Raw genomic sequence first — 58,312 nt, 5'->3', positions numbered from 1 at the left:
TACAGGCAAGTCAGATGGCAAGTCCTTGGTGTGGCTTCATGGCTTCCTGGCCTCCATAGGCTAATAAAAATTTAATCTGGGATTCCTTGTGAAAAGTTCCAGTGAAGCAAATTTAAAATAGTCTTTATGGTCAATCACTATTCTTTCTGGATTTAAGTAATCAGGCTAGGTTTAATGAAACTAAATTTATTTGGCAAACAAATTAAATGTTAATTCAGCTATCTTTGTTAGAAATGAGGATGACTTTAGAGAAAAAAGTTGTTTTTCAGTAGAACTTTAATACACAGTCATGGGTATTAGATTCTAGTTCTGTTAATTGTCTTCAAGGTTTTGCTTTTCCACTCGTTAGCTGGTCTGGATCCTGAATTCTTCTAGTTTACTCAAATCTTTTACTACAACTTTTCAAACTAATGTTTCCAATTTTTCTCCCACTTTGGACTTGGAATCGTTGAGAACTAAAACTGCCCTTTTCCTGAAGCCCTGTGAACTGAAACTGAACAACTTGAATAAACTTAAGAGAGGTTACCTCAATAGCCCATGTTTAGACCATCTCTGTGCTTATTGCTGTGTAAGGCACTCAGAAAGTTTACCTGAACACCTGATGACATCCTCAGAGACATTTCAAACTGCAAAAGATGCTTCAATCCTGACATCAAGAAACCTTCTGCACTGGCAGCAATCAGAACTCACTCAGACAGTGAGTTTATAACTTGCTCCAATCATTAACCATTGTTTTTCCTTTGTCTCTGTAGAAATGCCTCTTATTAAATACCCAACTTCTCACACCCTATAGGCCTAGCTTTGGGAGCCCACCTGCATCTCTGCTTCCTGAAATGAGTAACTGAACTGATCAGGACTGAGATACTGGTTCAGTGAGATATAAAGCAATCTATCAACTTAACTTCTGGACTGTGAAACTGAAGTTTCAAAAGTGGGACTACAGAGGAGCAAAATTTCTCACCCCAAAATGTTTCTTTGGCATGCAGATTATTTTGAGCTGAAAAAAATCAAAGCCCAAAAGACTCAGGAAGAACCTTTGACCTTCCTCCTAACTGCCTAAAGAATGTAGATAGAGGACCTGTTTCAGGAAGGGAGCTATCACCATAGATAACTATGGTATGAACTGGGTGTGTACACAGGGAGGAACCTAGCAGTGTGTTTTTTAAAATTCCTCTCTGTCTCACTGTCTCTGCATGGCCAGCAAACATCTGTTTACCAAACAGTTGCTTTTCCATCTCCATGTAAATTGCCTTCCCCCTCTTTGAAGTCCCAAACTGCTATCCCCAACATCCTATTTTGTCTTTAGCTGAAGATGATATGTAAGGTGAGGGTTCCTGCCATTTTGGTGAGTTATGCGGTTTTCCTGGGTCTCTCCAATGTATACATGTTATTAAAATTTTGTGTGATTTTCTCCTGTTAATCTGTTTCATGTCAATTTAATTCTTAGACCAGCCAGAAGAACCTAGAAGGGTAGAGAAAAATTTCTTCCTCCTGACAGAGTGAACCTGCAAAACCCTACACACCCCAACCTGGGACCCTAACAAAGGCAGAGCCCCTGATTCTTGCTAGGTTCTCTCTCTCTCTCTCTCTCTCTCTCTCTCTCTCCCCCCCCCCCCCCCCGCCCCGCCATCCCTCCCTCCCTCCCTCCCTCCCTCCCTCTCCATGACCTCACAGTGTGGCCCTGGAGCTTGCCGTGTACCCTCCAAGACCTGTGAGTAATAAACCTTGTTCCTTAAAGTTCCCTGATGGTTTTTGCTGAAGTGCATCCTGCAATCATAATAAGTACTGCAAGGACCAGACCAGCCACAACATTGGCTCAGGTCAAGGAAATGTCTGTGGGGACTGGCTGCTTGTAATATAGGCCCTGGGCAAGTGTCTCAGGCATTCCTAACCATAAGCATCACTATCAAGAGTCTGAGACTAACACAACACACACAAGTATTATATGTAGTAATGTTAAACATTTTTCATTTATTTTGCTGGGTACTAGGTGGTTTCTTTCAAGCTGAAGCATTATGTCTTTCTTCAGTTCTAGAACAATTTTTTTGACTATTTCTACCTCATTATTTATGTTACCTTTAAAACAGTTTTTTATTTATGGGAGAAAATATTTGCAAACTACGTAAGTGATAAGAGATTAATATCCAGAATGTATAAAGAACTCCTGCAACTGAACAAAAACAACAAAACAAACAACCAAGTTAAAAAATGGGCGAAGGATTTGAACAGATATTTCACCAAAGAAGGTATACAAATAGTCACTAAGCACATAAAAGGATGCTTAATGGTGCTGAATTATACACTTAAAAGTGGTTAAAATGGTAAATTTTGTTATGTATGTATGTTTTACCACAATAAAGAACTCCTTTTTCTTTATATGTATGTATTTAAATTTTGTATAGATTAACTTTTTTTCCAACATTTCCAATTTTTGTCCTCTTAAGCTTCATTTTGGTAAAATTCCTGGTGTCAATATTCTAGTCCACCATTTTGTCTTTAGTTGTGCCTATTCAGCCCATCAGGTCATTGATTTAAAATCTAATTTCAGTGATCATTTTTAATTTCTAGAGAAGTAAATTATTTAAAATTCTAGATGTGGAATTCATCAACATTTATTTATTGAGCATTTACTTCCTAAGGCACTGGAGCATAGAAATGCACAAAAAATGTCACATCCCTGCCCTCTTGGTGCTTACACTCTAGTGGGTAGACAGGTAATAAACAGATAAACAACAAAATATACGGCTTAATGTCATGAAATGCTATGAAGAAAGGGAAAGTATGTATAGAGATAAAGAATTACAGAAAGTGGACAGGGAAGGCTCTCTAAAGAGTTGTTGTTTGGGCAGAACTTTTTCTTTTTTTTTTAAACTTTGGGTTTATTTATTTATTTATGACTGCATTGGGTCTTCGTTTCTGTGTGAGGACTTTCTCTAGTTGCGGCAAGTGGGGGCCACTCTTCATCGCGGTGCGCGGGCCTTTCATTCTTGCGGCCTCTCTCGTTGCGGAGCACAGGCTCCAGACGCGCAGGCTCAGTAGTTGTGGCTCACGGGCCTAGTTGCTCCGCGGCATGTGGGATCTTCCCAGACCAGGGCTCGAACCCGTGTCTCCTGCATTGGCAGGCAGATTCTCAACCACTGCGCCACCAGGGAAGCCCTGGGCAGAACTTTTAATAAAGGAATGAAATTTATGAATGTTTGGTGAAAGAGTGTTATAGGTAGGGGAAAGACCAAGGGATGAGAAAATATTTTGGGAGTTCAAGAAATACCAAAGACGAGAGTGTGGCTGGTGTAGGATGAGGGGAGCTACTGCAAAGGCCCTGACTTATTTAGACGCTGGTGGTAGAGTTGGATGAGGTGAGAAGTCATCATACCAGAGACAGTTTCAAGATAGAACTGATAAGATTTGCCACTGTGGGATGGGAGAGAAAGGTAGATCAAGGATTCTCCAAGGTCTTTAGCCTGAATCACTGAGTGAATGGCATTACCATTTTTTGAGATGGGGAAGACTGAAGGTGAGCAAGTTTGAAAGCAAATGTTAGACATCTACATGGAGATGTCCCATAGGCAGGTGGATGTTTGGATCTGAAGTTCAGAAGAGAGGTAAGGAATAGAAATGGAAATGAGTGTAGATACAGGAGAAAAGAGGTATAAAGGCTCTGCCTTAAAGCACCACTTTCTGGGTATATTAACTACATTTACTTTAAGATGGCCTCCTGTTTTCCCTATTAACCATATTTCCTCAGATATTACTTCTATTTGGTCATATTAGGTATTAGTTTCCAGCACATTTGAAAAAATTTCTAAAATTTAAAAAAATTTTCTAAAATTTTAATTTTTTCCTACCTTGGACTGCTGCCCACTCAGACACTGAATAAAGTGAATGTTAATATAGTGACAGACTTTACCATAGTCACTGAAAAGACTGTTTTATTAAAGCCCAGTAAAATCCCATTTACTTTATATATCAGGATTTTCCTAACTCTTAAATATTAATGGTCATCCAAGAGTCACCGCAGAGTTGAAAAAATAATTTAACATGAAAGAAAAACACCAAAACAAAGAATAAAAAGAGCTTGGCACAACTGGCTTTGCAGTTGTGACAAATGCACCATACTAGTATAAGCTGTTTAATTATAGGGGAACTAGTTGTGAGTTATATAGGAACTCTACTATCGTCACAATTTTTTCTGTAAATCTAAAACTACTGTAAAATAAAAAGCTTATTTTACAAAAAAGGAACTTGGGGAAACAGGGTTAATGTGAAATGAAGAAGGAAAAAATATAGTTTCATGGAAAGAAGAAGAATATAATGCAACCATGAGGCAAGAGCCATATGTCATAAAAAGGAACATCTAGGTAATAAGGAAGAGCTCTTGGGAATTAAAAACATGGAAGCAGGGCTTCCCTGGTGGCGCAGTGGTTGGGAGTCCGCCTGCCAATGCGGGGTGCATGTGTTCGAGCCCTGGTCCGGGAGGATCCCACGTGCCGCGGAGCAGCTAGGCCCGTGTGCCACAACTGCTGAGCCTGCGCTCTGGAGCCCGCGGGCCGTGGCTGCTGAAGCCCGCGCCCCTGGAGCCCGCGCCCCTAGAGCCCGTGCTCTGCAGCAGGAGAGGCCACCGCAATGAGAAGCCCGCACAACGAAGAGTGGCCCCCGCTCTCTGCAACCAGAGAGAGCAAAGACCCAATGCAGCCAAAAATAAAAATAAAAATAAAATAAATTAAAAAAAAACACACACAAAAAACATGGAAGCAGAAATGAAAGAATGTGTTAAAAGTATTGAAAGATAAAGTTAAAGAAATGTCCCAGAAAATATAACCAAAAAACAAAGAGATAGAAATTAGGGACAAAAGACATACAGATGAGAGAAACAGTTTAGGAATTGCAAGATTCATATACTTGAGTTCCAGAAAGACAGCACATAGGAAAAGATGGAGAGGAAACAATCTAAGACATAATAGAAGAAAATTCCCCAAAGGACATGAGTTTCCAGATTGAAAGGCTCCCTCAAGTGCCCAACATACTGATTATAAGAAGTCCCACAACTACTTATACCATTGTAAAGTTAAAGAAAAATGAAAATAAAGAAAGCTCCTAAATCTTCTAAAAGGGGGGATAGGAGGACAGGTCATATAAAAAGGATCAAGTGTAAATATAGGGTCAGACTTCTCATTAGCAATATTAGAAGCCAGACAGCATAGACCAATGTCTTCAAACTGTTTTTGTTTGTTTTTTTGTTTTTGTTTTTTTTAATTAATTTATTTATTTATCCTTATTTTTGGCTGTGTTGGGTCTTCGTTTCTGTGCGAGGGCTTTCTCCAGTTGCGGCAAGTGGGTGCCACTCTTCATCGCGGTGCGCGGGCCTCTCACTATCGCGGCCTCTCTTGTTGCGGAGCACAGGCTCCAGACGCGCAGGCTCAGTAGTTGTGGCTCATGGGCTTAGTCGCTCCGAGGCATGTGGGATCTTCCCAGACCAGGGCTCGAACCCGTGTTCCCTGCATTGGCAGGCAGATTCTTAACCAATGCGCCACCAGGGAAGCCCCAAACTTTTTTTTTTTAATTAATTAATTTTATTTATTTTTGGCTGTGTTGGGTCTTCACTGCTGCGAGCAGGGGCTACTCTTCCTTGCGGTGCGCAGGCTTCTTATTTCAGTGGCTTCCCTTGTTGCGGAGCACCAGCTCCAGGCATGCAGGCTTCAGTAGTGGTGGCACGCGGTCTCAGTAGCTGTGGCTCGTGGGCTCTAGAGCTCAGGCTCAATAGTTGGGCACATGTGCTTAGTTGCTCCGCAGCATGTGGGATCCTCCCGCACCAGGGATCGGACCCCTGTCCCCTGCATTGGCAGGCAGATTCTTAACCAATACACCACCAGGGAAGTCCTCAGTGCCTTCAAACTTCTGAAGGAAATGATTTCCAACAAAGGAGTCTATCATTAACTATTACTCAATAATAAAAGTAGAATGAAGACATACAGTGTATATCAATTAGCATCAGTTAGGTGATGCTACAGTAACAGCCATCCCCCAAATCTTTGTGGCTTATTATAACAAGTTTATTTCTAGCTTATGCTACACCCCTTTGTAAACCTGAGAGTAGGGGAGTTTCTGCAACACTGCCCTTTTTCATGATCCAGGCCAACACAACAGCCACCATCCTGGACATCACCTATCATTGTGTTACTGCCAGTTTCACACTAGCAATTAGTGCTGTGGCATGAAGGTGACATGCCACTTCTACTCATGTGGCGAGGAGGTGTGATGTTACTCCATGTCTGGAAAACAGAACAGCACTGATGCCTGCACACAAGTTCTTAATAACCGATCCACCTTGGTACTCTTTCTCAAGAAACTCCTGGGTGATATGCCACTCCCAAATGAGTAGCAAAACAAGAAAGAAGATGGCATGGGACACCTCACACAGAAAAGAAGGGAAGGAGATTCCAGGATGACAGCTGTGGGCAGACCTAAGTGTGACTAGGCCAAATTGGATTAACGGGATGGAGAACAGAAGGAATGGATCTAAGTGGGTCCAACATCAAGAAAATTAACAAAAAGAGGCAATTAAACCCAGAAGAAAAATGTTACAGAGAGGAATCACTATTTGGCTTGACAGTGAACAACGTTTAAAGTCATTTAATAATAGAAACACTGTGAATGGACTTAACTGAAAAATGGGTTCAACTATATTGAGAAGATGGGAGTTGGTGAAATGTTGAAATGTGTGTGAGGGATAATGTTAAGACACCTGAATCTTCATCTTCTATAACATGTTGTTAATGAATAACAGCAAAATGAAAACATCATAAATACAAGAAGAGCAAGCTGCTTAAAAATATAAAGAAATTTTTAGAAGGAACTCAAAGAAGTAGTTGCCTTTTGGAAATGGGAATCTGGGCTGGGGAAGGGTGGGCCAGGACAGATTTTTATTTTTATAAACCTCGTGCTTTTATCTGAATTCTTAAGCTATAATATACGTAAGTATATATGTATATGTGTATATAGTATATGTACTAAATGGGAAAAAAATCAAAATTAAGCCAAGTTGTATCTTTAATTGTTCTTTATAATATTTTACCTAACGTATTTAGCATTATGTGTCAGTCACTGTTATCAGTGATTTATGTGTATTGAACAGTGGAAAAATATCTTATTGTGGGATGTAGAAAAATTTCTGTTTGGATCTAAAATCAAATAGATTTGTTGGCATATTATTAAAATTAACTGAAAATCCCTTAAATCTCCCATTACCTTGCAGTATATCAAACAGGTAGTTTTGTATACACACCCTTGAATCCATTCCTGCAACCCTTTCTTAGATAATATTTCTTAAGGGCTCTCAATTCATTAGTATTATTTTTATTATTGTAGGGGTATAAAGTTGAGTTATTCAGACTGCTAAGTTTATAAATCACTTGTAGTCTCTTTATTCATCCATCCATTCATTTCCCCCCACTTTGTCTCCAGTCCCCACTCCCATTCTCATCCCTTGTCCTTCTGGACACCTGCTCTAATGTCTTTAATTATACCCGTAGCCTTGCAAAATATGCAGTGATAATCAATCAATCAAATAATTTGTGAAAAGTTTAAAAAGTGAGGTTCAGGTCATCCCTGGATAACTCCAGTCCTGTGGCTCAACAAAGCTATTGAAGCCTCTGGTTCTTCTGAGATCTTTGTTCCACTACCCACAGTATCAACTTCTTTGTAAGACCAATATCAAGATAATTTTAAGACCAGTACTCCTCACTGGCTATAAGACGGCAGCTGATGGTAATCAGTTCTGCATGATTCCATGTTCACGTCCAGGCAAAGAGAGAGACTGGTTTCAAGAGGTTTTTTCTTAAGGGCAAGGAACGAATTTTCTAAGAGACCCTGAGAGTTCTGCTCAAGTCTCCCTGGTCTGCATGACTTGGATCTGTCCACACCTGAATCAGTCAGTGTAAAGGAGAGAAGGGATGATTTGCTGATACACAATGGGAGGAACAGAATGGATATTGGAGTCAATCACAATCCTCGAAAGCCACTTCACTGGTCTCCCGATTTTATCTTCCTTTCCACCGATCCATTCGATACAGCAACCATCTGACTACATCACTCATCACTTAAAATCCTTCAACTGTATGGCACCTAGTCTTCAAAGACGACCCTCCCACTGAATTACACCTCCTGGTATTCACATCTTGAATCTGGGTTGGCTCTGCAATTTGCTTTTGACCAGTGATGCCATGTGGCTTCTGAAAGTGGGTCATAAAAAACTTTACTGTTTCTGCTAGAACACTGTTTTTTAGAATACTCCCTCTAGGAAACCAGCCACCATACTGTGAGCTGCTAAAGCTGCGTGAAAAAGCCATGAATAGGCACAATGGTTGACAGCCCCAGCTGAGCACCCAGCCAACATACACGTCAGTGAGCCACCTTGGGCATCCAACCTGGTCGAGTTTTCACATGACTGCAGCTTTTGTATGACGGCAACCACCTGTAAGACTTCAAGTGAGAACTGCCCAGCTGGGCACAGTCAACCTACAGAACTGTGAGAGATAATAATAAATGGGTGCTTTATGCCATCAAGTTCTGAGGTGGTTCATGACTTAACAATAGACCACTGAAACAAATGTCTTCCCCCACATATCAGTTTTGGTTGCATCTGGCTGTGAATAAGAGGACCTGAGCAATAATGACTTAAACAAAGGCCTTCAATGATCCTACGTATCAAGGAGCCTGGGGGAGGCAGTTCCAGGGTTTGCTCAGAGGCTTGGAAATGTCAAGGACCCAGATGCTACTTTTCCACTCTGCCATCCTCCACCCGGTGGCTTTGTGTTGTTAAGATTGTCATGCATTCCAGATGACCACAGTGCCGCACTGTCACATACAGTCAGGACAAGAGGGGCAAGGCAAAAAGGATGTCTTCTCTTGATCTCTGAGGTTTTATTTGGAAATCTAATTTTTCCCAAGAACCCTCCAGCATTCTTGCATTTTTCCTTTATTGGTCAGAACTGGCCACTTGCCAACCCCTCTCCGGTCACTGGGAAAGGAGGCAAAGAATTAGCCAACCGGTTATGACGTATCTTTTGAGTCTGGGGGCTGGGCCTGCCTTCCCTGAGATCAAGGGGTCTCTGCCCACCGCCTGAATAAAGTGGGGTTCTGTTTTCGGGAAAGAGGGAGTAGAGTTGGATGTGCCACTGTGCCAGCCACGCCGTTACCTGAAGCCCCATCCTTAAGCGCCCTTCCTCCTGTGTCCCATCCCCACTAGCCCTTCCTTTCCTCTGCTGTGCATCTTGGCACATGTACCTGGAATGCACACTCTGTACCTAGGATGCTCTCATCTCTCAACCACGATCTGAGATATATATCCTTCAGATCTCAGCTCAAACATTACTTTCTCAGGGAGCTCTCCCCTCCCTGAGTTATAAGCTCTCTTAGGACTCTGCACTTCTTTATTTTTCAGGACTCTGCACTTCTTGGGTTCACGTAATAAAACCTAAGTATGTAGTTGTGTATGTATGAATTAATGTCTGCCTTCTCCATTGACCAAAGATAGGAGCTGTGACAATATTTCCATCACTGTATTCACAAGTATCTAGTGCATACTCAATAAATAATTATAAAATATATGAGCACTGTGTTTTGCTCTCTCACCTTCACCCACATCTCCCTGTGCTGGTGTTGTATAAACACTGAGTCATTTAAAAATGTTATTTTGAATCCTAAATCCTGAAAAACTTCAAAAGGGTGATCTTAGATTGTCCAAGCAATGATTGTCCAGCATTTTACTTAAACAAGAGCTTATTTTATGCTTGGTGAAATTATTAAGTTGCAGTTCAGGATACTACAAATAAACAATTTATAATGTTATAGAATCCTATTCATCTTTCAAGTTTTGGATAACTACGTTACACATTTTTTTTTTAAAGTGCAGATTAACATAATTAGGAGAGCCCTCTTAAAGAAGGATAAATTAATTGTTCTAGAAACGAATGTATTTTATAGTATACCCAACCTGAGGGTCCTGGCGTGACGCTGAGACTAGGTTTCTTGGGGAACAGAATCTTAGTATTGGAGGAAGTTTTGAAAGGTAGATGATTTGGTATTGGAAAAATTTCTGTGCCAATATTCTACAGATAGATGTAAAAAAATAGTATTTCCATACTTTATTTTAAAGGAGAAACCCAGTTCTAAGTTATCGTTTGTGTTTATGAATATCCCTCCTATACATACCAGCTCTGTGACCTTGGGCAAGTTGTTTAATCTCTCTGTGCCCCAGTTTCCTCAATTGTGAAATGGCATGAGACCGTTGTGAGGATTAGGCGAATTAGTATATGCAAAGTGCTTAGAACTGTGTCTGGCTCCTGGTAAGTGCTGTGTACCTGGGGTTGTTACTCCAATGTCTAGCATAGTGGCAGGATCTCAACGCAGAGCCACCAAAAGCATGGGTTTTCAAGGTTTGAATCCAGGCTCTACCACTTAACCAGCTCTAGGAACCTTGGTATATCATTTATTCTCTCTAAACCTCTGTATTCCCATCTGTAATGGGGATATTAATATCTACCTCATGAAATACAGTTTAAATTAAATCAAGTTGTGGCTGCAAGTACCTGGTACACCATGCTGCTCTCACTTGATGCCTCAGCTGCCAAGAAGCCATCATCCCCGCATGGCAGCCCAGAGTGCCCGGGACTGCGGGGCATGAAGGGCATGCAGGAGCCATCAAGTTCAAATTCAGTCATTTTTCAGAGGGAACAACTCAGGGGCGGAAGGACAGGGGATAAAGTGACTTGTTCAAAGTCACCTAGCTAGTTAGAGACAGAGACACGTTGTAAAAGAAAAACAGTTGTGCACCTCTCTGTTTTAGGATAACATTTTACTTTATTATATTTACATTGTGTTAATTTGTAATCCCCTTCTTTTCTAGGAGTTGCAAATACTTCCTGTGGTCCGGCCATTACCCATCAAGGTACAGAGAGGCAGGAATAAGTTAGTTGCATGAGCTGGGACCCCGTGACCCCTCACTGTCTTTTAGGAGACCTGTTATAGACAGGTTTTCTCCGCTTCTCTGAATAGGAGGAGTCGATGGATGGGAGCAGCTCTGGGAAACACTGTGGCAGAGGCCATCCTGGTTCTGAAGCCACTGAGAGGACCCAGGGCCAGGAGTCCTTGGTCCTTAGCAAACTCTATCTCTGTTCCCTATAATGAGCAAAATATAAACATTCTTTCCAATGACTATATTAGTTTCTAATTAAAATGTCTTCTCTTAATTGATGATCTTTAATACTACTACTATGCACCTGTAGAGAATATCTTTATAAAGGGTTCAAAGATCATATCAGATAAATATTTGGAATGTAGAAAATGATTCTAGTGGCCTACCTTCTCTTGAAGGTTCATCGAGCCAAATGGGGGAGCCCTGAATGGCCCCTGAGTGATCCCTGAGTGAGCTGGCCGTGTCTGAACTGGAGGCAGCTCCAGGGCCCACTGCAGGGCAGTGCTTCTGCCAGGAGTGAGCGCTGGGCCCTGAAATGCATCTGGGCCACCAAGGAGACTCACCCCAGCAGCAGTTGAGGGATTTTCATCTCTCAGATGGACGGTTGCCCAGTGCGGTTGCCCCTGAATCAGGCACTGCAGCTTAACCCAACGCCAGCCTGGAATCAGCCCAGATCTTCCCTGGGTTCTGCCGGTGAACTTTTCTCCACTTCCTGAGAAGAATAGAATTTTACCTGCTTAAAAGTGTTTTATTCTTTTCACTGCTTTATTCTTTCAAAGGAAACAAAATTTAATCAAAATCCTATTTCCAAAAGAAAACAAACCAAAACAAATCTAATTTACTAGGGAAGGAAAAAAGAGTGTAGAGTTCACATGAGTTCTGAGGAATCCAATTTAATAGAGAAACTGCTTATAGGAAACTTGAAAAATGAATTTGAACTGCTAAAATGAATACACTCAAGAGAAAAAATGCTGTTGATAATGTTTGTTGTTCTCCTGTGTTGTGCTTTTGTACTAGGCAGTGGGAAGCATGCTGTTTAAAGGGAAGTCCCAGGCACACTGCAATTCTCAACTCTGCTGGTCATACAAACAGAACCGTGAACTTAAAGTCACCAGGGGCTTTGGGCTTTGGGCTTTGGGCTTGGACAAAAGGAAATGCTATTTTAGATGCAAACTATTATATATAGGATAAGCAATAAGGTCCTACTGTATAGCACAGGGAACTATATTTAATATCCTGTGATAAACCATAATGGAAAAGAATATGAAAAAGGATATATATATATATATATATAACTGAGTCACTTTTCTGTGCAGCAGAAACTAACACAACATTGTAAATCAACTATACTTCAATAAAATTAAAAAAAATTTTTTTAAAAAGGAAATGCTTTTTTTTTTTTTTTTTATGGGTGTTGAATTTTGTCAAAAGCTTTTTCTGCATCTATTGAGATGATCATATGGTTTTTATTCTTCAATTTGTTAATATGGTGTATCACATTGATTGATTTGCGTATATTGAAGAATCCTTGCATCCCTGGGATAAATCCCACTTGATCGTGGTGTATGATCCTTTTAATGTGTTGTTGGATTCTGTTTGCTAGTATTTTGTTGAGGATTTTTGCATCTATATTCATCAGTGATATTGGTCTGTAATTTTCTTTTTTGGTAGTGTCTTTGTCTGGTTTTGGTATCAGGGTGATGGTGGCCTCATAGAATGAGTTTGGGAGTGTTCCTTCTTCTGCAATTTTTTGGAAGAGTTTGAGAAGGATGGGTGTTAGCTCTTCTCTAAATGTTTGATAGAATTCACCTGTGAAGCCATCTGGTCCTGGACTTCTGTTTGTTGGAAGATTTTTAATCACAGTTTCAATTTCATGACTTGTGATTGGTCTGTTCATATTTTCTGTTTCTTCCTGGTTCAGTCTTGGAAGGTTATACCTTTCTAAGAATTTGTCCATTTCTTCCAGGTTGTCCATTTTATTGGCATAAAGTTGCTTGTAGTAGTCTCTTAGGATGTTTTGTATTTCTGCGGTGTCTGTTGTAACTTCTCCTTTTTCGTTTCTGATTTTATTGATTTGAGTCCTCTCCCTCTTTTTCTTGATGAGTCTGGCTAATGGCTTATCAATTTTGTTTATCTTCTCAAAGAACCAACTTTTAGTTTTATTGATCTTTGCTATTGTTTTCTTTGTTTCTATTTCATTTATTTCTGCTCTGATCTTTATGATTTCTTTCCTTCTGCTAACTTTGGGTTTTGTTTGTTCTTCTTTCTCTAGTTTCTTTAGGTGTAAGGTTAGATTGTTTACTTGAGATTTTTCTTGTTTCTTTAGGTAGGCTTGTATAGCTATAAACTTCCCTCTTAGAACCGCTTTTGCTGCATCCCATAGGTTTTGGGTCGTCGTGTTTTCATTGTCATTTGTCTCTAGGTATTTTTTTATTTCCTGTTTGATTTCTTCAGTGATCTCTTGGTTATTTAGTAACGTATTGTTTAGCCTCCATGTGTTTGTCTTTTTTACGTTTTTTTCCCTGTAATTCATTTCTAATCTCATAGCGTTGTGGTCAGAAAAGATGCTTGATATGATTTCAATTTTCTTAAATTTACTGAGGCTTGATTTGTGACCCAAGATGTGATCTATCCTGGAGAATGTTCCGTGCGCACTTGAGAAGAACGTGTAATCTGCCGTTTTTGGATGGAATGTCCTATATATATCAATTAAATCTATCTGGTCTATTGTGTCATTTAAAGCTTCTGTTTCCTTATTTATTTTCATTTTGGATGGTCTGTCCATTGGTGTAAGTGAGGTGTTAAAGTCCCCCACTATTATTGTGTTACTGTCGATTTCCTCTTTTATAGCTGTTAGCAGTTGCCTTATGTATTGAGGTGCTCCTATGTTGGGTGCATATATATTTATAATTGTTATATCTTCTTCTTGGATTGATCCCTGGATCATTATGTAGTGTCCTTCCTTGTCTCTTGTAACATTCTTTATTTTAAAGTCTATTTTATCTGATATGAGTATAGCTACTCCAGCTTTCTTTTGATTTCCATTTGCATGGAATATCTTTTTCCATCCCCTCACTTTCAGTCTGTATGTGTCCCTAGGTCTGAAGTGGGTCTCTTGTAGACAGCATATATATGGGTCTTGTTTTTGTATCCATTCAGCCAGTCTATGTCTTTTGGTTGGGGCATTTAATCCATTCACGTTTAAGGTTATTATCGATATGTATGTTCCTATGACCATTTTCTTAATTGTTTTGGGTTTGTTTTTGTAGGTCCTTTTCTTCTCTTGTGTTTCCCACTTAGAGAAGTTCCTTTAGCATTTGTTGTAGAGCTGGTTTGGTGGTGCTGAATTCTCTTAGCTTTTGCTTGTCTGTAAAGCTTTTGATTTCTCCATCGAATCTGAATGAGATCCTTGCCGGGTAGAGTAATCTTGGTTGTAGGTTCTTCCCTTTCATCACTTTAAGTATATCATGCCACTCCCTTCTGGCTTGCAGAGTTTCTGCTGAGAAATCAGCTGTTAACCTTATGGGAGTTCCCTTGTATGTTATTTGTCGTTTTTCCCTTGCTGCTTTCAGTACTTTTTCTTTGTCTTTAATTTTTGCCACTTTGATTACTATGTGTCTCGGCGTGTTTCTCCTTGGGTTTATTCTGTATGGGACTCTCTGCGCTTCCTGGACTTGGGTGGCTATTTCCTTTCCCATGTTAGGGAAGTTTTCGACTATAATCTCTTCAAATATTTTCTCTGGTCCTTTCTCTCTCTCTTCTCCTTCTGGGACCCCTATAATGCGAATGTTGTTGCGTTTAATGTTGTCCCAGAGGTCTCTTAGGCTGTCTTCATTTCTGACCACCTGATGGTCAATTACGAAAGACCTGCCACAGCAGAAACCCCCAATAGAAGCAAGTGAATTCTCCATGTTGGCACTGATAAGATCAATATCATCAATCTGTCAGAAAAGAGGGACAGTGGGAGTTATTTCTCAATTTAAAGAAAAGGAGGGGGAAAAAAGAAAGGCCAATGTCAATCCTAGAGACAAAATTTCGGCACTAATGTCAACATCTGGATTCAAACTACCTCCTTGAAAATAAAGGGTAAGTCATACAAAATCAATTGTTAAAAGGACCGATGTTTCATAGCCCACCTCTGAAGATGTCTCACTTTATACTTTTTTGCCATTCCATCATTCATCGACAATTTATTCACAGTGGAAGAGCTAGATAAAAGATGAAATCTAAAGTTGTTTGATACTAAACATATTCAGAGGTAAAAGATAAGATCACTTCCTTGCTAAAACAGTGGTCTCAGCTGTCCTTCTCCATAGAAGGTACTTGAGAGAAATAAAAAGAAATCTATCAGGGTTTTGAGCACTTTGGAACAAGTACTACATTCCATTTACCTTTTCCACCTTTTCAAAAATGAAATCAATTTATCCAAACATGATGGCAATGGGCCATCATGGGCTCTGACCAAAGTGGACCAACTGGGCAGTGGATGAACCTAATGTGCCCACTGGGCTCCTGAGTACCCACAACCTTCTCAACGGCTCAGCACTCCTTTGGTCCTCACCGTCTGCTCCAGCCCCCAGCACCAAGTTCCATCCTGCATACAGTAGCCATTCTGTAATTACTCACTGATGGCCATAATAATGACTGGTCAGATCACATCTGGTGTTTTTCCAAGTGTTCCACAGATCCAACAAGGAAACCTGCGCACTCTTCTTCTTTTTTTTTAACCTTTCATTATGAAAAATTTCAAACATATACAAAAGTATAAAGAATCCCCATCACCAGATTCAATAATTATCAACTTACGGACAATCCTGTTCCACGTATAAGCCCCCTACTGCCCTCTTCATCTCTTTGGAGCAAATCTCAGACCTTACATGTTTTCATCTATAAATATTTCAGTGTGCATTTCTAAAAGATATGCCCTCTTTCAAAAACATTACCACACTTAAAAAATGAAAAATTTCTTAATATCAAATACTGAGTGTTCAAGTATCTCTGTCTCACAAAGCCTGTTTTTCACAGTATTTGTTTGAATTAGGGTCCAAATAAGGTCCATACATTCTGCACTCTTACTCAAGCCATTATAAATACTACCTCTGAGACAACTGCTGGAAGCAGTGAGAAAACGAGAACAGTGAAATTAGATAGTGCTTTTTCCTTCTTTAAAATTTTCATGCCTTAAAAATTGCTCTGGTGTAAATTTTACTTGAATTAATTTCCATTTATCTTAAATTCTTCAGTGCATTTCATTGCCAAATGTCAGTTTGTCTTTGAAGAGTATGCTTCAGTCAACTTGGTGTGATAGTCATTCTGCTCTACATTTTTCTCTAGGTCTGTATGGGTAGAGGGATGCAAATAATCTAAGGTGAGTTTATATTTTATAGTTCAACATTTTAACACAAGCTGCAAAACTTTTATGCACAAGATTTGGAGAAAAGCTTCCTTCACATCAACCACACAGCGGTGGGTAAGGGCAGGTTACACAGTGGTCGGTGAGGACAGGTTCTGCAGATGGGCCCACACTGTTCCTCTCCGAGGCTCTAGGAGCAAAACCCACTAAGAGTAGGGCTAGTTGAGGCTCATTTCCTTTCAGCAAGAGAAAACATAAAAAACTCACTCCAGTTGTCTGGGACCTTGAGCGGCTTTGTGAATCCATGCTGGTGGTATTTCTAATATATATATATATAAATCACCCCCATACACACAAATAACAATACAGAATTTTAAATATTAGAAAGAACATCTTTTCACTGCTATGATACTTTCTAAAGGACAACTTAGAGAATTCTTACTGGTTTTAAAGAAAAAATGGAAGGCAAATTTAACTGTTTCTAGAGAAGAAACACGGAAAGCTGGGATCAAATGTTACCGTGCAAACAGAACACAAATTCTATGATTAGCCACTGAGTTCCAAGGGAAGATGGGGACCCTGGTCTGGCTGACCCAATCCTCTGTGGGCTCAGTGAAGTGACAGACACCAAAGCTGCACCCTGCACATCGATGAGGAACACTGTCTTGTGCCCATGAAACCTGCCCAGCAGGATGGAACTGCATGGTTACTATATGAAGGAATGTTCCAAAAAAGCAGAGCTTACATCGATTCCAAAATGTTCAGTGACTCCTCGGCCGTGCTCCCCCAGGACTCCAAACGAAAGGCTTTCCTCCAGAAAGATCCTTGCTTTATATCTGTATTTTAACTTAACCTAAGTGGTAAATAAACACAACTTTAAAATACTGAAAATTCATAAAATTCGTATTTGTGAATCTGCCTACTTGCTAAAATTTATTTGTAACCTCCAAATCAATACTTAGGGCATATGTGCAGGGTGGTGAAAAACTTTGAGTCACCTGAAATGCACCTTCCCAGCTGAGTTAACAGGCTACTGCTTCAGCTTATACTGCAAACAAGTGTCCTTCTCACATTCTGTTTACTGCCACATTTTTCGCATTTTGTGCTTTTCCTTGTGATTCTGTTGTTCACAATGGCCCCCAAGCACAGCGCTGAAGTTCGGCCCAGAGGGCCTCAGCGCAAGAAGGCTGTGATGTGCCTTACGGAAAACATGCGTGTGTCACATAAACTGCACTCAGGCCGGAGTTAGAGCACTGCCGGCTGTGAGTTCAATATGGCTACGTCAACGGTGTACACTAAATAAGGTGTCTTTACCCAGAAACACATATAAAACACGGTTATGTATTGAGTAACTGATGAAAACGTGGTGACTAGAGGGTTGCAGAAAACTAACTCTGTATTTGCCCTAGGAGCAAAAGTTCAGTATTTGGTAATTCAGTATTTGCAGCAGGTTTATAGAACATAAATATATATATATATATATATATACACACACACACACACACACACACACTCACACATACACACATATACACACACACTTTATAGAACATAACTACCATGAATAATGAAAATTAACTGTACTTTAGATGCTCTAAAATGATTCAATTTAACTCAGTAATATACACAGCACAATGCCAATTTTTAAAGAAGGAACTGTTAAGACACTATGAGTATAGACATGTAATCTATCTGTTAAATACTGGTCTGATTATACATAAAAACTCCTAGGGAAATATTGTAAATATTCTTCCCTCAGAGGCACTATTCCAATTTAGATTCATTTTTTTAATCCAGAAAAAGTTTTCATTAATATGTTTTTTAATCTTTTTTTTTCCCCTTTGTTTTCCAGCTTATAAGAAAGTCCTTTCCCATCTAAGGTTTAGATGCATATTTATCTATATGTTCTTCTAATTATTTCATAAATTTTTTGGTTTATACATTGGGAGGCTGAACATATGTACAGATTTTTTTCCCCCTAGTGTTTAATTGATTTACCCCTTTATGATATGTATGTAATAAGTTTCACAGCTGAATTAAAATACAGTGATTATCAACCACTAAATTTTTTTTAATTAATTAATTTATTTATTTATTTATTCATTTATCACTTTTGGCTGCGTTGGGTGTTCGTTGCTGCACACGGGCTCTCCCTAGCTGCGGCAAGTGGGGGCCATTCCTCATTGCGGTGTGCAGGCCCCTCACTGCAGTGGCCTCTCTTGCTGCAGAGCACGTGCTCTAGGCGCCCAGGCTGCTGTAGTTGTGGCGCCCTGGCCTAGCTGCTCTGCAGCATGTGGGATCTTCCCGGACCAGGGCTCGAACCCATGTCCCCTGCATTGGCAGGCGGATTCCCAACCACTGTGCCACCAGGGATGTCCCTCAACCACTAAATTTTTATATATATAACATGAGAAGTTGGGCTCTTAAATCTTTCCATGACTCATGTAATCTTCTCTTGTGCCAGAATCATAATTTTAATTATTAAATGTTTAATTACTATGATTTTTTCCACTGAAACTATAGAAATAATGCACAGAAATATATAAGATGGGTTGATGTCTCATATCATGCGTCTGATAATTTATTTTTTAACCATCAAGATTTTACAGGCTAGGGCTTCCCTGGTGGCGCAGTGGTTGACAATCTGCCTGCCAATGCAGGGGACACGGGTTTGAGCCCTGAGTTGGGAAGATCCCAAATACCGCGGAGCAACTGGGCCCGTGAGCCACAACTACTGAGCCTGCGCGTCTGGAGCCTGTGCTCCGCAACAAGAGAGGCCGCGACACTGAGAGGCCCGCACACCGCGATGAAGAGTGGTCCCCGCTTGCCACAACTAGAGAAAGCCCTCGCACAGAAACGAAGAACCAACACAGCCAAAAATAAATAAATAAATAAATAAAGAAGCTTTCATTAAAAAAAAAAAAAAAAAAGATTTTACAGGCTAATCTTGTGAATCAATATCAAATTGGGAGAGGGGTCCTCACTGGGCTTTTACCTGAATTTTCATTAACAATGAACAAACTAATTTGGGGAGAATTACATCTTTTCAATACTAATTCTTTCCCATCCATTAATAAGAGGTATTATATGAGTGAGATAGTCTCTAAAAACCATGTTTTAGAAAATATTTAATAATATTATCACAGTACTGGAACACAAACAGACAGGTAAAACAAAACAGGAATCCTTTTGTCAAACCCTAATTTGTATACTGTAATTTTACATACTCAGTACTTTAGGTACTTGATCTGTTCCTACACTTTACATTTTGTTTCACTGGCTGTATATTTGCCCATCAGTACTGATTTATTATTGTACCCCTGTAACATACAGTTCTAACATCTTGTGGCCGACTATCTCTCCCCTACATTATTCTATCAGTCTTTGACACTCACAAGAGGAAGGAGAGGAAAACAAATCTCTTTTATTGACATTTAGGATGTATCTAGATTTCCTCAAGAAATAGTGAAAAACTTAAAAAATAAGATATGAAACCTTTATTTTGAATCCCTATTCAATTGATGGACTCAGAGATTCAGATTTTAATGGTCAAATGCAATGGTGGTTTATTACAGGAAAATCAGTGTAATACACCATACTAATAGAATGAAGGATAACCACATGATTAACTCAACTGATGCAGAAAAAGCATCTGACAAACCCCAAACCTCTCATGAGAGAAGCATTCAACAAATAAGAAATAGGAGGGAACTTCCTCAACTTGATAAAGGGCATTTATGGAAAACCCACAGCTAAAATCACACTCAATGGTGATGGCCTGAAAGCTTTCCCTTTAAAGAGCAGGAAGGACACTCACTCTTGTCACTTCTAGTCAACACTGTACTGGAAGTTCTAGCCAGAGCAATCAGGCAAGAAAAAAAAAAGAAAAGCATCCATCCTTGGAAAGGAAGAAGCAAAACTAGCTCTATTCACAGATGACATGATCTTATATACAGAATAAGATCCACAAAAATACTGTTTCAGCTAATAAACAAGTTCAGCAAAAGTTGAATGATGCAAGATCAATACACAAAAGTCATCTGTATTTCTATAATTAGTAGTGAACAATCCAAAAAGGAAATTAAGAAAACAATTCCATCTATAATAGCATCAAAAAGAATAAAATACTTAGCATCAAAAAGAATACAATACTTAGGAATAAATTTAACCAAAGAGGTACCAGACTTTACAGTAAAAGCCACAAACAATACTGAAAGAAATTGAAGAAAACTGAAATAAATGGAAATACATTCCATGTTCATCAATGAGAAGACTCAGTATCATTAAGATGGCAATACTTCCCAGAGCAATCTAAATATTCACTACAATCCCTATAAAAAATCTCAATGCCATTTTTTACAGAAATGGAAAAGCTGATCCTAACATTCAAATGGAATTTCAAGGGACGCCAAATAACCAAAACAATCTTGAAAAAGAACAAAAATGGAGAACTCACGTCTTGATTTCAAAGTTTACCACAAAGCTACATGAATTAAGTAATTAAGCATGGTACTGGCATAAGGCTAGACATATAGACAAATGGAATAGAACTGAGAGTCCAGAAATAAACCCATATACCTACAGTCAACTGATTTCAACAAGGGTGCCAAGACCATTCAATGGGAAAACAATAGTTTCTTCAACAAATGGTAAAGGGACAAATGGATAACCACATGCAAAAGAATGAAGTTGAATCCCTCTCTCACAGAATATACAAAAATTAAGTCAAAATGGATCAAGGACCTAAAATAAGAGCTAAAACTATAAAAACCTCAGAAGAAAACATAGGGGTGTATCTTCATACCCTGGATTTGGCAATGTATTTCTTAGATATGACACTAAAAGCACAAGCAACAACAAAAAACTAGATAAATTGGACTTTGCCAAAATTAAAAACTTTTGTGCATCAAAGGACACTATCAAAGAAATGAAAAGACAACCTATAGAATGAGAGAAAATATTTGCAAATCACATACCTGATTAAGGGTCTAGTACCCAGAATACATAAAGAACTTTACAAAAAGACACCCCAGTTTAAAAATGGGCAAAGGACTTCTAGAGGCATTTCTCCAAAGATATACAAATGGCCAACACAAGAAAAGTGGCTCAACATCATTAGTCATTCAAGAAATGCAAATCAGAAATGCAAATATACTTCACACCTACTAGATTGGCAAAAATTAAAAAAAAAAAAAAAGTATACATTGGTAAGGATGTGGAGAAACTGAAACCCTCCTCCATTGCTGGTGGGAATGTAAAATGGTACAAGCCACTGTGGAAAACAGTATGGCAGTTCCTCAATAAGTTAAAAATAGAATTACCACATGATCCAGCAATTACATTGCTAGGCACATACATGAAAGAGTTGAAAACAGGGATTCAAACAAATACTTGTACATGAATGTTCACAGCAGCACTATTCACAAATGCCAAAAGGTGAAGCAATCCAAATATCTGTTAACAAAAAACCCAAAATGTGATATACCCACACAATGGAATATTACTTAGCTTTAAAAAGGAATGAAGCGAAGAGTAGCCCCTGCTTGCCAAAACTAGAGAAAGCCCGCGCACAGCAACGAAGACCCAACGCAGCCAAAAATAAATAAATTTTTAAAAAAAGAAGAAAAAAGGAATGAAGTACTGATAAATGATGCCACAAATTGGATAAACAATGAAAACATTCTAAGTGAGTGAAGCCATAGTCATATATTATATGATTCCATTTATCAGAAATATCCAGAATAGGTAAATCCATATAGACAGAAAGCAGACTGGTGGGGGCTAGGGGCAAGGAAAAATGCGAAGTGATTGCTTAATGGGTACTGGGTCTTCTTTGGGAGTGACAAAAAGGTTTTACAACTAGCTAGTTGATGAGTGCACAACACTGTGCACGTACTAAATGCCACTGAACTCTACACTCTAAAATGGCTAGTTTTATGTTATGTGAATTTCACCTAAAAAAAAAAAATCTCAATAGTCATGGTTTCTAAAGACAGTGTATTGTATCCCCTTTTAAAAAGCTGAGTTTTACAAAATACATATTATATGATTTCATTTATATGAAATTCTACAAAAAGCAAAACTACAGGAACAGAAAGCAGATCAACGGTGGCTTGCGGCCAGGAATGGGGTACTGATTACAAAGGGGCATGAGGGACTTCTGGAGTGACAGAAATGTTCTATATCTTGACTGTGGTGATGGTGATAGGGGAGTATACATCTGTCAAAACTTATCAAACTGTACTCTTAAAGTGAGTATATTTTATTACGTGTCAACTATACCTCCATAAAGTTGGTTTTATAAAACTCAGTCTTGATTACTCTTTAAAGGTCAGGGTTGGCATTTAATGTTAATCTACTTCTCTAGTATGATCAGAATGTGCTTATGATACATAGTAAGCAAAGCAATGAAGACATTATACATTAAAAATGGTCATAAACAAAAGGCCTAACTGCCAAATAGTCTGAATACTAAAATAATAAATAAACATAGTTGCTCACCAATTCTGGAAGAGGGCAAATAGTTCCAGTATTCATATATAACCCCTCGACTACAATGAAACGTCGAGTTACACGAGCCTTGCGAGGATTCTTTAAAAGAAAAAAAAATAGATGTTTTAAATTTCAGTAACTCCAAATACAAAATCTGTTATGAGCTCTCTAGCACTTTCACCCTACAAGATTTATTCACCAAGATAAATCAACAAATAGATAGACTATATTAATTTCAAGCTCAAGGTTTGCGATCCTGTTATTTTGAGATGAAAAACAGTGCTTTCTTCTCTCAGACATGTTTTCAGGTCACACAGTCAACTAGGAGGCCTCACACACAAACACAAACTGTTTAGACACTGAGAATACTAAAACACAAACAAAACCCTCCAAGCCCAGAATGACTGGGAAGGGACCCAAGGGAACTTTCTGGGGGAGATGGGGGCATTTTATGTCATGATGGGGGCCATGATACCTGGGCTACACGGGTATAACCACTGGTCAAAACTGTATAACTAGGACTAATGTATTTCAATGTAAATTTTACCTAAAATAAAAAGAACTCTAATGATGATGATGATAATCATCATCATCACAGAGACTGAGTGGGGAGTTAGGTGACGGTTCAGATGATACAAGAGTGGCAGAATATTGAAAACAAAGCCGGGAGAAGGGTACAGGGGGCTTCACTATACTACTGTTTCCTTTGAATGTGCCAGAAATGTTCCTAATAAAAAGTTAAAAAACAGACAAACCCTGACCTCCCTTACTTACCAAAAAACAGATGAAACCCTTCTCCTTCCTTCCTCCTCACTACTGGTTCAAGTAAAACTGGACTATGACCTCACCCAGTCATGTTCGGAGGTGGTGCAGTGGAGGGACTCTTTCAAGTAACACACACCTTCCCACACCCCACTGACGTCAAATCACTAATAAACCACTCCCACTGCTGAATCTGTAGATGTTTCAGGTATGCTGCACTGAAAAAATTCCACAGAGTTTGCCGCCACCTTTCTACTCAAAGGTTTCTTGCCTCTAAGCTTCTAATGAACAACTAGAAACTCAAATATCAGAGCTATTCTTTAAGGGGTATTTTAGAACCCGCAGCTGTATGTAATACTGAAAAAAGTGTCGGCTGAAGCATGCGAAAGTTTACACCATTCTTGGTCATCTTCACTCCGTCCCTAAGTCAAACCTGAGGCTGCGGGTCTGCTGGGAGGTCACAGCTGAGGACCTGGGGGCATCCCGCCTCTCCCTGCCTTTAAAACACAAAGTATCTTTCTTATGATCTTAAAATACTCAATGAAGGAATATTTTATTTTTGGAATATTCTTGGGAAATGGAAAAGTACAAAAAAGAATTTAACAAATGAGCTCGTTACACCACACACTGGTAACTTTTTCTCGTAAATACATATCTTTGTAAATTACCTTGTTCAAATCAGGATTTTACTGCAATCGTTCTAGGACCTGAGTTTTTAAAATATTATGTTGTGAACATTCTCACATTATTTAATATTATTTAAACCATGATTTTAATGGAGATTTAATATTCCACCTTGTAGATACACCGTAAATTATTTAACTGTTCCCACAGTGCTGGATTTAGGTTGTTTCCTTCATTTTGTTTTTTTACATCACGTGAATACCCTTCGATCTCTGACACCATTTCTGATTCTCTTCTAAAGATAGCACTCCAGAGGGTATAGATATTTAAGAATCCCAGAATATACCTGCCCATTTACCCTCTAGAAAGGCTGTGCCAACTGAAGCTCTCCTCAGAGTTTTTGGAAGGCCCCCTGTACATCAGTGTGGCACTGATTATTACCATAAAAAGTTTTCCCTAATTGGACAGGCAAAAACTCTTACCCTAATTTCTGTAACTGTTAGTGAGGTCAGACTATTTTCTATTTGCTCAGTTATCTGCATTTCTTCTATGAACTGCTGTTTTTACTTATTATCTTTTTTTTTAAGAAGGATTAATATGGGATAAGAGAACTCTATAAGAAAAGGAATGAAAAAACATATGAACTCCATTAGTTGGGAAACTGACAAAAAGAGTTTGATCCAAACTCAGATTATTTAACTTACTTTCAAAGGAAATATAAGCATCTAAGTACAAAATATTTAAAATTTTAACATTTATTATTTTTGTGAAAACAAAATTAAAAAAGAATTATTTCTAAAAACCAAAATGTAAAGTAATTTAGAAAGCCTACTCTTGGCAGGAATATGTGGTATAAATTAATTAGTAAAAAGGTAAAAACTATAAAATGGAAATAAATTTTAAGATAACTTTATTTCTTGTTATTCATTAAAAAAAAAGTTCCACAGATTATAAATCTTATACAACACACACACAGAACTTGAATATGTTGTCTTCCAAATTTGTACAATGCTAACTTGGCGAAATAACTCTACAGCAGACTGGTTCATTGGTCACACTTTCTAAGGCAGTGTTTTTCAATACGGTAGCATTCTATTACTGAATCAGAAAAGGGACATCTTTTTACAATCTGTAGAAAGAATTCATTGGTGGAACGGTCTCAATTTTAAGATTTTCCCTATACATTCTTCTAAATTGTATACTTATAAAACACTGTCTGTAGCACACCTAGCATAAAATAGCAGAAGTCTATGCGTATTCACCACACGAATGTGTATAATCATGAAGTGCTGCTCTTAGGCTATCACCTAAACAAAGATGACAGAATCCAAAAGGAATAATTCAAATATCTGGGAAAATGGAAATTAACACAAAATTAAGGATGTGATGAGCATTTTTATCAGTTACTCTAGTAACGGATGAGTTACACTGGGAAAGTCCACTTGAAAGTGGTGTTTGAGACAAAGGATGTGGTGACCAGGTTCCCAGTACACTTCACACACAGTGGTTCCTGCTGCAGAACCACAGACCACAGAACTACCTTCTCTGTTCATGTTGTCAGGGGCAAATAAATGCTAATTCTAACAGTGATGCTTTGAACACGTTTCCTCTGTTCCACTCTCTATCAGAACAACAAGGAGCAAGTTCCACCTGCCTAATTCCCTCCCTGTCCCAAGGGACTACACAGGTGCTCGAGAAGAAGTGTAAATAGGTTGCAACGTAGAAGGAAACCATGCGTGAGGCAGCTGCTTCCCACAGGGAGCAGCTGCTCAGAGATCTGGGATGAGGTTGGGGTAGGGAGAAAGAGTCTTCACTTTGTTCATAAATTCATTAATTAAGATCTGCCGCCATGGTTTCTTCTGGTGAATCGATACATGATTTATTCTGATATGAATAAGCCTATTTTGAATTCACTAGATACATCTTGTTAATGCCCTAATGAGTTCTGTTGTTACTTCTGTAGAGTTGAGTGTACATCCCTCCACCCCCAAAATGCATGCTGTTTTTCTCTCTCTCTTGTAGAAAGCTGCCTAGATAACCTTCCCCCACATTTGCCATATATAATTATGGCAATGATGAGGCAATTACTATCAGGCTTGACTCTCTAATCTGAGGTACATTTAATAAGCAGAAACACCCTTATTTAATGTCCACATGTGATCCACAGGCAAGTTTTCATGACAAATTACCATTTCGTTTATAATTTAGCTGGTTAGAAAGTACAAAAGAACTGTGTAATTTTCTTCAAAAGAATCATACCTTTTGATCTTCAATCTCTTGTTCTTTCAATAGTCGCTGCAGGTCATCCATATCATTATGGTTAAATAGCTTAATGTCACTACGTGATGCCTGTAATCCCTTCTGAATAGCAAAGCAGGCAGCTTTATCTCTGCAAGGAAGAAAGACCCACCAAATTGGGGTTTAAAGGGTCTTGTCAACATTCTCAGAAAAGGAATGCTTGCTTTTGTAAGTTGACCAACATCCACTTGTTAAACTGAACATGGCAAATAAATAAAACATGTTTGAACATTAATATATTATTGTTTGCACTTCACTCTGCAAACCTTTCCACATAACTACCATACTGATTCTGTTCTACGAAGCAAACTCTTGCCATATTTTGACCTCTGAGAAATCAGCATGCATCTTACTATATAGATGGCATATTAGTTTATTCAAAGTACTTTTCTCTTTCTGAAAAATAAATGAAATATTGGTGCATCTCACCATCAGTGGCATCTCTGATTTGACAGGCCACCACTCTGCCATTACTTTGCCATCAAAAGGAATACTGGGTTACTGACTCTACATAACCCAGGGGAGAACTCTGAGTCATGCAGATTAATCTTCAGTAAGATCTCCTAAATTGAGTTAATGGGGGGCAGGATATATTTCTTAAATTAAGTGTATTATTTAAAAGTACATGCAACACTTCTACTTCTGAGAAAATAGACATATTTTCCCTATTTTTCTCACTGGGTATAACCAAAAATCCTGGACATCATGTATAAGACAAACATAAGATGATGCTGAAAAATGGAGAGAAAAGGCAGACCAGCGAGGGATCTGAGAAATGACATGAAACAAGTTCCTGGAATTTCCTAACTTGGAACTGATGCAGCTGGCAAACTGGAAATGCCAACAGGCGAGACAGAAAAGCTCTGACAAAAGTCTGCTCTCTGTAGCCAAAGGGACAGGAAAGGGGGCAGCCCAGCAAAGGTCTCTACTGCAGCCAAACCACAGAAAAACCTGGGCCTGTCCCCTCCACACTAGCAAAGGCTGAGAGGGGGACCCAGACTCTAGCCTTCACGAGGCCATAACAAGGCTCCCCAATACCCCTGTGGGAGCTGTCAGAGAAGGGAGCCAGAACTTGTATCTCTGTTGGGTAGTAACAAGTGGCTCCCACTGTGGTGTTAGTGAAGACCATGTGGAGAGACCTAACTTCCAATCTCCTGCAGGGAGAGACACTCTCCCCTGCCTATGCTTAGGCTGTGTTAGGGGAGGCTCAGACAAGAGTAGGACTCTCACCAACAACCAGAAGAAATGAAAATAACCCCACCTCAGTGTCAGTGGAGTCCCCGTGGGGACCCTGGACTTGTACTTCCACCTGACAGTAATGAGGCAGCAGTGCCCCCCTGCCCTTGTTGGAAGACTGTCAGAGAAAGCCAATTCAAACAGAAAGTTTAAATAAAGCATAAACTATAACAGCATAATATGAAACTGTTCATGTTTCACTTGTCATACCAATAACCAGAAAATATCAAACAATGAAAAAAAAAGAAAAAAAAACAATTAACAAATGCCAGTACGAAGATGACAGAGTTGTCAGGATGATCTGATAATGACTTTAAAACCATCATGATAAAAATGTTTCATGAGTAATTATGAACATGCTTGAAACAAATGAAAAAACAGGAAGCTGCAGCAGAGAAAAGGAAGATACAAAGAAGAATCCTGTGGGGATATTAGAACTAAAAAGCAAAATAGTCAAAAGAAAAAGCATAGTGGATGAATTCAGCAGCAGAATGGAGAGAGGAAAGAATCAGTGAGCTGAAAGATGTAACAGTAGAAATCAAGTCAATGTAAATCGCAGAGAGAAAGTAGACTAGAAAGGAAAGAACAGTCTCAGGGACCTGTGAGACTACAGTAAAATATGCAACATTCAAGTCTGTAGAGTTCTAAAGAACAGAATGAGGGTGGGACTAAAAAGGTACTTAAAGAAATAATGGCTGAAAACCTATAGATTAAAGAAGAGGCGTAAAACTATAGATTAAAGAAGCTGAGCAAAATTCTTGCAGGTAAACCCAAACAAATAAATGCCAATTCAATTATAGTCAAACTTCTGAAAACTAATGACAAAGAAAAAAATCTTGAAATCAGCACAAGAAAAATGACACCTTACATGTAAGAGAAAAGCAATTTGAGTGACAGTAGATTTCTCATCAGAAACCATGAACACCAGAAAAAAGTGTCCCAATGTATTTCAAATGCTGAAAAAAAAAAGACCTGGCAACCAAGAATCCAAAACTAGCAAAAATATCCTTTAGGAATGAGGGGGAGAAGACATTCTCAGTTGAAAAAAAAACTAAGAGACTCTGTCCCAAGCTGACTTCCCCTAGAGGAATGGCTAGAGAAAGCTCTCCACATAGAAAAAATAAATAAATAAAAGAATCTTAGATTATCAGGAAGGAAGAAAGAATACTGTAAAAAGTATGAACAAACACACTAGGCTTTTCTTCCCCTCTTGAGTTTTCTAAGTCATTGTGGATGGTTAAAGTAAAAATTATAACACTATCTGATGTGGTTCTCAAAGTGTTTACAGGAAATACTTAAAACGACTGTATTATAAATAAGGAGAGTAAGGGGATGTAAAAGAAGATAAAGGATTCTATAACTGAACTGGTAAAATAACACCAGTAGAATGTGATAACTTATGCGTACATACAACATCATACTTACAGCAATGACTAAAAAACTATACAAAGGGAAACACTTGAAAACAAATAAATAAAATAAATAAGATAAATAAAAATGGAACTCCAAAACTCATTCAATTAACCCTGAGAAAGGCAGGAAAAAGAAAAAAGAAAACCAAAAACAGAGAGAACAAATAAGAAACAAAAAATAAAAATTGGGAGGTTAAGATCCCATATATCAATAATTACATTAAATGTAAATGGCTAAAATATACAATTTAAAGACAGAGTGGCAGAGTGGATTAAACATGCTGCCTATAAGAAATTCACTTCAAATGTAATGAGATGGGTAGTAAGGGAAAGTGTGTGTGTAGGGCGCACTGAGGGCGCACATGTAGTTATATATATATATATATATATAGTTATATGCTATATATATGTATGTATGTTATATACAATAATATAGGTAGTAAGGGTATACATATATATTACATACAATAAACACATGCAAACATTCAAAAGGGAAAGCAGAGTGCCTATGTTAATATCTGATAAAGTAGACTTTGGAACAAAGAAAATTACCAGAGACAGAGAAGGATGTTATATAATGATAAAAAGACTCAATTAACCAGGAAAACTTATCCTAAATATGCACCAAATAACAGAGCTACAAAAGATAAGACACAAAAACTGATAAAAGTGAAAGAAGAAACTGACAAATTACAACAACTGACAGAACTACCAAACAGAAAATCAGCAAGGATATAGAACTCCATAACACCATCAACTAGGAAGATCTAATTGTCGTTTATAGAACACTCCATTCAGCAGAATATTTTTTTTCTATTTAATGATAATGACAAAAAAAAAATTTCTCTCAAAAGGTAAATAAAGTTTCATATGTAAATTGCTTTTTGTCTCACTAAAACTTTTATATAAGTATACCTTAGGAAGTTGACATGCAAAACTAGCACTCTCTCTTACTGGATTAAAGGATAGAAGTGGCAAATGAACAATTTGTATGTTTTTTCTGGTTTTTAATTTGCATATCAGTGACTTTTAAAAAATAATGATCAGTGTAACATTTGATCATTGAATACTATTATATGAAAAACAGAAATGTATAAAGAAGGAAATTAATCACATGTGTCCTATCATGGAGTGATACCTTCTCACTGGTGTCCTCACGTGGCCTTTTCTCTGTATTTGCCAGAATATTCTTTCTTAAGTGACTATGGAACATATTCCAAGATAGACCACATCATGAGCCATAAAACAAACTGTAACAAATTAAAAATTTCCAAATGCTTGGAAACTAAACAACACACTTCTACATAACTCATGGGTCAAAGAGAAATAAAACACAAAAATGAACTAAACGAAAATGAAAATAAACGCATCAAAATTTGTGGAACACAACTATAGCAGTGATGACAGGGAAATTCATAGCACTAATACATTAGAAATGAGGAAAAGTCTCAAATCAGTAATTGAAGTTCTCACCTCAAGAACCTAGAAAGAGCAAACTAAACTGCAAATGAGCAGAAGGCAGGAAATAATACCAGAAATCAGTAGAAATGAAAACAAAAATACAACGTAGAAAAATCTATGAAACAAGGAGCTGATTCTTTGAAAAGATCAATAAAATTGACAAATCTCTAGCAAAAATGACAAAAAAGAGAGCAGACAGAAATTACCAGTTAGGAAGGAAACAGGGATCTGCAGACATTAGAAGGATAGTACGGGAATATCACAAACAATGCTACACATACAAATTTGACGATTTAGAAGAAATGGACCAACTCCTTGAAAAACACAAACTACTTCAACTCACTCAATATTTGAATAGCCTTACAAGTACTAAGGAAATTAAATTCATAGTAAAAATACTTCCAAAAAAAAAAAAAATCTCGAGGTCCAGCTGTTTTTACTGGAGAACTCTACCAAACATTTAAAGAATTAACAACAGTTTTATACAGTTTCTCCAGAAAATAAAAGAGGGAACACTTTCAAATTGACTTTATGAAGTATTACCCTGATGCCAAGACCAAAGCCTAAAAACAGTAAGTATGGTAGCATCAGGGAAATATAGACTAAAACTACAATGAGATATCTGTACACACCTATGAGAATGGCTAAAAAAAAAAAAAAAAAAAAAAGGCGACAACACCAAATGCTCCTGAGGATGTTGGAGAAACTAGATCACTTATACACTGTTCATGGAAATGTAAAATAATACAGCCACTCTGGAAAAGTTTGGCAATTTCTTAAAAAACTTAACGCACAATACTTTATGACCAGCAACTGCATTCCTTGGCATATACCTCAAAGAAATGAAAACTTATGTTCACAGAAAAAGCTATACATGAATATTTACAGCACCTTTATTTGTAATAGCCCCAAACTAGAAACAACTCTGATATCCTTAATAGGTGAATGGTTCAACAAACTGTGGTGTATCCATACCATGGAATATGACTCAGCAATCAAAAGGCACAAACTCGTGATTCACATAACAACCCTGGAGAATCTCCAAATAATTAATGCTGAATGAGAAAAGCCAATCCTCAAATGTTTTACCTACTGTATGACTCACATTTGTACATTTTTTTTTTTAATCTATTTATTTATTTTTGGCTGTGTTGGGTCTTTGTTGCTGTGCACGGGCTTTCTCTAGTTGGCGGCGAGCGGGGGCTACTCTTCATTGCGGTGCGCAGGCTTCTCATTGCGGTGGCTTCTCTTGTTGCAGAGCACAGGCTCTAGGCATGCGGGCTTCAGTAGTTGTGGCTCGCGGGCTATAGAGCGCAGGCTCAGTAGTTGTGGCGCACGGGCTTAGTTGCTCCGTGGCATGTGGGATCTTCCCGGACCAGGGCTCGAACCCGTGTCCCCTGCATTGGCAGGCGGATTCACAACCACTGCGCCAACAGGGAAGTCCCTGTACAACAATCTTGAAATCATGAAATTACAGAAATGGAGAACAGATTAGTGGTTGCCAGGGGCTAAAGAGTGGGTAGGGTAGAAGGGATATGGGTGTGGCAACAAGAGGGATTATCTTGACTTTATCAATGTCAACATCCCACTTTTCAAACTGTATTACAGTTTTGCAAGAGGTGACCATTGGGGAAGACTGGGTAAAGGGCACATAAAATCTCTGTATTATTTCTTCCAAGTGTATGTGAATCCACAATTATCTCAATATAAAACATTTCATTAGAAAAGGGTACACAAAGTAATATACAGACAGAGTGACAAGGAAAGACTTAGGTATATAAACAACCATTGTTCTGAGACCTACTGGCAAAGCATTATCACTGTTTACTAGAAAAGAAAGAAAATAAAACATCGAACATATTGTCTATGCCTAATGAATTTATCAAAAACAATTTGTCAAATAATTTACTAAACACCATTTTTACCTCTAGTGTTCCTACTTTCAAATGAATTTCAGGTGGAATATTTAAAATTATGTATAAGGGAATAATTAAGTTGTCTAATGACTCATTAGAAACTGAAGTTCTAAGACACCAGGCATAAGATTTGAAAGTGAGTTTAGACTAGGTTTCCTAGCAGTGAAAACCAAAAGGACAATATAGTATTTATTATCTGACAAAGGAAGCATACAAGTTCAACTGTAACTGTAAACTTCTTCTGGACTTTAAACTCAAAAAGGAATTTATGGTGGGGGCTTGTATAAAGCGATATTGGCTGACACTGTATTGTAGTTGTCTGCAACTATGCTTTATTAAAAACCTAGAATCACTGTTTAAATCACTGGCTCTCAAATTTGTGATGAGTCTTTATTATTACTGATTTTTTAAACTATGTGCAAGAAATTAATAGAAACATTCATTTTCATGGTCACATTGGGAAACAATTCTACTCAGGCCCAGGCCATGTGCTGGAGTGCTCCCAGGTAACTGTCACAGGGCTGTGGGGAAGAATGGGACACAAGCGTGCTGAAAACCCCCAGGAAGAGCCAGCCCTGCAGCGTGTGCTTGAGCTTGTTGCACTACAGGTGCTCCGACAGTGAGTGAGAAGCAGCAGGATGGTACAGGGACTGAGGTGAGCCGGGCTCTGAAGTCCAGTCACTTGGACCCCTCTTTTGCGCTCCAGCCTCCATTCATTCTCTTACTGAAGGTATTTACTGAGCACCACTAAATGGCACATGCTATCCTAGGCAACGGGCTGGTATGAACCGTTGAAAGTGGTGTAAAAGAGTACAGTGAGCGTGAGGCAAGCTGAGCCAAGAGCAGACGGTGCGGGCGCCCATGAGCACACACGCACACACCTGCATATGTAAGTTAAGGGAGGCTTGAGAAACAGTGATTCTGACAGGCACGTAAATGCCTGCGTGGTCATGGATTCACAAGGATACCAAACTCCTCTGGCTGTAAAATTTTCTCCACATGCAGCAAGGGGTCTTGACCTGGTCTGAGAGCTTGGGGAAGGCTTTCCTGCAGAGGTGGTACATGTGCAGGATGAGCAGGAATTAAGCAGGAGATGAGAGGAGGAACAACGTTCTAGGCGTAGGGACTTAGGGTCTTAGCACGTGCAAAGGCCTTGAGGGGAAACTAGCATATAAGGCTGGTAAGGCTACACAGCATGACCACCTAAGGGGAAATGGTAGAAAATGGGCCTAAAACAGTAGTCTAGAATGTACAAGATCATAATAAGAACTTGGATATTTATTTTAGGAACAATGGAAGCTCTTAAATGGAGTGTCTGGCTATGGTGTCAAAAAGGAAAAGAGGAAACAAAAGTCACTCTGAGACCTAAATGAAGAGAGTCATTTAATTGTCCACTCAAAAGATAACAGAGGCTCGGGCTAGTGGCAGGTGCTCCTGACGGGTATAACCAGCTGCCTGGGCTATGCCAGCCCTCACTCTACTCCTCTCTGCTCTTCCCCTCCACAGTAAAAAGCAACACCATACATTTAGTGCACATGTATGCAAGTGTGTCATTTGTTCCTGGAAAGTTAAGGAAGTCTGCAACTCATGACTTCTATATTCTTAACAAGCCATGAAGCAAGATCAGCAGAGACCAAGAGTTGCAGCGAGGGTACTGAGAAGTGGAGTGACTTTATCAGGTAGTATGAGTGGCTATGTGGGCTACGACCATGGACTCACAAGGACACCACACTGTCACAGAGCTGCACAGGGAAAACAGAGGGCTGGTCCGCTCCTACATAAGTTTGGTCTTCTCAACATCAATAAATAAAATCATAATGGCAGATAACAAAGTACCGACACCTTAAGGCATCCTTCCAGTGGAGGTCTCACTAGTTCTGCAGAACTACTTGGCTGGGTGACTATATATTTCTTTAAAAATGAAAAAAAAAAAAAAATCAATATTATTTTAGGCAGATGACCTCTAACAAAGGAATTCTCTAGGAGGGCCAATATTATTTCCAAAGGAATTCTGATAAGAAATGTCAGTAAAGATTACTTACACAAACACAATGTCCCCTCTCTTAGAGTAAGCAGGAATAGCACTGGCTATGGTGGCAAATCCATATGAGTATATAATGGCTTCTTCTGTCTTCATAAATTTTGCCAGGCGGTCTTCCAAATCCAAGTGCACATCTAGTTCAAGAGTACAAAGTTAAATGGTTAAACTGTCTCATAATTCTTTTTCTTTGACTAAAGAATAAATAAAATAACATAAGCAGTTTAGCTATTAATACTGTCACCTTGTGGTCAAAATGTAATTGTTCTGAAGTTACAAGTCATACAATATCTACTAAGATAATTCTGGGCCAAAACTGTTTCTATACTCTGTGAGCTGAATCAGCTACTCATTTGTCTATAAATATGTGACTGGGACAGCTCTGACTCTAGGTTTTGCTTTTATATCACTCTAGCAATAAGAATTCAAGGTCCAGTGACCTTGCCTGCTTTAACTTCCCTCAACCAACAATGCCAAGACTTTACCAATGTACGACATTAACTTATTAACGCCGTTTTGCATTTTAGGAGAAGTGACCAAAGCAGGCATGAAGACAACTGTCAACCAGCTTTTAAAAGGAAAAGAAAGAAAAAAGAAAAGTAGTTAAGTTAAAAAGAACCCCACATACTCTGCATCAAGAGACAGGAACTTTTTCAGTTGTGGTGGTCACTCCTCTAACAGTTTGTGTCAGCACTTAGTGGTGGCACCTGCCATCACTCTGCAGTACTGAGTTTCTGTCTAAATTTCTTTTGAAGTGTACTGGTGAATTCAAACGTATAGTACAAAGAGAAATATGGTCCTTTTATGGAAGCAGCTTAAGAAGAATGTTGATGTAATTATAGGGATAAACTGTAATTATTAAACTGGTATTTTTTTTTCTCTCTTACATCATCGTTCCATATAGCCTTTCACCTTCCCAGGCTAAGCCATGAGGCTTCACACCCTGGGATGGAGGGACCAGCGATGTCTAAAATAAATAGTGTACCAGCTGGCTGTGAACTAGAAAACTTCCAAGTGTCTTAAAATGAGGCAGAGAAAATTTTTTTAAACTTTCTTTAGCTCTTTTAACTACAGCAGGACCCAAGTCTGGAGAACGAGATCAGAGTTTTACCACATGCTCTGCGCAAAGAGAACTCAGAAGTTGATACAGGAAGGATGCAGCCAGGCCCCTCCAGCCTTGGAGCTTCATGGGAGAAACGAGGAACTCTGAGGAGTAAAGGCAGACTTTCAGAGCCACGGCATGTCCACTGAGGGGAACTCAGAAGTGTAGGCAGTGGCAGGGGGACCCAGACGTTCCCCAGGGAGGGGCGGTGGAGAGGGCTGATGGCCCGGCAGAGCCCTCCGGCTCAGATGTCGAGGACCTGTGGCTGGGAGCCTCGCTCCAGGAGACCCCTTCAGCATCAGCCTTCCCTCCAAGTATGCCCCTCCCTACCAGAGACATTCCTGGTGAGAAGGGGGAGAGGGAAAAGACCTGCAGGACTGAGATATACAAAAGAAACAACTTCACCCAGCTGGATACAAGGCTGGACACTGAGTGGACTAAATATTTCCAACAGAGACCTGGTTAGCTGTTAAGTGTGAGATTTCCACCAACTTCCAGGGAGGAACAAGTGAGTAAGGTCAGCTCAGCAACAGGAATAAACAACTTTTTAGAACATTTGAATAAAGTGTCTAAAATCTGTAAACCCACTCACTGATTTATCAGAGGCAAGTTAATCTTACTGTGATGCTTTTTAACTAGTAAAAGACAAAATTAAGAATTATAAAAGATACAACTTCACAAAGGACTAAATTTTAATAAGTAGTTAAATGAGGGCTGTCCAACAATCTCATTCAATTGTTAATCAAACATTTAGTAAGTATCACATAAAAATACTCTGATAAGCACTGGATCAAAGAGAAATATAGGGTTTCTGCCACTTGACAAAGTGAGACAGCTAAGAGAAGCATCTGGCAGCTGGCAATGGAGAACTCGGAGCCCAGAGGGCAGATACAAGGCTAAGCTGTGCCTTCACTCCCCTGGTCTGAAGCACTTGGGTCCCTTCTACACTCAGAACTACAACACATTCACAGTGACTTCCGACTAAAGGCGCAGAGGTCCCTCGATTGTGAACCAAAGGCTGCTGGGGTGGGCGCCAGCTATTGAGTGAGAGATGAGACGACACAGAGGGTCCGAACGACACCTCAGTTTGATGGCAAGAGAGGTATAGTGAGGAATTAGAAAATTTAGCAGCAATATCCAAATAATAAAATAAACTGAAGACCACTTCACTTGTAGACTTCTTAAAGGATGATATAGAATTGTGAAAATGAACTATTTATCCCATTCCAATTTATCCCATCAAGTAATGATAAACAACTAGGCATGCTTCTTCCCATTTATAAGTTAAAATGTATACCAACATAGCTTATTGCATAAAAAACACATGAAATACCATTTGATTTCCATTACCAATCAGGTAGTCGTTTTTATAGAAGTGACACTTTCATTAGAGCAACACTAAATAAATATGAGATTTCACAGTAACGTGTAGAAGAATGCATCCCGGTTGATCAAAATGGCACCAAAAGAGTGCTTAGCTCTTCAAGCATCAAATCTGTGACATCAACACCACCAAGTCTGAAGACTTGATCCTGCTCCTGACTGCCCGCCCTTCCACGAGATATGCTGCCAGGGAAGTGTTGCAGGCAAAGTCTGGCAAGAACGAGGAAAGCAGCAAAGCACCAGAGAACCAGCTACGTCCATGCAGCTGAGCACGGGCGTGTCTCAGGCATGTCTTCCTTTCCTCTTTGTTAGTGCTCTCTGAGCACCCTGCCCACAGATAGGTCCCCACCACTCTGCTGCCTCTCACTTCTGATGAGACAGGAGGCCAGGTCCCCCATAGGAGGCCTCCTTCAAATTACAATGCTGCCTCTGAACTGGGAATTATCTATCCCAAATCTCAACAATTTAGCTAGCAGATGGACAACCCAAGCCACAGTGAATTGCTCTCATTCAGTATCTCCATTTTAAAAAGAAAAAAACATGCTATGGATACAGACAAACTGTTTTTGCCAACTACAAAAAAGGATTTTAAATCATTCTGTAGCTCTAAATGACTCTCCTCATTGATTAGCAATAAAACAGTAAAACAATCTTGGCTTTGTTTTAGGGCTTTAGAGTTAGCTACCCAGTTGATAAAAATTATGTTAGTATTCTCATTATACATACTCATAGCCATTTTTATGTCATTGCCATAAAGTGGTAAGAAGAATCCCTCTACAATAAATCAATGACTTACTGGTTCTTGCCTAGTCCCAAAAGTTTAAAAAAGATGGGCCTTTCCTCCTCCTATCTAAAGACACTGGGTTTTAGCTGATGTCAGCCTTGCAAAGCAGGTTTTGTGACAGGTAAACACGGACAGTTGCATAACTTCTTTTGATGTCTGATAGCTACTCTGCAAGGAAGAAACTCTTAACCCAAGGGCGGGGGAGGCAGCAAACAGAAAAACTACCAGGGCATGTTCTTTAACTTTGGATGCCTATCTTCTGTGTGTATGATCCATTTCAACAATTAGTGCCACAGATTTGCATGCGTCATTCTCTCATTCACTGTTAGGAACCAATATGGTAGGCAAGAGGCCACGGAGGAAGGTGACCAGAAAGCCTCTGTGTCTTCTCAGCACTTGCTGCCCTTTCTGGCACCTGCTCCCTCACCAGAACGTAACAGATGGGAGGCAAGGCCAGGGCAGGATGCCCCACACCAAACACAAGGCCTGGCCATGGCAGTCATCACAGGGGGTTCAGATCTGGGCTCCCTCATTGCCAGGTGTGAACCAGGGACAGGCCCAAAACTGCTCTGTGCCTCTCAGGTCCTTCCCCTGTCAAATGGTTAACAGTTCTACCTGCCTCAAAGGATTGTTAGGAGAACCGCAAGAGAATGCTTATAAAACACTCAGAACGATGTCTGGCATCGAAAAAGCAACATGCTGGTGTTTGTTCAATTAACTCAATATTTGTAGAATAAAAAAAAGTAATCTTTTAGAAGGAAAAAAGGTACGCTATCTGCTAATTAAGTTATCCAAATCCTGGATATTTAAGGACTATCTTATATTAAAGCCACTTGTTCAAGTTCCTATTTATCAGAATAAAAGGAGGTGTTATGGCCTTCTTGATTGTTTTTCAGAGGAAAGACTATGAAATACCCAACTTTAGAACAGTTTAAAAACAACCAACTATATTTTCTCTTAAAATCTCCATATTTTTGTGTTACATACTTTTTTTAAATCCCTTGAGACTTGGACAATTTTCTTAAAAGTACAAATATCACCTATGTACTCATTAGAACATTAAAAACAGTGCTGAATGTTTTCCAGAATGTTTTCACATACGGTATCTTATGTGATTCTTACCAAAATGTTCTAAGTTGTGCAACTAAGATCATTCCCTGCCTACACTGCGAAAACTACAATTCCATGACTGGTAGCAAGAAGTGGCAGATCTAGGAATTTTATGACCAAATGCCCTTCCTACTAAAACATGTAGTCATGGTCCTACAACAGAGAGAAAATATTTTTTAAAATAAACAAATGAACAATTGTTTACTATTGGCTCTAGAACACAATTACATGCCACTATCTCTCACCATGAAACTCTGCCACTAATTGTCTTTTGATTTAGTTTAAGACCAAAGAGTCAAGTAGGCATCATGTATGCAAAGCAGATCCCAGGCACAGGGATAAACCACATGTAAATGAGATCTGAATGCATTACAAACAAAACAATCAGAGAGGTTCAACAAGAGAAACTATCAAAGTGCATAGGGGCCCCATTAGCCTTAGAGGAAAGGAAGGCTCCACAACCTGATAAAATCACTTGACTGATTCTAAACTACACATTAAAACAATAAGATGAGAAGGTGGAAAACTTCGGATCCACACGGTCCTCACAAGACTATTTTAAGAACCTGCTGGGCCTTCAGGAGGCAGGAGAACATTTAGCCTCAGAAACTAGAAGAATTTTAATTCAACTGTCAATTTTCTTTTTCTGTGTTAATCATCTAGTATCATCTATTATGTTACTATGAAATAATAAACAGAAAATGTTTTAATAAGGAAATTTACTTTTCCAATAAGTGATTTTCATTCACTATCTGAAAAGTTGAGAAAAGAGCTAAAAGAGGGAGCATTTTCATCACTGAAAACAGATGCCTGAGTGATATTAGTACTTCCAGGAAAAGAAAAAGCCAAAATCAAAAGCAACCTTTTGGTTGGGCCTGGGAAAGAGACCCTAGCCTCACATGTAAGCTACTAAAATGAGAGGAAAGGGAAGTTCACTTCTGCTTTAATGCTCAGTACAAAGGGCAAACGTACCCTAAATATTCAGAATAATTGAATTATAGAGGGTATTTTATTTTTTTTATTTTTAAAATAAATTTATTTATTTATTTTTGGCTGTGTTGGGTCTTCGTTGCTGTGCGCAGGCTTTCTCTAGTTGTGGCGAGTGGGGGCTACTCTTTGTTGCAGAGCACAGGCTCTAGGCACGCGGGCTTCAGTAGTTGTGGTGCACGGGCTTCAGTAGTCATGGCACACAGGCTTGGTTGCTCCGTGGCATGTGGGATCTTCCTGGACCAGGGCTCGAACCTGTGTCCCCTGCATTGGCAGGCGGATTCTTAACCACTGTGCCACCAGGGAAGTCCCAAGGGTATTTTAGAGATTTAAAATATAGCCTTAGCTGACCTCAAGTAGCTTCTTGAACTTATCTAACACTGAAATTTCAAGGTAATTTAACACAACTACAGTAATTTAAGTGATTAGTTCCAGAATAAGGAAAAACACAGAAAATACCCTGTTGGAAAACCAAGTAAAAATACATACGATATACACATAAAGAAAGGAAAAAAGATGATAAGCAAGCATGGGCAACTGCTGAAAAGGAACAAAACAAGTTTACAGGAAGGACAATGTACTCAAAAAACAATACACATTACTCCAAGCTGTAGGTTTGGTGTCTTATTACAAAACCATCACACTGCCAATTAACCTTCAACCTTTGTCCAGATACCACAGTCTGTTTGAACCTTCTACTACATTAGGATAAGGATGACACAGTGACCAATAAGTAGTTCAGAGTAGCTAATACACAATTATGTGTTCATTATATTGACTCTGGTGGCCTATTCAGACACTTGAAAGATGAAATCCAATTTAAATTTAAAACGCACTTGAACAGCACACCACACGTATGTGGTATGCTACCATTTTTGTAAAACGGGGGGGAAAATGTATGGAAGTGGTTTGCACACACTGAAAAAAGCCTGGAAGAATGAACAAGAAACTACTGATAGCAGCTGGCTTTTTTGGGGGTGGAATGGCAGTGGGGAGAAGACTTCACTATCTCTTTAAATCTTTGAGGTTTATATCATGGATTGAATTATTCAATCAAGAAAATTAATTTAGGATGGATCAAGAGGGTTTTATGAAAAGTGAAATACGTTGGACAGAGAAAGACAAATAGCATATGATCTCACTAATATGTGGAATCTAAAAAACAAAACAAACAAAATAAAACAAAATGAAAACAGACTCATAGAAACACAGAACAAAGGGGTGGTTGCCAGAGGGAAAGGGGATCAGGGGTGGGGAAAATTAGGTGTAGGGGATTAAGAGGTACAAAGCTCCAGTTATAAAATAAATAAGCAATGGTGATGTAACATACAGCATAAGGAATATGGCCAAAAATATTGTAATAACTTTGGGGACAGACAGTTACTAGACTTACCATGGTGATCATTTCATAATGCATGCATGTCAAATCACTATATAGTATACCTGAAACTAACATAATATTGTATGTCAACTATATTTAACTTAAAAAATTTTTAAATCATTAATTTAACGACCCCCCTCCCCAAGTTTAGAGGCACACAGCATCCTATTACACGTATTTCAGGTGACCCAAATGAAAAACTGACTGGGCAATTAAAACAACATATTTCCATAGCTCTGGGAAAACTGGTCTTGAAGATTTGAAACTTTTTTCCCACTAAATTTAGCAATAAATCTCTTATCGGTCTTCTCAGATTTAACTCCCGAGCAAGAGCCAAGGCCACACATGCAAATAAAATCTACTAGAAAGAGAGGCTTTCAAGAAAAAATTTCTTTACCCCGCAAGCAGATCATGGAAAGAAAGCCTTGTTGATCAGATTACAACAAACAACCCTGTAAAAAAAATGCCTTTTCTGGTTTTCTAATTCTTATGAAGGAAATAATACCCTACCAATAAAAAGCAGGCAAACAAATCATGTTTGCACTAGGCTAGAGGAAAGAGGGAGCCTCTGATCTGAGCTCTTTTAAGTCTTTGAGCTTGCCATTAATATTGCAAATCAGAATACTTATTTTCTAGTTTTAGGGCTGAAATTAATTAGCTATGTGACCATGAGGAAGTCACTTAACCTCTCTGAGCTTTCTATTCTTCTGACTAGCTGGGATGCTGGAATACAAGATTTTAAAGATCCTTTCCAGCTGTAGGATTCTTGGACACCAACTCCCATCATCTGTTTCCAATAAAAATAATTTAACCACTAAATTAGCTAAGGGATAAAGAAAGGTGCTCCCTTAAATAAAAACATCTTAACTGTTAAAGTGAAAACAACAAAGACCCAGAAATGAAAATAAGTAGAGAAGACAAAAGAGACTTCCCTGGCCCCATTGTCCCTACCCTCTGACATTTTGTAAACCAGAATGTTATTTCCAGTAATACACTCATTTGGAAAATTATTTAACAACATTTTTGAAATTTTCAGAAGCAAAGAACAATATACGTTTAATAAAAAACCACCATAAAAATTCCAGGGTCTTCTTTGATGACTCTGATTTAGGGAGTTCATAGTGTTTGAAATCACACTCTCATCCTAATATGTAGTTAGCCCATCTCCAGGTCATTCACACACAAGGAAATCAATGATCCTTTGTCTTCATTCCAGAAAGAAAAGGGCTACACAGTGTATGACCTGCCCCATCCCCCAAATCCGTTCTCACTTTCCTCCCGGCACGTGGTGGCCGCCCAGCTAGAGCAACTTTCCAGCCCCTCTGCTGGGAGACGTGACCTGGGTTATGTTCTCACCAACAGAATGTGGGCAGAATGATGAGCAACCCCACCCGCCCACCTGAACAGGTACCCATGCCCTGCACGCCTGCTCCCCCATACTCATCACCTGGCTTCGGCCACACAGACAAAGATGGTGCCCTCAGGCCTAGAGCAACGAGACAGGGAGAATCTGGGCTCCTGCACGACTACCAAGAGCAGAGCCACTCACAGCCGGACGCCTCCCCTTACAACTGTCATGCCCGGCAGAAACAGTTTCCTCACACCACTGTCTCCTGGGGCAAATGCAGCAAGAGCTCGGGCTTCGCCCTACTGAGACAGTGTGCCTTAGGTACCTATGGCTCTTCTCCACAGGGACAGTCAGCCCCAGACCAGTGCAGCTCCTACCAATGATCTCAAACACAAAATCTAGAAAGTTCGCCAGCTTATTACCACAACTCATTAAGGATACCTTTTCCAAGGAGTTCTGAAATCAAACTGAATCTTAATTCTTGAAAGCAGGAGTCTGAAAAATATGACAGAAAACATACCAAATGTGCCCTAAAATCCTCTAGGTCCACAAGTTCCCACACCACACTTCTTTAGAGATGCCAAAGCTGCCGCCTTCGTGAAAGTAAAAAAAAAAAAATTAGACTGTAATAATATATCTTCGACAGTTTAAAAATGACATTTCCTATTCTTTAACCCACATAGCTCCCCAGTACCCTGGCTTTCCCTTTCTTAGTACTAAGACCATTCTAACAGGATATAAAGAAAAGAGGGATGGGAAGACTTAGGTATACGACTTAAAACATGGAAAAGTTATATTAGCTTGATCATTAAAACCTGGTTAACTCAATGCATTCGCACTTTCTGGCATTTGTGGGCATAGGTCTTTCCTCAAAAAATGTTTACTGGCCCACAATCCCAACAGGAGATGAAGCAATTTCCTAGATACGTCTCCAACTATTACCTGGGTCTGGTTCATATAGTTCTCTGGTTGTCACCCAACACTAAGCCACATTAGGACACCCTTGCCTCCCTTTGTTGAAAACTAGGTTACAGCTCTGTCACTAAAGAGTCAAGAGTAAGTACTTACACAGCCCTTTCTGATATTCTGCATTTGTCTCTTATTTTATGTCCAGATGCTTATGTCAGTCATGTTATCTGTCCACTTCAGCATATGTGCTACTTACCTTGAGCCTAGGGTTATCCAACAGTCCAAGAAAATTGAATGAGGCAAAGTTTATACATTCTTTTCCATTCACCACAATGTTATGGCTTGGAGGGCTGGGGAAAGAGACAAGAGTGGTATACTTCAGCAGTCATTCTTGTTACAGGACACACATTATCAGCTGTCCAGAAGAGGGAAGGCGACAGGACACCCAAGTGTTGCCATTCTACTCTGTTTGCACTCTAGCCTCCTCTCTCTCTTTTTATTCTTAAGAAGTAGAATTAGACAGTAGCATATTAAAAGTCAGACACTCGGTCATCAGCTCTACTCTGAATAGGTCGCCCGCACTACTCAGATAAAGAAGTGAGCTAGAAGTCCACGGCGCCTAGATTACTGGCACACCGCTGCTTTAGCTCTAAAACTCACTTAAGAAAGAAGCTGCTAAATAAAGTACCTGGAATGAGACACACAGGGAGGAAACATAAGAAGATCAAGATCAAAGGTATGAAGTGGCAGAGCAAGCAACAATCTTACAGTTAAGTGGTTTAAAAATACATGTTACTAGGACGTCCCCGGTGGTCCAGTGGGTAAGACTCTGCGTTCGCGATGCAGGGGGCCTGGGTTTGATCCCTGGTGGGGAACTAGATCACGCATGCACGCTGCAACTAAGAAGTCTGCATGCAGCAACTAAGAAGTCCGCATGCAGCAACTAAGACCCGGCGTAGCCAAAATAAATAAATAAATAAAAATAAATAAATATTAAAAAAAAAATTACATGTTACCTACAGGAAGCCACCAAAATAAGTAAGCGCTGTTCCCAATTTCTAAAGTTAATGCTGGAATACCATTTAAAAGGAATCCCCCTCATCCAAAAAGGGGGGAAAACAGAGTGGCCAGTTGCATAGGAGAAGCATGGATTGAGTTCAGCTGAGACAAGAGAGATGGGCTCTTGAGGAGACAACCTATTATGTCCTCTGCTGACAAATACTCTAGCTTTAAGTCATGCTTCAAAAACACTGGCCAAACTATGGGACATGAGCTCTTAAAGGGTTGTGAGATCAATTCACTTAGTCACAGCCAGCCTATTTCACCTAAAGTAAACCATAAGAATAGGACGGAATGGAAATGCACCAACAGGGCCAGGGAAAGGACGGTGGCACGGAACTGTTCTACACATGCATTGCTCTGTGCACTGGGCTGCTCTGTAAAATGCACTGTGGTCAGAAAAGACGGGGGAACACCACTCTCACTGGTATGTTTTAACAGAACTGGTTTTCTATGAGAAAAATAACGAAAGATGCTGGGAAACCAGGGAAGGAAAAGAATGACTACTTGAAGTAAATTCACAAAAGCAGATGAACTCACACAAGACTCGGTGAAAAGAACATGGTTGTGGAGTCAGGCAGATCCCATCAGTATTATGGCTACTGACCACTTCAGAAACTCAGGGATGTTACCTGGCCTGCATAAGCCTCAATTACTTCATCTCTCAACTTGTCATTATAAGAGGTGTTCATTACATATTTTCTTCCTTTTTCCTATTGCTTCAAGAGCTTCTTCTCTTTCAAATAATCCACTGTTATTTAGTTTCCCACTTCCCAGGACTTCTTCAGTTTTGTAAGTCCTCCCTGATGTGGAGGTGTTGGCACCCACAAAAAGATGAAAAAACAAAATATCCACATAGACAAGTCTGTACTAACAGTTGCTGCTGTGAAAGTTGAAGCCATTCTACAAAAACTGTGACACACAGAGAAATCAAACTATCAGGAATAAGTACACCCAAAGCCCCTGACCAGAGTCGATAAGCTGCCAGCATGACGTAGGGATGCAGACACCTTGTTTCTGCCTAGCACATGGGGCAGGAAAGGAGAACAGTTTCCATGAGAAGTGGAAGGCTAACACCTGTGCCCCATGCAGGCTTGCAGCAGCAAGCCAGACAGGGCACTTAACACAGGAATACTGGAGCTGAAGACACTTCAAAGTTGCTCACAGAGGCAAATAAAACCGATACAGAAAGACGTCTCCACAGCAAGGCTTCAGAAGAGTCAAAGGAGGGAAAATAAAACCCTTCCCAGCCAAAACCCACAACCACACTATTAGTGAGAGTCAGTAATTACATAAGTGAACTTAGAAATAGGACAATGGTGCTTTACCAGAAAGAAACAAATACTACAGACCCCCATTAACAACAGGTTTGGCACTTGAGGGAGAACAGACAACCGGACGAATGAAAGAATCCAGAACTCAAGAAAACTGTGTATACAGGAACACCTCAGAGATACTGCGGGGTCAGTTCCAGACCACCGCAATGAAGCAAGTATAGCAATCAAGAGAACCACATGAATTTTTTGGTTTCCCAGTGCATGTAAAAGTTATGTTTACTCCATACTGTAGTCTATTAAGTGTACAGCAGCATTATGTCTAAAAAACAATGTACACACCTTAATTAAAAAATAATGTATTGGGACTTCCCTGGTGGTGTAGTGGTTAAGAATGCACCTGCCAATGAAGAGGACACAGGTTTGATCCCTGGTCGGGGAAGATCCCACATGCCACAGAACAACTAAGCCCGTGCTCCACAATTACTGAGCCTGCGCTCTAGAGGCTTCGAGCCACAACTACTGAGCCCACGCACCGCAACTACTGAAGCTGCACGCTCTAGGGCCCGTGTGCTGCAACTACTGAGCCCACATGCTGCAACTACTGAAGCCTGTGCGCCTAGAGCCCTCAACAAGAGCAGCCACCACAGCAAGAAGCTTGTGCACCACAACGAAGAGTAGTCCCTGCTTGCCACAACTAGAGAAAGCCCGCGTGCACCATCGAAGGCCCAACGCAGCCAAAAATAAATAAATAAATAATAATTTATTGCATTGGGAGTGGCCAAGATGGCAGACTAGGAAGACCCTGAGCTCACCTCCTCCCATGGGCACACCAAAATTACAATTATTTACAGAGCAGCTATCAATGAGAATGACCTGAAGACTAGCAGACAAGATCTTCCACAACTAAAGATATAAAGAAGGAATCACAATGAGATGGGTAGGCGAGGTGCAGACATGGTATAGTCAAGACCGATACCCGCAGGTAGGTGATCCACAAACGGGAGAATAATTACACTTGCAGAAGCCCTTCCCAAGGAGTGAGGGGTCTGAGCCCGACAAGAGCTTCCCCAGCCTGGATGTCCTGCACCAGGAAGATGAACCCCCAGAACATTTGCGTTTTTTTAAAAAATTTATTATTTATTTACTTATTTTATTTATTTTTTGGCTGCACCGGGTCTTAGTTGAGGCATGCAGGATCTTCATTGAGGCATGCGGGATTTTTCGTTGTGGCACGTGGGCTTCTCTCTAGTTGTGGTGTGCAGGTTTTCTCTTCTCTAGTTGTGGCGTGCAGGCTCTGGGGTGTGTGGGCTCTGTAGTTGTGGCGCAGGGGTTCCAGAGCGCGTGGGCTCTGTAGTTGGCAGCACGTGGGCTCTCTGGTTGAGGCACGTGGGCTCGGTGTAGTTGTGGTGCGTGGGCTTAGTTGCAACACTGCATGTGGGATCTTAGTTCCCTGACCAGAGATTGAACCCGGGTCCCCTGCACTGTAAGGTGGATTCGTACTGGACCACCAGGGAAGTCCCAAACATTTGGTTTTGAAGGTCAGTGGAGCTTCCTCTAGGGAGAGCCAGAGTGCTGTGGGAAACAGAGACTGCACACAAAATCTCAAACACTCCAGGACCCAGGGCAGAAGAAGTAATATGAAAGGAGCTACTATGAACTACTTCTATGAACTACTTCATGCACTACTTCTATGAACTACTTCATGCCAATGCATTTGAAAACAAAAGAAGAAATGAACAATTACTAAATGGCAGTAACAAAAACTTACTCAAAAAGGAAATATGAACAGCTTTAAAAACTCACTGAAGACATTAAATTCATGATTAAAAATCTATGCTCAACAGAACAAACACAAATAATGTTGCCCGGAAAACTATAAGACTAATATACGTCTGATACCAAAGCTGGGCCAGCACAGTAAGGGAAAAGAAAAAGACTAAACTCATTTTTCAATACTGATGCTAAAAATACCAAATATTAGCCAAAAAAAAAAAAAAAAAATCCAACAATTAATAAAAATTAACCAAATAGTCACGCTTAAATAGGGTTTATCACTGAGTTGTAAGAGTTCTTTTTATATATTTAATATTTTGGATACTAGCCCCTTAACAAATATATGACTTGAAAATATTTTCTTCCATTTTGTGGGGTTTTGTATCATTTCTCTAGTAGTGGACTTTGAAGCACAAATGTTTTTAATTTTAATGAAGTCCAGTTTGTCTATTTTTTCTTTTGCTGCTTGTGCTTCTGTGTGGTATCTAAAAATCTCTGGCCAATCCAAGATTATGAAGATTTACTCTTTTGTTTTCTTTCTTCTAAACTAAGAACTTATAGTTTTTGCTCTTAAATTTAAGCCCATGATTAATTTTGAGCTAATTTTTACACATGGTGTGAGGTCAGGTTCCATCATCATTCTTTTACATGTGTATATCCCGTTGTCCCATCACAATCTGTTAAAAAGAGTATTCTTTCCCTACTGAATTGTCTCAGCATTCTGTTGAAAATCAGTGGACCATAATTTAAGGTTGTCCACACATTTTTAAGAGTAAGACACTGAAATGCTAATTGCAAGCACTGTGTAAATGGGCTTGGCTTCTTTGTAAATGGTGGGCTTCACTCTATGATAATGAGACACAGACTTGTTTATTCATCTGTGGAGACCCCAAACTCAAAATTTTCTGTTTTTATTCTCTTGACTTTGAGTTTCACCAGAGAGGAATCCTCCAGTGAGGTGTATATGAGGATATAAATCTGGTTGCCAACGTTCTGAAAGCTGAGTTGGAGGAAACGGGATTAGCATCCCATTATTCACTATATACTTGCTTTCTGTTCGAGAATGGCACCCGCCTCCTCACACATTCTTAGGACTTTCAATTGATATTTAGCCTTTCCGGAGAGTAAATCTCCCATCTTTCTGCAAGTCTACAGAGCTGAGATCTGGGGTGAGGATGAGTGGCATGGTTGCTTGCAATTTTTCTCATAAAAATTTATGTATATGCTTAATTAATGTAAAAAACATCGATCAGTACAATTTAATATAGCAATGGATTAGAGGAGAAAAGTCACAACCATCTCAATAAATAAAAAAAAAAAATTAATAAAATTTAACACTGACTTTAAAACTAACAAAAAGTTCCCTTAGCAAACTAGGAAGAGAAAGGAAGGCCTATAACACCATACAGGTTATCCCTTAAAAGCCATCCGGAACAAGATACAGAGGCCCTTGTTACCACTCCTATTCAACACTGCATGGTAGGTATCCTAGCCAATGCAATAACACAGAAACAAGAAGAAAATGATGCCTCATGACAGAAGTGAAAACTCTTTGGAACCCAGAGACGAAGCTATTAAAAGATATGCAATGTTAATTTCCTGGTTGTGATACTGTACTATAGTTAAGCAAGATGTTACCATTGGGGGAAACTGATGAAGGGTATATGAAATCTCTCTGTATTATTTCTTACAACTGCATGTGAATCTACTATTATTTCCAAATAAAAAGTAGGAAAAAAAAAGGTAAGCAAAATCTTTATGAAGAACGTTATGTAACTTCTCTCAGAGACATAAAAGACCTAAGTATACAAGTGACACACAAGGTACGTGGTGAAGAGATTCAGTATTAGCAATATACCAATTCTCTCCAAATTAATCCATAAATTCAATGCATTACTAGTCACAAACCCAAACCCATTTTCTGGTCAAATCTGAGCAGCTAAACCTAAACTCATAGTGAAGAGTCAAGGATAGCCTAGACAATTGTGAAGAACAAGGAGGTGAAGGACTCACTCTAGTCAAGGCCTATTATTAAGCTGTGGTATAAGCGAGGTTCTGGCACAGGGAGAGATAAATATACCAAAAGAATAGAAATAAAGCCAGAAACAGATCCTTTATAAGGGAACTTGACATATGAAAGAAGGGAAATTTCCAATCAGTAGGTAAAAAATGGACTATTCAACTAATAATGTTGGGACAACTACCTGTCATACGGAAAACAGGCAAATTAGACCTTTGTGGTAGGAAGGATTTTATAACCATAACATTAATGATTGGTTAAGTCTGATTTCAGGACAAGTAAAACTTTCATGAGACCAAAGAAATTCGCGAAAGTGAAGAATACAAGCCTCTCTCACATCAGACCAGAAGTAGAAGGACATACTCAGGAGACTATCCTACATCATATTTTTAAATAGAATACTAAACACTTTCATGGCAACAGGCATGCTGTGGCAAAAGTATAAATATAAGCAAAGGAAAAACATCTACCAACTTCAAGATGGTGGTTATCTTGCCTGGGAGGCAAGAGTAAGTGATAGATGGGAAGGGATTTCTTTAGTGATACACTTGACCCCTGAACAACATGGGTTTGAACTGTGCAGGTCCACTTATACACAGATTTTTTCAACAGTAGATACTACTGTACTACATGATCCACAGTTGCTTGAATCCATGGATGTAGAACCACATATCTGGAGGAACTGGGTATCTGGAGGGCTGACTCTGATTTATATGCAGGTTTTTGACTGCCCAGAGGGTCAGGGCCCCTAACCCCCATACTGTTCAAGGGTCAACTGCATTTCTAATGTTTTATTTCTTTTAAAAAATAGATTTAAAGTAAAGAGAGCAAAATGTTAATACCTATTACTTCTGGGTGGTAGATACATATGTGCCTGATATTTTCTGTATACTTAAATTTAAGAAATAAAAATAAAAATAAATAAAACATTGGAAGCCAGGAGGTAGGTAGCATAAGTGAGCTGAAGTTTCATAATTCATATTGTGAAAGTCAACAGGCACTGCCTATCATTAATCAATCAAGAAACAGTAGTGTAAGCATACTGTTAATATCTAGCTATGAAGGTAACCTTCAACAGATCTAAAATCAGAAACAATCCAGGTGGGAAAAAGTAGGAATGCTGTTTTTCATTTTAACTGTCTTCCCATTTGAAATATTACATGTGTGTATTACTTTAAAAAATATATATATATTTTTTTTTAAAAAGGGACAAACTCAGAAACCCAAATTGGAGACTATTAAAAAGCAGTTTCTGATCTCCAGAAATTTCTAAAAATCTTATTTCAGTTAAAAAAGGAATACTATATAAACCACTGTATACTTTGGTTTCCTACAGGAAACCAAATATAAGCCCTTGACTAGCAAAAACAATTTACCCTGAAACGATGTTGTAGTTGAGAGCAGGATGGTCTTTTGAGACAGGAGGAACAAGAGGTTCTGGTTGCCACTCTTCAATCAATTCTTCCTTTTCCTACAGGAGAAAAGCAGTTAAAATACAGTGCAGTGCTAATTACTGGACAGCAACTCTAGCGGTATCTAAGCTGTTTGTTGTAATGGAACCATCATAATGAACACACTGCTAGACACACACGTCCAGCTGCTGTGCCTGGAAATGACACAGAATCACTATTGAGTTTTGTGCTCTTAACCCCTCACCTCTTTCCTTATCTCAGGCTAAAGGCTCTTTTTCCATGAAGCTTTGTGGCTGACTGGAAATTTCTTAAAAACTGTATTTCTATGTTCAGGATTTTTCACTGTGGGAAGTAGGAAGTATAACTGCTACTGATGATAAAACAAAAAGTCTATAACACAAAGGTGAGAGGCATGACTGCAGGTAAGGGAGCTCAGCCTCTACTGCAAGATATGACAGACAGCCATGCCTTAAGTTCTTACAGGCATGACTGTCACAGGAAGGGATCAACTAGACTACAAAGCACTGTTTCTACAAGCCATTGGCAAGGATTCAGAAGTAACTGAAATATACCAAAAGACTCTCTTATAATAATTATTGTAATAGGATTTAGTTGTTTGGAAATTTCTCATAAAAAACCACTTTATTCCTTTTACCTGTTATTTCATGCATTCCAAGTATTTTGACTATTTTGAGTTTCTTATCCTTTCTTGAACTAGAGAACAATGTAATTTTGAAAATGTAGTCTGGATGTACAGGATGAGATGAGGCACCTGATGAACATGACAGCCACAGTAATTCTTGCCTTACATAGGCCCACTCTCAATACTTCTATTTTCACACTCCTGTTAAATGCTTCTGTGCACTTTTCTCCTAATAGGCAATTCTAGGGCATGGCTAGGAGCATATTCACCTGATGCTCAGGCACTCAAAAATGCTGGCTGAATAAATCAGCCAATAAATTCCTCATCTATTTCTGCCAATGACTGCACAGAACAGCAGCCTGAACAAGCCTGAAGTATGTATCATGCATACTGTCCACTTGCTACCACAGAGACAGATTTGAGAATCAACTCAAGATTGCCTGGTATTCAAGAGTCTCTGCAGGGGACTTCCTTGGTGGTGCAGTGGTTAAGAATCTGCTTGCCAATGCAGGGGATATGGGTTCAAGCCCTGGTCCGGGAAGATTCCACATGCTGCAGAGCAACTAAGCCCGTGCACCACAACTACTGAGGCTGTACCCTATAGCGCGTGAGCCACAGCTACTGAGCCTGCCTGCCACAACTACTGAAGCCCGCACACCTAGAGCCCGTGCTCCGCAACAACGGAAGCCACCATAATGAGAAGCCTGCGCACCTCAACGAAGAGTAGCCCCCGCTCGCTGCAACTAGAGCAAGCCCACGCACAGCAACGAAGACCCAACGCAGCCAAAAATAAAATAAATAAATTAATTAATAATAAAAAAAGAGACTCTGCAGACCTATAAAACTGAGAAGGGCATTTCTTCTTTGCTGCCATAAGTTAAGCTTTAGAAACACTCATATCGTTTTTTTTTCTTCCACAGCTTTTAGGGTAAGATGTCAGTGATTACTGAATCTTGCTCTAGGTAAGTTCTGCTTTTAGAGGGTTATCCTAAAATTATGTTTCAGTATCCTTCTTTTAAAATGCATATTTGTGTGGACTGACTTGTTTAAACTGAAACTAAGAATATTAGCAATGATCAACCCCTTAAAAAGCTGGGCTAGAAATCTATTCCATGGCCTCACGGTCATTCACGTGGAGTTCCTGAATACCAAGGGAAAAGAGCAGCGACAGGGCTTCTGGCCCGGAGAGCCCGATCCTGCTGCGACACCATCAGAGGTGTGTTCTATGGCACACTCGCCTCACACGGTATTCATAAAACACAGGCGGGGCTGCGGATCTACGGTCAAGTTTAGGGCAGTTCTCCAAACAGCAGTTCAGATAGCCACTGTCATATTAAAGGTTACAAGAAATCATGCAATGAGACACCTCTTTAGTCTTCTTTACCCAGGTTTCCAAAACTTATTTGCCCTAAGAACCATCTGCTGCATATCCCTTGTCCCCTAGGGGGGATACTGCCTGACCATCTCATGACAAATATGAATGATCAGGACAGCAGGGGCAGCCAGTGAAACCAGGGAAACAATCGCCACATTGCTGTAATTCCATTCCACTTGCACTTCCTTCTGTGAATGCTCCAGAAGAGAGCTGTGCTCCATCATTGTGCCGCACTCAATGCTGCCTTGTGAACCAAAGTTTCAGGCATTTTTGTGGGAAAACATCTCTCACCGTCTCTGTATCCCTAAGTAGTATTCTGGCACACTGCTACAGAGGCCGGATAAGGAAACCATCCAAGCTACAGAAACCACACTGCAGTCAAAACTCCTCTTCCTCTCACACCTGGGGCACAGTTACTAAGCGTTCCTACCTGCGTGAGAAGGTAGGGGATGCCACAAACCCCTTGGTCCCTCATACTAACAGACTCGAAGTGGGCAGGACTGCAAGTCCTCTCGACACTTCTGCTTCCTAAGGTTTGCCTAGCTTGGGCTGGAGCTGGGTCCCTTACCATACAGAACACATCAAAATTTGATTTGGGGTGGGAAGGTGGAGAGCAGTGGGATGGGGAGGATTCTTTCTAACTCTGAATTTCCTTTATAAAGACTACAGGGAAAACTTTCATTCAGGCTTCAGGAATAGTGGTGCTTTTCCCGAGCAACTCATGTAATCTTTCTTGTATACGGACATTTGAAATGCAGCATGCATCCATGCTTCCCGTCCAGCATCTAGTACGTTCCCAGGCTGCTGTTTACTCCTAGCAAAGTATAAAGGCCTGTAACATGGTACTCCTTTGTGTATTCACTTTATCTCTGGCTTCCGCGTATTTTGCTTACCCTGATTTCCTTACATTCCAGAAAATCTTTTAACATTTATAGCTGAGCCACCACAAGTCCTTTTTCGAAAGATGTAGCAACTATAATCATACACCAAATAATAAAATAGAGATTTAACTTCTTACCTTGACTGTAACATCAGATCGTTCTTGTAACTTGTAAGTTTTAGAGAAAAGAAGTCTGATTATCCAGAGTATTAAAATTCCTTCCAAAATAAGATGATAAGCAGGAGCCTAGGAGTCAGTCAAAAACAGAAGCAAAACAAGAAGTGAAATAAACATTTCCAAAACCTGCACATAAAATTTAATTCACTTGCACATACTGCTCCCATGACCTTTAACCTATTTATTACTTCTTAAAATTTACTTTCAAAGCGCACTTCATTTCTACTCATTCCTTTTCCCATTTCTAACAGAAGGCAATTTCTCCTACATGAAAAATCTCTAAAACTGCAGCGTTAGGAATAAAAACATCTTTAGGAATAAAATTAAGTTTTAAAATTAAATCTGACACAGAATTCCAATAGTCAAACAATATCAACTATCAGATCCTTCAGGTAATTTATATTTTTACTGGTGGGAAATGACTGTAACAATCATTTCACAGCTTCACAAGCCTTCTACAACCCCCACATACCATGGATAAATTGAGAATTATTTGGACACCAGTTTCCATAATTCTCAAAGACTTTTGCACAACTTACTATATTTCCTGTATCCCCAATAGGCCTCTTTAAATTCTCCTTGGAACGTGGCAGAGAAAAAAAGACTTTATAAGTGCTTAAAGAAATAGCAGGTCTCTTTTCTACCACAGTTCCCCGAAAGTATGTAGTGTGTTCCATGTCAACATCCACAAAGGTACTTTAATGAAATTATCCACATCAGGTCTTCTTTTCAACTGAACATTTCCAGGATAAAAGCCAGGCTGACTTCTATGTCTTACACAACTAGATACAGTAAGTGCATATAAAAGATTCCAGGTATCAACTAAACCTCCATAAGTCAGTTATCGGGTGCTACATTCCAATAGGTTGTCATTGAAAAGTCATTTAAAAGAGGTATTTATGCAAGAGGGAAGAGATATGTACATGTACAGCTGATTCACTTTGTTATAAAGCAGAAACTAACACACCATTGTAAAGCAATTATACTCCAATAAAGATGTTAAAAAAAAAGAGGTATTTAGAAACGTAAATACAAATTATTTTCAAACATTAGACAAAAAAAAAGCAATGATGATTCACAATAGTTAAAAAAGTTCAGAAGCGGGGACCAGGGAAACTGCTGACTATTTCATAAATAAACTTTCAGGTCATTGGACAAATAACTTTAAAACTACATACATGTTACATATGTATGGGTACACAGCAAGACTCCTCAAATTCTGCATACACTGTGCACAGAAATTAGAAGCAAAACCAGAAATCTAAGACTATTTTTAAAATTTGCTGATCCCTCCTGACTATAATTCATTTAAGAATGAGGACTCGACTAAAAAAATCCTTTTGGTTTTATCAATAATTGGATTATAGTTGACAAACATAAGTCCAAGTCACTAAACATTCCACTCCACAAAGAAATCCTAAGAAAAGTTGAAATGTCTACTGAATTAATAAAAATCACAAATGTGGCTTCTTTTCTTCCCTAGGAAATGTTACATCAAGGAGACCTTCTCTCAAGTCTCACTCATGGTCAATATCAGGGTATGAGAAGTTACATAGTCAAAGGGCAGTCTTCAAAAAGGCAGCAACAACATATAGTAGAAATTATTCATTTCTAAGAAAGAAATCTTAGATTTTAGTGGTTCTTCTTAGTCACTATAATCTACCTAAGGTTGGACATCACCTAAGCTCTATTTGCTCTCCTAACTGTTTTTTTTCAAAAAGTCCTGATGGGTTTTGCAATAATACATCTTGCATCATCACCCTTACCAGTAAACGCTATATTAAGTTTTAAGAAAATTATCAAAAGAAAACAGATTCACTTTAAGTGAATGTAAGCTCTGTAAGCACAGGGACTTCTACCTGTTCCCTCATTGCACTATTCCTAGCATCTAGATCTCTGCTGTCCAATACTGTAGTCACTAGCATCATTCAACTATTTCAATACACATCTAAATTAAATTAAATGAAAAATTCAGCCCCTCAGTTGCACTAGCCACGTTTCAAGTGCTTAACAGCCATATGTGGTTAGTGGGCTACTGTACTGAACAGCTCAGAGAACACGCAGAAAGTTCCATTGCACAGTGCATGGAAACTCACTAAATGTCAAATGAATGAACATTCTCCAAGACTGACATTTAAATTTCATATTATTTTACCTACTTGAAACAGCTGGCCTTTCAAAAAAGCTCCGAACTGGTCTTTCTTTAGATTTTTACTAAAATAATTTTATCTTTACGAGACAGAAGATGGGACGTAGGCGGGAAGAATGACAAACTATTTCACATACCTAAATCATTCGGCTTCCTTTCTAACCCCACGTCCCAACAAAAACAAAGTCCAACTTATTACAATTCTTTCCCCTATTCCCTGCTCCACAGTTCCGAGAACTTGTCTTCCCTGGGACCTCTCCAGACTGAGATTTTCCACTCTACTTTCATCACTCCGTTTTACCATCAGTCCCAGCTCTTGTTTTTGACTAGCCTCTCTCCTGTATCCGGGCAGGACCTGGAGAGGGCTCCGCGCTCGCAGCAGCGCAATACGAGACCCCCGGCTCCGGCTCCCGCCCGTGCCTCCCTACATTCCGCCACTGGGAAATGGGTGCGCCTATGAGCCTTTCCAGCGAGGGACGCCGGGGGTCCGGGCGTAACCGGGCCAGGCCTGCCCAGGCCTCAGACCAAAAATCCACACAAAACGTCCCACCTCCCCAGGGCTGGGTGTGGTCGTGGACCCCTGGGGCCGCCAAGCTCACCTCGTAGAGCGCCTGGACCATCTCCACCAGCACCCACTGCTCCGCCACCGTCGCCATAGTTAGCCGCCAGGGTTTCCTTCCGGAAGGCGGGCCGCAGGCACGTCAGATATTGCGCGGCGCGGTCCAGTGACGTCTACACGCCCGGAAGGCGGGGCTGCCGTGAGTTGGGCCCCGCCTTCTCGCGCCTGCGTACTGGGCGGCCGGTGGCTGCGCTGGCTGAGGAAAGTTTCGGGGTGGAAGGTCAACTTGAGGTCTCGCTTGGGTGCGGGGAGGGGTGGGAAGCGGCAGGCTGGTCCCCGCAGCAGGTGTTCACAACGTGGCCCTTATGTGCCAGACCCCGTGCTAGGCTCTCAGGATGGAGAGATTTTAATGAATGGTCCTCGCGCTTGTTAGGCAGTTTGGTGCAGGGAGTTATTAATGCAATCGCAAACATATTCTTTACTTTTAAATTACATAAGTAATGCAGGAATGCATTATCGTAAAAAAAAATAGACAACTCTTATATAGCACTTACTGTGTATAAAGCCTAGCCTAAGGATTTGCAGGTGTTAAGCCATATAGGAGTTTGGTGTGGAACCTTCAAGAGCCTCTGTATCCCAACGTGGTGTGCACACACACTTCGGTTGGAATTCTTCAATATAACCGGGAGCATAGGGACAATATTGTTCTACAATTGCTTTTCTTCCATTCTTTTTTTGGCTATAAATCTTGTGTTTTTAATCAACGAAGAAGCCTATTGATTGGAATAATTTGTTATGTGTATTTCTCTTTCCGTTTTATTTAAACATTTTCCTATTGGTGAACACTTAGGTTTTTTCTACTTTTTCACCTGTTACAAACAATGCTACAGTAAACATTGATGTGCCCTATTGTCTTTCTGTGCGTGTTGGGGTATATCTGACAAGTTTCCTCAGAGTCGAATTTTACTCAATATGCACGCTAATGTCGATAAATACTGCCATACTGCTCTCCAGAATGGCTCAACCAATTTTAAATGTTTGAAAGTGTATTCACACTCTATCTCATGATGGATATTATCAATCTTTTAAAATTTTTGGCCAATTTAATTTAATGGAGATAAAATGTCTCCACTGAATTTTACTTTCCCTGCTGCTGGAAAGTAAAATTATTCATGGTTATTCTTATATGTTTATTGACATTTGTAGTCCGTTTGTGAATCATCAATTCATATTCTTTGCCCAGTTTTCTATTAGTTATTTTTCACTTTCTAATGGATGTATGGAAGTTCTTTATGCATTCTGAATATCTTATATTTTCCTATTTCATATGTGACAATTATTTTTGCCCAATTTCTGTCTAGTTGTTTACATTGTCTTTTGTCATACCTATATTTTAATTTTTATGTAATGTGTCAGTCTG

General features: G+C 39.5%; 1 protein-coding gene across 1 annotated transcript; it reads right to left on the bottom strand.

Moving 5' to 3' along the window:
• Positions 1 to 10,833: 10,833 nt before the first annotated feature.
• Positions 10,834 to 57,260, bottom strand: LOC130708371 (serine palmitoyltransferase 1-like). Its single transcript, XM_057548202.1, has 9 exons — positions 56,933 to 57,260; positions 54,146 to 54,253; positions 51,074 to 51,168; positions 43,825 to 43,918; positions 43,180 to 43,252; positions 34,569 to 34,701; positions 22,827 to 22,916; positions 17,071 to 17,178; positions 10,834 to 11,684 (listed from the first exon to the last, which is right to left on the bottom strand). Exons 1-5 carry the CDS (start codon positions 56,987 to 56,989, stop codon positions 43,190 to 43,192), a joined length of 417 nt encoding a protein of 138 aa, XP_057404185.1. The 5' UTR covers positions 56,990 to 57,260; the 3' UTR covers positions 10,834 to 11,684; positions 17,071 to 17,178; positions 22,827 to 22,916; positions 34,569 to 34,701; positions 43,180 to 43,189.
• Between the last annotated feature and the right edge of the window lie 1,052 nt (positions 57,261 to 58,312).

This window comes from Balaenoptera acutorostrata, chromosome 6 (genome assembly GCF_949987535.1).
Source record: "Balaenoptera acutorostrata chromosome 6, mBalAcu1.1, whole genome shotgun sequence".
Classification (NCBI taxonomy): Eukaryota; Metazoa; Chordata; class Mammalia; order Artiodactyla; family Balaenopteridae; genus Balaenoptera; species Balaenoptera acutorostrata.
This window is presented reverse-complemented; position numbering and strand designations above follow the sequence as displayed.

Excerpts from the sequence above, each read along its gene's own strand:
- LOC130708371 (XM_057548202.1), bottom strand. The coding sequence starts at position 56,989 with ATGGCGACGGTGGCGGAGCAGTGGGTGCTGGTGGAGATGGTCCAGGCG. Across the intron at positions 54,254-56,932 it reads TGGTCCAGGCGCTCTACGAG|GCTCCTGCTTATCATCTTAT; the intron begins GTGAGCTTGGCG and ends ACTGACTCCTAG. Across the intron at positions 43,919-51,073 it reads AACTACAACATCGTTTCAGG|CCCTCCAAGCCATAACATTG; the intron begins GTAAATTGTTTT and ends CTCTTTCCCCAG.